Source organism: Bidens hawaiensis, unplaced genomic scaffold (assembly GCF_021521415.1).
Source record: "Bidens hawaiensis isolate Kalapana, Puna unplaced genomic scaffold, B.hawaiensis_p1.1 tig00010461_1, whole genome shotgun sequence".
NCBI lineage: Eukaryota > Viridiplantae > Streptophyta > Magnoliopsida > Asterales > Asteraceae > Bidens > Bidens hawaiensis.
Window position 1 is genome coordinate 679,440 of NW_027491796.1, and position 72,089 is coordinate 751,528.

Below are 72,089 nucleotides of genomic sequence, written 5' to 3' on the forward strand. Positions count from 1 at the left end.
CTATAGAATATACAAGGAAAGCTTTAATGACCTGCGATTCCAATAAAAAGCGCGTTGTGCAAAGTCAAAAGCCTGTCAATTGCTAGAACCATGCTTGCTTGCTTTGACTCAAAAGTTTCCTATCAAACAGTAAAATATAAATTAAAACGATAATACGTGCAACTGAATATACGACAAACTTAATAAAAAGGTGAACCTGAGCAGCCAATATGTGTTTTGAATTCTCAATTAGACGATCATGAGCATGAGTTCCTGTTGTTGCATATTACCAAGTGAAATCAACTGTTGCAGACTTTCTCTGCAACAATATTTAAAGTCAATTAATACACATATACTGATATACATACATAGTATATATATATATATACGTATACATGCTTTCTTCTAGTGTTTGTGATTGAAACAGTGTGATGGTTTGGATAACTTCAAGGGTGAACTCTGGCTTTCAAAAAGTTGTTTGTGCCTGTCTAATGAAGTTTCGGCTGTGTTGTCAATATCATCTGCTTTACTTTGTAAAGTATTTATCTTCATAAACATTTCATTTCTAGCTTTACTAATTTCAACCGCTTTGTGTCTTACACTATTCATTTCTTCACCAACTTATTAGCAGACTCATCATCATCCCTTCTTCTATCCTTTCACTCATTTTCATTTGTCCATTTTGCGGCTCCATTTGAGAGGCTGCTATATTAATAGACTGATCATAAACCAACCAACGGTACTGAATGCTCCAACACAATATTAAAACGTTCTTCAACATGTTTTGATGCTTCAGACAGTTGTTGTGTTTGATCATCGATAGAAGATAAAGAGTCATGGATATTATTTGAATTATGCAACAGGCTTTTGGTTTTCTTGTGTATGTTCACTAACTTGCCTTCTGCATATTTTGCATATTCACCAACCTTTCAATGCATCAGTCCTACAACAAGTCAAAGATCAATTTTAGTAACTTTATGATATATACATGTATTTATATGGAGAGAGAGAGAGAGAGAGACTGACTGTAGCCGATGACAGATGGCATTGGTTTCAAGATAGAACTCAAGATAAATAAAATTCGGGTCGGATGGGCCGGCCAACCATTAGGCATGATGAATAAAAGTCAATATTATTATCATAATAAAAGTACATCAACATTCAATAACATATATAGTCATATTAAATAAAAAAGATATTACTTATTATTATCGTTACCAACGCATTTTCATGTTTTGAAAAAGCTTCATAACATCTTCGATTGCAACTTTCAAAAAGAACTTGTTTTCAATATAACAAATGCAAGCATAATTCATATAATCGATTAAAGCCTTGAAGTCCTGAAGAAATTAAATATAGAGTTGGCTGGCCATTGTTGGTGTTTCGTTGAAGTCCGAAGGTGAGGCGATGGTTGAAGCCTTGAGGTGAACTAGCGAAGAGTCGATGACGAGTAGACAATGTCTAGACTCTGGCAGATAGAAAAGAAATTTATCGGTCGTACTTTTTTGTTTTTTTATTTAATTTTTCTTTAGGCATTATGTTTAATTAAGAATGTTAATTAGGTTAGACTTATTCACCCATTCTATGAATAATTTTGGGTTTTTTTATAATCTATATAAGGGTTATTATCGGCTCGTTAATAATTTTTGTTAGCAATTTTGATGGTTAAAATAAAGCTTTTTATAGTTTATAAAAAACGATTTATTATATATATATATATATATATATATATATTAAAAATCATCTTTTCGGTCTCTCACATAATTACTATTCATGAAACTTTCATTTTGTAACCCACGTGTATCTAATTAGTGTTTAGGAAACGTTTATAGCCACACAACTACACAAGTGACTCTGCGTTGTTTGACTTTAGTTGTATACCATGTCCCCAAGGTTTCTGCCGGTCTTTTGGCTATCATCTTCCGTCACCCACGTGTATCTAATTAGTGTTCAGGAAACGTTTATAGCCACACAACTACACAAGTGACTCTGCGTTGTTTGACTTTAGTTGTATACCATGTCCCCAAGGTTTCTGCCGGTCTTTTGGCTATCATCTTCCGTCACCCACGTGTATCTAATTAGTGTTCAGGAAACGTTTATAGCCACACAACTACACAAGTGACTCTGCGTTGTTTGACTTTAGTTGTATACCATGTCCCCAAGGTTTCTGCCGGTCTTTTGGCTATCATCTTCCGTCACCCACGTGTATTGTTCAGGAAACGTTCATAGCCACACAACTACACAAGTGACTCTGGGTTGCCACGAACATTGGAATGGAATGTTCTGTGTTTAGTTCTATTTGAGTTGCAATCGACCGACACATTAGGTTCTATTTGTTTTCAGTTCTCTTTCGTCTGTTGTCTTAGAAATTGCTTCGGTTATGGTTTTAGTGTCTTGAATTCCAAGGCTCCGATTAGAAATTTAGCTGAATTATGTAGATTTTAATATCACCAATAAAAGTGGTAACCATGTCATTTGTAGTATATACACAAGTCACAAAACCAGTTTACTCATATCACTTTTGTTAAATTACACTTTGCTTTCACTAAATATTATTGATTGTCTATTCTTTGATATCTGCAGTTCAATTAGCATTTCATTGCACATGTGGAAAGAGAGTTTCATGGAGCAAAAACCACTATTAATTCTTCTGCCCTCAAATGCAACAGCCTAATGAATTCACTACATTGCAAATATGGTTATTATGGGGCTCATGGCTGTTGTCATGTTCCTTTTCCGTGGTGGTCTGCCAAAGTGACGGCTTTGTGGTGGTCGCCATTTATGATTCGCGGTGACTATTGTGCCCATCAACGAGTTAACGATAGGGATGGTGGGTTTTGTGGGTTGTACCGGCGGCCTCCATATGTCCGGTTCCCCTATATCAGTGTTTTACCAACGTCTTTAACTCTTTAAGGCCAACTCAGATTGGTTAACAAGTGGCGTTTCAAAGACCCAAAAGAAGCTTGAGAAATGCCCCATACTTCTGTCCTTTTTTTTGGTTAACTTCATATTTACCAAATTAATATCAAGATATAACTTTAGTAATAAAACATGTAGACATGTAGTAGCAGCATCATATTATGTAAAAAAACTCGTCCTCGAGTTTTGCCTTCAAAAAGCCACCCGAATCAAACGGAAGGTCGACCCGATTCTTATTAAGTATCATCTCTCTTAGCTCACTAGACCATTCAACTTCACTGGTCGTTTGGCCGCACTCTGAACTAGTACCACCTGGGTCGAAGGGATGGCTGAACCGATTCTTGTTCACGCATTTACAAATATCAAAGCCTTTTCGTGGGCTATCATAGTTGGTAGCTTCCCATGTTACACTTGATGCCTTAATGATAACTTGGGATACCGGTGTTGGTTGGGCCTTGAGAGATAACTCATGACGTGACCCATTATCACCACTTTTAAGCTCCTTATTTTCTCTCATGATATCGTTTTGATTCAGCTTGCTAAACAGCCATTTAATGTTGCTTATTAATTCTTGTGGACTGGGAGTGTTAAATGCTTGATTAACATGAACTATTTTATCCTCATGCGCATCATGATGATTAAAAAGGTCATGCATGGAAGTTATGCAAAGGTCATGACGGCTGAACGGCTGCTCTCCGTCGCCACCTTCGTCCCAGACGACGGTGCTCGACTCGGTTTCCGTCTTACGCATCTCCCGTTGTAATTCGAGATCGCGGACTCGTTTTCGGAGTCGTTTGATCTCTTCAAGATCGCGGACTCGTTGTCGGAGTCGTTGGATCTCCATAAGATCCCGCGGGTCGGAACATACTCCACCGCTGCCTCGGTCGGCGACTCTGCGAGTAGACCATCGATCTTCTCCACGAGCACGTGAATAGAAAATACTTTGATCGTTGCCTCGGTCGGCGACTCTACGATCAAGCAAGTATTCAACACCACGTCGAGCCATTTGAGAACCAAAAGCTCTGATACCAACTGATGCAGTTTTGGAAGCGATCAATGGCTCGAGAGACTCATGATTAATCAAAAGACGATAAATCGAACCGAAGTTCCAAGAACAGTGTTCTTTTAATAATAAACTCAATAAAAAACTGAATAACAAAGAAACCCTAACACCCTATTTATACTAAAAGAAAAGGAGATAAACATGGAAACGAGATAAACGTAAAATAATAAAAGATAAACTAATAATATAAACAGGGGCGGATCTATAGTAGAAATGGGTGGTTCCCGGAACCACCCGAGTTTCAAAATAATAATGTATTTGTATATATAAAACATTAGAGGAACCACCTTATAAATTAGGAAGGAACCACCTTAAAAACATTTGAAACGTTTGGCCAGCTGGTAAGGTGCTGGTTTTGTAACTTGAAGGTCATAAGTTCAATTCCGGATTTCCATATAATTTTTGAACTTTTTTTCTTGAACTCTTCCTTTTTACTAACTACTACACAACCCATTTAGGGTTTTATTAGTCAAAAAATAAAACACACAGACACTAAACACAATGGCGCCTGCTATCTCCCCTGTCCCCTCTTCCCCGTCGGCCGTTCCCCGACCACCACCGCAGCTTTTCCGGCCGTTCTCCAACCTCCTGCCTTCCTCTCCTCCTGTCTTCTACTCTTCCTCGAAGCTCGATTGCTTGAATCCTCCCACTTTGAAGGTAAGTTTGCATTCATTTGTTAAATGTTAATTGTTCTTGACTTGTTAATTGTTCTTGATTGCTAACTACTTAATTGTTAGGTTATTTGTTAAATTTAGTTTTAATGGCTTGTGGTCACGAATAGTATATTTCAAATCATGGTTGTTGGTGTTGGGTGTTAAAATAGTTGGAAAGATAAGAGTGGTGGTGTTGGTGGATGTTTTTTGTTGAGGTAAGGTTAATTGTGTGAATATGGTTTCTAACCGACCCGAACCTCAAACGGACCCGGAATTTATTATTGTATTTTTATTATGTAATGAACTTTGCCCGAACCATCTAACCGACCCGAACCTCAAACCGACCCGGAATTTTTTATACCCGATTCTATGAAATCGAATCATCTAAAAGTTGTGCACCACCTGAAAAAAATTCCTGGATCCGCCACTGAATATAAAAGTTTTTTTTTTAAAAAAAATACATGAAAAATTTATTACATAGACAATTACAGACTAACGGCAGATAGACGGGCAACAAGCTGCGCCGCTACCCCCTTCTGAATAGCAAACCCTACCCTACTATTGTTAAAACAAAAAACCGATGTCGTGATTATCTAACAGTAATAGATACTCAAGACTAATGCTCTACCGGTATGATGTTTGTTCTTCAAAAGTAAGATGGTGAGTTTATATCTTTGCAAGTTAAAAGAACTTTGAATGAAAATTTTACTGTTAATTAAAAACCATATCGTGATCATTTAACAATAATAGTTTTCTTAAGTGTTACGCGTTATCTCTTAGGTAATTTTATTTCTCTAAAAAGGAAAAAGTGACATATGCGAAGTGAATTTGATAAATCGCTAGCTAGCTGTTTAGTTTTAGTGCGCAATTTTGAAGTTAAAGGTGTATGAACCAATTAAAGAGCATTGATGACAATCCCACCATCATCATGTATGTGCTTGTTGGAAAAGTTGGAAGTCATTCACATAAATTTTGTTCAAATTAAAAGAATTTTGAAGTCTTAACAAATTTATTTCTTTTTTCTTTTCTTTTACTTGAATTTATTTGTTTAGTAACTTACATTTGAAAATATAAAATAAATAAAATTGGGGATTCTAGGTAGGGTATCATAGGGGGTTTTCACCTACCATGGGTAGGGTGGTCTTTGGGTCGGGACTGATGTACGAGCTTTCCTTATGAGATGTGTCAGCCTAGAACCAACGCTTCAATACTCAATGAATGAAGATAATCGAGTTGATCAGTGGTAAAGAAAATTAAAAAGAATAGGAAAAATAAAAAAGCTGAGACAATCCTATTTCCTTATACACCAGCATAGGCCTAGCCCAACAATCTGCATCAAGTTTGCATCATGTCAGCAACGGATAAGCCCACAAGCATATTCAAACTGTTACTAGCCCATATTTAACTCAACAACAATCCATTTATTATTTATATGCTTGATATAATGATATGGATTTAGAAAACAACTCAATTAAATCTACTATATCACTTCATGAAAATCTGAAAGTACGTTAGTCATGTGAAGTAGAGGCGCGGGTATTTTAAATACCCGGGTTCGAGTATAGAACCAGGATCGGGTATGACCGTGTATTGGTAATAATCGGGTCGGTTTCGGGTCGGGTATTGTCTCTAAAAACCATACCCTATTCATCAGGTTCGGGTCGGGTATAAAACCGGGTATTCTAAACCGGGTATTTGAATACCCTATTATCGGGTATTGAAAAAACCCTATTTACGGGTTTTTTTCCGGGTATTTTCAGGGTATATATTGGATTTTTTAAAAGTTTGCACTTTTTATGGGTATTAAGGTATTTTTTGGGTATACATCGGGTATCTGAAATACCCAGTTTCGGGTATTGGAAAAACCCGGTTCCGGGTATGGAACCGGTTCGGGTTTTCGGGTATTACCGGGTACAAATCGGGTCCGGTACGGGTTCAGGTATTAAAAACCCGGGTATTAAAAAAACCGGTTCCGGGTTTTTATTTCGGGTCCAGTTCCGGGTTCGGGTTTTTTGTGCAGCTCTAATGTGAAGGCCTAAAGGAGTAAAGGGTCATGTCATCAATCTCCTCCATCAAGAGCTTGAAGGGCAAGTTCGGTCAATTCAAAAAGAACCTAAACGAAAGTACTCTAGATTCGTTGTTACTAGGGTGCAAGACATACTTAGTCGAGGTTAAGCCACGACATGGGGAAACAGAACCGCGAACATGGGAACAATATGAGAACATAAACGTGGTAAAAGAGTCTAATATTATATTCAGATATTAATGAATTCAACTACAAAAGATGCAGTAATGCTAAGCATAAACATCCTGTGAGGCTGTGATTTTCAAAAGGAGACGGCTTCATCAATAGAATTAGGGGAGCTTTTATTATATAATTGGCCATAGCGCGTATCATAAGTGTCCTGTAACCAAAAATCCTGTAACAAAAAGATGTCATTGCATGCCACTAGTTAGTTATTAACTTATTATCATCACCAAGTATCACTTAGACGAAAACAAATGCAATCAGAATGAAACTTACCGTTCACTACGTTCGTTGGAACGTGATGGTGGGTTGGAATAAATGTTGTAAAAGTAGGTTTGCAAGGCCGGGTACTCCCCGAGTACTCACTACAACGTATGTTGCCGAGATGAATTTCTTTAACCCCGCCTAATTACTAAGAATCGATCAAAGCCTCAAAGGTGGTTAACCTCATCCAGAATCGCATCTAGTTGGTGATCTCGGGAGGATTTTGTCTTAAAAAAATAAAACATGATTTGTATTTCTACAAATATTAAAGAACAAATATCATATTTTTAATTAATAATTAACAAAATTTAGAATAATTTATTATTTAAAATGTATTCTCTTATTTATATTAGTATTCACCTATTTTGTTATAAATATTAGTAAACTTGTAATATTTGACATATATATAATATCAAAAAATTAATTTCTTTATATTTAACATGTTCGAGTACCCTACTAGTTTTTCCCGGGTTCTGAGTACACCCAACTCCCCAATCAACCGTCTAAGACTCGCTTAACGACTTTTGCAACCTTGGTTGAAATGTAATGACGCGTATTTTCCATTTATCTTTTGTAACAACTCATCTTTAAGTCCCAATAATTGTGGTTTTTATTGTCTTTTTATAGGGAGTGAAAAGGATCTTGAACTGCCATCATTAGAATATAAAGATAAAAAGCATTTACGCAACTATTGAATGGATTATAACTGCATAGGCTAGTTGTTAAATATATTTATGTTGTTTTGGAGAGATCGTTTGAACATGTATAAAGTAAATATTTAATTTGTTGTTTTGAGAGACCGTTTGAACTTGTACAAAGTAAATATTTTGGACGAAGAAAAAGTTTATACTTACTATATGACGTTTACCAAAATGTGTTCTTAATTTTTACAATACTATACCTACAAAGATACACGTCACACAAGGTGACATTCATGATACAAATATTTCAACAATATATATTTTGTACAAAGGTGAGTAAAACCATTGTCGTCTATTGTCTAAACCTTGTCACATGTTGATTAAGTTAATAGCTTACCATTAGATATAAATTGTCAAGTATATAGTTTTAGCCCAACCCGATACGTGAATATGAACATCCCTACCGGTAGAGGATATTAAAGAGAAGGCGTATTTATGATTTAAAAAGGGAGACAATGCAATTGTTTGACTACCACACTTGGGTAGATGGAGAGTTTCACTTTTCTTTTTTTATTTTTAGAGTTAATGGTTATTTTTGTTTAGAGTTAATGGCCATTTTCGTCCCCATGGTTTGCTACTTTCGCCACTTCAGTCCAAAATTTGTATTTTTGTCAATTTAGTCCTCATAGTTTTAAATATTAGCCAATTACGTCCCATCCGTCTAACGGCATCCAGCTATGCCGTTAGTTTAAGGGTATTTTTGTCTTTCTCCTTTTAATTATGAGTTAATGGTCATCTTAGTCCCTGTGGTTTGATATTTTTGCCAATTCAGTCCAAAGTTTGAAAATTTGTCAATTTAATGTTCAGTTTAATTCAGTTTTTTTATTTTTTATTTTATTTTTGTTTATAACCCCGAAGAGCATAATTCAAGCCCAAAACCATCGAGTAACCTCAAATACTGGTATGCATTTACTCTGTTGACAACATTAATCATACCCCCCTTATAGTTAGTTTCTAGACATTTCCTAAAATCTTCTCCATTGTGGAATTTAATGGTAAAGTGGTCAAGGTAATTCCCTGAAACCGAATTATACAGAAAAAACTAAAAATTGTTTTGTTGATTAATTTATAATAGTTGATTACGACCCAGATTTTCGTTATGATATGATAATCTCTAAACCCTATGCATTCATCAAAGAAACGATTTTTAGTTTTTTTCCGTACAAATCGGTTTCACGGAATTGCTTTGGCCACTTTACCATTGAATTCCACCATGGGGAGAGTTTAGGAACCGTCTAGAAACTAAATACGAGAGGAGGGTGTATGATTATTGTTGTCGACAGAGTAAATGCAGACCTGTTTTGGGCTTGGATAATGCTCTTTAGGCTTATAAAAAAAACTGACCTAAATTGACAAAATTTCAAACTTTGGACTGAATTGGCAAAAGTATCAAGCCACAGGGACGAAAATGACCAATAACTCAAAATAAAAGGGAGAAAGACAAAAATACCCTTAAACTAACGGCATAGCTGGATGCCGTTAGACGGATAGAACGTAATTGGCTAATATTTAAAACTATGAGGACTAAATTGACAAAAATACAAATTTTGGACTGAAGTGGCGAAAGTAGCAAACCATAGGGACGAAAATGGCCATTAACTCTTTTGTTTATGTGATTTACTATTTTTGTCACTTAGTTTAACGTTTGAAATTTTGTCAATTCAGTCCTCATTGTTTTAAAAATTAGCCAATTACGTCCCCTGCCTAATGGCATCCAACTATGCCGTTAGTTTAAGGGTATTTTTGTCTTTTCATTTTTTATTTTGAGTTAATGGTCATTTTCGCTCATGTGATTTATTACTTTTGCTACTTTAGTCTAAAGTTTGAAATTTTGTCAACTTAATCATCATAGCCAATTATGCCCCCGTCTAACAGCATCCAACAATGTTGTTAATTCGTTATTACGTTTCCCATATGTGAGGGTTACAATTGTCTTTTTAGACGTAATCAATACCGTTTAGCCATCTACAACCCTAGAGTTCGATAAATTCAATAACAACACCACGATTTGAAGAACACATTGGCAATTTAGTCTATCGATTTCTTGAGCAAACATGGAAATGTGGGATATTCGACCTCCTGATGTTGATTTCGACCCAGAAGTTCTCTACGATATGTTAAAATCTCGAATATCTCATATTTCCATGTCTACTCAAGATATCGATACACTAAATCGCATGTGTGTTATTCAAATCATGTTGTTGTTCTTGAATTCGTCGAACTCTAGTGTTGTAGATGGCTAAAAGATATTGATTACGTCTAAAAAGATGATTATAACCCTCACGTAAGGGAAACGTGATAACGAAGTAACAACATAGTTGGATGTCGTTTTTGGGAGGGGGGTAATTGGTTATGAAGACAAAATTTCAAACTTTGGACTTGAATGGTAAAAGTATCAAACCACATAGACGAAAATGACCATTAACTCAAAATAAAAAGGCACAAGACAAAAATACCTTAAACTAAAGGTGTAGTTGTATGCCGTTAGACCGGGGGTGTAATTGGCTAATGTTTAAAACTATGGGGACTAAATTGACAAAATTTTAAACTTTGGATTGAAGTGACAAAATTAGCAAACCATAGGGACAAAGACCATTAACTCTTATATTTATGTTAATTTGTTTTAGATTATCAGTTGTAGAGGTAACATGGTATTCCTTTATATGTTTAGATGTTTTGGTGGGGTTTCTTTCAGGCAATTGTTTGCTCCTAAATTTACCCATATGTTGTTTTGTTGGAATAACAATGATGTCGTGTTTTCAAGGATAAAAATAGACCGCAAAGCATACAACCAAACCGTAATCGCTAACCCATTATTATTATTATTATTATTATTATTATTATTATTATTATTATTATTATTATGCTAAAGAACCGTGGAACAACCAAAATTACTAAAGGTAAACACTCGAATAATAAAAAAAAGTGTATGTAACTAGTTTTAAAGGATCCAAACCTACCGGAAGCTGACCCAACGATTTCGTATTATAAGAAATAGGGGAAAAATGAATAACACAAATAAATGCAGTACGAGTGTGAGAAAAAATCAATATATTTCAAACTGAACGGATGCTGACCCCAACGTCTTACTGGTCCATTAGTTGAACAAGCAAATTGGTTGAACCAAATTTAAACTTATTTTTTTCGTTTTGATGTGTGTTTTCAATTCCAGTGCTAAGAGCTGTAACATCTTTTCGCTATTTTTTATCCTATAATTTAACTAAAAATCAATTTTATAAAACTTAATCTCTTAAATTTCCACATCACATCCACTATTTTTATTTTATGTTACTTATAAATTACTTAATTTTTTATATATGTCTTATTTTTTATACAATCAAAACAATTTAATGGATGATGAATAGTAGTTTTTCATATATGAAAACCTAGTTTTTCATATATGAAAAACTACTATAACGAATTTTCGATAGGGGTGATGTATGGAAACGGTGGATGGTATGTAGTGAGTTCTTAATAGATTTTTCTTTAAAATTTAAAGATAGTGGAAAAGGTGATTAGGAATTTGAATGCTGTGAGTAACAAAACGTAACTATAAGACAAACTTTATAAAGAATAATAAAAGTGAAAACACAAATTAAAACAGATTGAAAAAGACCCATAACAAAATGTCAAATCAAAGGATATTAAAGTTAACTAAAGACAAATAATGAATATTTTATGTCATTTTGTAACTATTTAACTGACAAATATTACTACAACAGAGAACTGAATTGAAAAAAGGACTAAGTGATAGACACCTAGAAAAGTAACAACATAGTGAATAATTTTTATGTTTTTTAGTTACTCGACTACGCATAGCTAGTAGTTTTTTTTGTAACTTTTATACTTTTAAGTTCCTTGATTACACATAAATAATAACCTTTTGTAACTTTTATACTTTTTAGTTACTCGAAAACACATAGCCTTTATATAGATTCAATTTTATATGATCCAATCAAACGTATACAAATAATTTGTAAATAAATACCGAAGCGGATGTGGTACCGTCAAAATGTTTCCGCGAACGCAAGTTAAGACATCTGTTGTTGGTTGTATGGAGTTTTATTTTCTCAGCATTTATTTTAAATTTATGTTTATTTTGTAAACGATTTCTCATTCTTAGCCTTTAAACAAGCTTTATTTTTAAAAATTCAAGGTTGGCCCGGTCTCAAATAATATAGATGAGTCAGACTCAAATTACTTGTTTGGGCCGACTCAATACATACATATATGTTTTTCCGGAGAAAAATACATTTCTTTTATTTAATATTTTAGAATTTATTTAAACCGTATAATGTAGAGGTCTCTAACTTGGTTTATTATGGGTCCTACTAGGGGAACCCCACACCCCCTATATGCCCCGTATAGGGTTATACGGGGGTTATACGGGTGCCTAATACGCGCCGTATAGTATTATACGGGGCATATATGGGGAGCTATACGCCCCGTATAGCCCTACACGGGACATACTGATGGGTGTTTTAGTAAAATGGACGGTGTCTCTAGAAAAGGGGCTTATATATACAGAGATAGAGATAAAGAGAGAGAAAACCATATTATATATATATATATATAGGGGATGGATCTTGCGAGAAGTAATATTACAACGAGAAGCGCGAGAAGTCAATCTAAACCGTTGGTTACAAAGATCAATGGTTTATGTTACACCATGGCAATTTAGTAAATATTAATAACTTTTAACTAGATTTTAATTGCTTGCAAGGGCTAAATGTCATTAGTGTATAGCTATCAAAAAGGAACGGCTGGAGTATCCCTATATTTACTTTGTAACTCCTCCACACAACTCATGGCTGGAAATCCTCTTCCGATGTCCGACTGATACACACAAACGACCAAACGAAAGTCAATTGATTCCTATTCCATGAGTATAAGAAGCAAACGGTCATCAGTGCACTGAACGAGATTGGTTTTGAACCTGAATTGGGGGTTTTTCTTATGCTAGAGGGATCGAACCCTACACAAGGTGTTTAAGGTATGTTGGGCGATTTTAAGTTTTGTTTTTTAGTAGATGTAGATTATTATGTTAAATATGGAAGCTCGTTTAAGTAATTCTGATGTGGCTATTCATAGTTCAATACACCACAAGTTTTTTATGTGTATCTGTGTAGGGTGTATCTGCAGATTGTGTAGGTGTTAATTTATGTATAGGTTTTATTATGTGTTGGTTGTGTAAGGTTTATCTGTAAATTTTGTAAGTTGTGTAGGTATTAATTTGAGTTCGAATTATGTTATATGTAGGTTGTTTATGAATCAACTTGCATATGTGTAGATAATGGTTGTGTAGGGATATGTTGGTTTAATATGTAATTGTCTGTTAATGCAACAACATGTATGTATATATTTGAAGGAATTTTGAATAATATGATGATCTGTGTAGATGATATTATGATTTGTGTAGCTGGTATGATGAACAAGTGTAGAATATGTAGTTGGTATTATGATCTTTGTAACCTAATTGTCATGTTAGTGTACGCAACCATTAAAAAATATTGATAGTTCATACACGATACATTTTGAATACTATATGATGATTTGTGTAGCTGGTATTACAAACAAGTTTAGAATATGTAGGTATATTTTGCGTCTTTCTTACAATGACGAGTCTCAACCTAGAGATGACTAAATGAATTAATTGGGTAACATGTCAAAATTAACTTAATATAAGTACATGTGAAGTTGAGTTTGGTAATTTGTTGTTTTGTAGGGGCGATTGTGGTTGTTCTTTATGCAATTTGTTTAAATACTTAATGAATTAATTATGAATAATGTTGCATGTGTATGGGTGTGTGCAGTTTGTTTTATGTGTATGATTAATAGGCCTATTGTGTAAGTAATGTGTTAATGCGTAGTGGGAACGTGGTTTTCGTGTATGCATGTTGTTTAAATATTTAATGAGTTAAATATGAATAATGGGACTGTTGTGTAAGTAATTTTTTTATGTGTATAGTTAACGGACCTGTTGTGTAAGGAATTTATTTGTTGTGTAGGTTAACAAGCATGTTGTGTAAGTAGTTTGTTTTCTGTGTAGGGTTAACAGGCCTGTTGTGTACGTAATTTGTTTTCTGTGTAGGGTTAATGGGTCTGTTGTGTAAGTAATTTGTTTTCTGTGTAGGGTTAACATGTCTTTTGTGTAAGTAATTTGTTTTCTGTGTAGGATTAATGGGCCTATTGTGTAAGTAATTTATTTTCTGTGTAGGGTTAATAGGCATGTTGTGTAAGTAATTTGCTTTATATTTAGGGTTAATGGGCCTATCATGTAAGTAATTTGTTATTATGTAAGGTGACTGATTGTTGCGTGTGGCGCTTGAAAATATTCCAAACAAAAGAGTGGAGGGTTATGCTTAAAACTAATATTATATGCAGTTTGTGGTGCATGTGTGGAGTCAACAAAGCGGAATCTGCCATTTCTGGATTTAAAGATTGAATTTTCCACTAGATTTTGCTTTCAGACATAAACACGAAAATACATGTTACGCTATGTTATGTGTAGGCTGTGTAGGGTTCATATGCAAATTGCTAGTTGTTTTTCTAGAAATTGGTACTCTGTTATTCTGCAAATTGTGTAGAGTTAATTTGAATTCATGTTATGTTATGTTATATGCACACTGTATAAGGTTTATATGAAAAATGGTAGTTGTTTTTTTCTAAACCTGGTACTCAATTTTCTGTAAATTGTGTGAGGCTCATCTAAAAATCGTACAGGGTTTGATGAAAAACAACGTTGAACTACTGAAGGGCGATGACACAAGAATGACATTCACCACATTTGATTATGGCTATATACAATTTCAGTGAAGTTTCTATGAATCATTTATGAATTTGGGTTTTTTTTGTTAAAGGATTGACATGCTGAAAGTGTTTTTTTTTAATATAATAGGCTAGCATCTGCTTGTAGTATATTTTTATTCATGATTTATGTAATTTTTGTAGGATTATGGTATAACCTAAACAAATTCTATGAATCAACTAAATAACAAAATTGATGTTATGACAATATAGAATTTGGCATAAACGAATTCAATATAACTTAGTTTGGTTGATTTTGTGTTTTGAATAATCAAAAAATCAAAATTGTAATACGAATATATAACACAACAAATATGATGAACTGATAGAAGAGGGATATGGGACAATTCAAAACTATTGAATTTGATGGTTCATGTGAATTTGATAGTGTCAACATAATCTCAAATAAAATATTGGTGAAAAATAATTAGTTTGACGAAAAACAAAATCATGAATTAAGAATGATAATAAAACATAATCAAATAAATAATAATGTTTAGTAACTTGCAAACATAATTATTAGTTACCATAACAACAAAACTAGTTAATTTACTAATATACCCATATGATTAAATAAAGTGAAAATAAAAAAGAAAATATGTGATTGGTTAAAGTCTCTTCTCGCAGTTCTCGCACTAAAAATACTTCTGAAATGAACCTAAACCTCTCTCTCTCTCTCTCTCTCTCTATATATATATATAATTGTCAAGGAAAACAATACCATTCGTTGGCCTAAGAGCATTCTCAACCAATCCCCTAAAATTATGTGAGGGGAGTTTGCAAATTATATGATTGAGTTTTGAGTGGTTGTGAGTGTAAATGATAAGGTGGAGAGAGAAAACTAGTGATTTTTTGTAAATTTTGGGAAACTTTGTTTGCCCTTATTTATTTTTTAATATTTGTTGATTTAGTTGTGAGTAAAGGAGAGAGAAAACTGTAATGATAAAAGTATAAAAATTATTATTTAATTGAACATGAGAGAAAAATATAGTAATTTTTAGTGTAATTATAGATATAAAGATAGGGGACGAAATATGAATGCTCTAATCAAGTAATCATTAAAGAGTATGACTTCCGCTTCTTATAAAATGTGTTTTTTCAGTTGTTTCTCGTTTATATTCACTTAATAGGTCGATACTTTTTCTTAAAAAATTATAATTTAAATATATTCATCTCTCATAGGCCTAATTATTTTAATTTGCCTGACCCAAAATGTTTGTGCTACTGGTTAGAAAATTTATCTATAGACAATGAACAAACTGTCAAAACAAAGCCTGTTTGTATTTACCCATTAGGGCGTTCAAATCGTTCGTCGCTTGAACTCATTCGTTGTTCGTTCGGAAATTGCTCGATTTTTTTTTCGCTCGATTATAAATGAGCCACTCTGTTTGGTTTGGTTTGCAAGCTTGCCAAGCAACGAGCAAAGGTCCACTCTATTCAATTCGACTCGAATATTTTTAATTTATTTTATATGTAATCATATATGCAGGGACGTAGCTTAGCTGGGGCCAGGGGTGGCCCCGGCCCCCTCCGATTTTTTGCTCGACAATGTAAAGGTATCTTTTTTCAGCTGAAATTTTTTATACACGGTGTAATTGTACGTGTTTTTAACCGAAATTTTGAGTCCGGCCTCCTCGGTTTTTTTGCTTGGTAGTGTAAATATATCCTTTTTCCCCGGAAATTATTATACATAGTGTAAATTTACCCGTTTACGGCCGAAATTTTGAGCCCGGCCTTCTCCTTTTTTTCGCTCAGCGGTGTAAATTTATCCTTTTTTTGCCGAAAATTTTTATACATTTTGTAAGTTCACCCGTTTCCGACCAAAATTTTGAGCCCGCCCCCTCTAGTGTATGAATTTTTTTATACATATTAAGTCCGGCCCCCTCAAGATGTATATCCAAGCTTCACTGTATATATATGGACAAATATATAATTAATTTTGTAATTATCTTCTATTTAAATTTTAAATTCAAATGAATGTACATAGTCCTTGTCCTTTGGTTTTTAAAAGGTTTTGTTTTACTCCGTTTATCTTATATGAGTATTCTCACCCATAGACATGTCTATTTAGCCTATATCTCTCAAATCATTGGTTTCTTAACCAATAAACAACTGTCACGTCACCGAAGCCGGCTAAGGCGGCTAAGCCTTAGCCTCCACTTTATGGGCACTGAATTTTATAAAAAGTAAACGGGTCCCACCTTTAACCAATAAAAATTCGACATGTGTCAAAGGCGGCTAAACTTAGCCTACATCTATGGTTATTTAGCCGGCATCTTTGACTCTTAGCCGGCTTCGGGATACGTGTCTATTTAGTTAGCCGGCTCCAAAGATTCCTTGTTAGCCGGCTCCAACTCGGCTTGTAGGCTAAGACTTCACTTAGCCGCCTTCAATCTTTTCATTTAGCCGTCTAATTTTAGCCGCCAAAATTGAATATTTTACCAACCTTATTAAATATTTAGCCGCCTTCACTTAGCCGTCTTCTTAGCCGGTGTAAATTTAGCCGCCAAAATTGAATATTTTACCAACTTACCAACTCTATTAAATATTTAACCGGCTTCACTTAGCAATTTAGCCCCCAAAATTAAATATTTTACCTACTCACTTAATTATTTAGCCGGCTTCGCTTAGCCACCAATTTTTTTCTCTTAGCCGGCACGTTTTAGCCATCAGCAATAAATACTTAACTACCCAAATTTAATTTTTCACCAACCATTTTTATAAAACTAACAACCACCTACATCTTATAAAACCATCTTCACCCTCTCATAAGTTACTCATTTAAAAAAAAATATGTTTGTTAACGTCGTCGTTTACTCAGATCAGATTGTAGGCTTTACTTATCCGAGTTTTTTATGAATGAATTAACTTGGTTTATTTTTATTAAAATTATTTTTATGTATGTAGATACTAACAAAATACTAACAAAAAAGTAATACACGGAAATGTTCATTAATAATAAAAATTAAGAAACATAATAATAACAAAGCATACTAAATAAAGATTACAATCTACTCGATTGTAGGCCGACAACGCCAAATGTAAATTTTTTCTGCCATAAACCTCCGATATTTAAGCATTCTCTCCTTAAAATCTCCTTCAAAATTAAGCTCTTTTTCAAAACATAAATGATCCATTAACATACAAGCAAATACCCCCGAATTTTCCGCCTGACCAGTGTGGTTGGGCTGCATATATTTGTCAGAACTATCAAACCCAAAGAGTTTTTCTTCCCGTCCAGACCTCCTCCGGTAACGAAGGTTAACCAACAAAGCCCCAAAATAAACCTTCAGTTTGACTAACATTGGGTGAATTTTGTGACGATACATTACAGTACTAAAATCTCGAAATCAATACTGCTTTACTTCCATTGACCGCATATTAACTCTAACGAGTAACCATTCTTGTTGTTCTATAAACAACGGAATGTAAACATAATTGACTTCCGCCTGACCAGTGTTAGTTTTATAAAAATAGTTGGTGAAAAATTAAATTTGGGTAGTTAAGTATTTATTGCTGATGGCTAAAACGTGCCCGCTAAGAGAAAAAAAAATTGGCGGCTAAGCGAAACCAGCTAAATAATTAAGTGAGTAGGTAAAATATTTAATTTTGGGGGCTAAATTTACACCGGCTAAGAAGACGGCTAAGTGAAGCCGGCTAAATATTTAATAGAGTTGGTAAGTTGGTAAAATATTCAATTTTGGCGGCTAAATTTACAGCGGCTAAGAAGACGGCTAAGTGAAGCCGGCTAAATATTTAATAAGGGTGGTAAAATATTCAATTTTGGCGGCTAAAATTAGACGGCTAAATGAAATGATTGAAGGCGGCTAAGTGAAGCCTTAGCTTACAAGCCGAGTTGGAGCCGGCTAAGAAGGAATCTTTGGAGCCGGCTAACTAAGTAGACACGTATCCCGAAGCCGGCTAAGAGTCAAAGATGCCGGCTAAATAACCATAGATGTAGGCTAAGTTTAGCCGCCTTTGACACGTGTCGAATTTTTATTGGTTAAAGATGTGGCCCGTTTACTTTTTATAAAATTCCGTGCCCATAAAGTGGAGGCTAAGGCTTAGACTGCTTCGGTGACGTGGCTGTTGTTTATTGGTTAAAAAACCAATGATTGGAGAGATGTAGGCTAAACGCAATACACAGCACAATGTATTTTTATATAAGGGATTTTCTAACATATGCTCTAAGGGCACATGTAAAAAATATTAATTATGAAAATATTCTTGTTGAATTTATAATTTTATATTAATTACACTAATCACTACTATATTTAGGATTATATATTCTCCTCTTAAATCTTACCTCCACTAATGACTATTAAATAAAATTTTTTAATTCTCTCTAAAATTACTATTTCATCTCCCACAATTTTTATATTCATATATATGTAAAGAATATTCAAATATGAAAGTAATTTTTGAAATTCCTATAACGTCTTCAAGTATTGAACCAACTTAATTGCATTAGCTATAGGATCATTATTTTTTTTGTAAAAGATGATGTAATATCCAATATAGACATTATTGAATTGAGCCTTCTCGTCTCCATCGTAATAGCCAATAAATAAAATAAATTTCAAAGCAACTCGTATGGAGAAGAACACTCAAAACATGACGACAAAATATACCGACAAATTCAAAGTTTTGCAAGTCATGTCAGCCATCTTACCATCCCAAACCACCTTATGCCATCGAGCCGCTTTGTAATGCTTGACAACAAAACTTGTGTCATTTTCTTTGCAAGCCGAATATTGAATCGCTAGAGCAAGCTGATTTGAGTTGGTTTAACACTTGGAGACGTTATAGGAATTTCAGAAGTTACTTACATATTTGAATATTCTTTACATATAAATGAATATAAAAATGATGGGAGATGAAATAGTAATTTTAGAGAGAATTAATTTTTTTTATTTAATAGTCATTAATGGAGATAAAATTTAGGAGGAGAATATATAGTGCTAAATATAGTAGTTATTAGTGTAATTAATATAAAATAATTGATTCAACAAGAATATTCCCATAATTAATTTTTCTTACATGCGCCCTTAGAAAATTCCTTCATATAAGGCACAAGTAATACCCTAAGCGTTAGTTTATTATTGTCTATTTGTGTCTATTAAATGACTACTTTTTGTGAAGGCATAAAGGGTCGTGCTATGGCAAGTTCGGTCCGTCAAACTTAATGAGTTCCTAGTAGTTTTTCTTTAAAATTTAATGATAGGGGAAAATTGATTGGGAATTTGACTGCAATGGGTAACAAAATGTAACTAGAAGACAAACTTTATAAAGGATAATAAAAGTGAAAACGCAAATAAAAAAAAATTGAAAAGGACCCTTAACAGAATGTCAAATCAAAAGATTTCAAAATTAACTAAAGACAAAGAATGGATATCTTATTTTCCATTTTGTAACTAGTTAAATGGCAATCACGGTTGCAACAGAGAATTGATTCGAAAAAAGGACCAGGAGATTCTAGAGATCATGCCGGTACCGGAAAAAGTAATGACAGAGTGACAATTGCTTTTGTATTTTTTAGTTACTCAACTACACATAGCAAGTAACTTTTATATTTTAAACTTACTTGATTACACATAACCAGTAACTTTTAAATAACTTTAATACTTTTTAGTTACTTAACAACACTTTTTAGTTATTCGGTATTTAGTGTTGTTAAAAATTGAGACTGAATCAATGTTAAGAAGTACAACTGGTGCGTTGTTTATGTGTAATTTAGTGTAAATTCTTATTTTTTTTTCTACATTTACAATGCAATAATGTTTAGGGAATTATGATCAGATAACTTTACATATGAGTAAAAAAATAGTTTTAATATCTTTTTCCTGATTTTACATTAGTTTCATGTATAATATTTACAAATGAGTAAATTTTACATGGTAAAGATTGTGTAAAAGAATGTAGTTTTTTTTTTCATTTTACATCAGTAATGTGTAAAATTTCCATATGAGTAAATTTTACCATATTGGTGATCTTGTATAAAACAATTGTATTTTTATACATGAGGAAATTTACATATCACAACTTTTAGGGATCTAAATATATTTTTTTAGATTAAAAAGGCATTGTTTTGATAGTGGTGAGTTATAAGTTGGTTATACACATATATGCTACATGATTACTAGTAATAGTATGTTAAAAATATTTTTTTAACATAATGTTTGAATCAAATACAAATTAAATTAACATGTTAATTGTTGCTGAAGCCACCCGAGTCTGTTGTGATTTCAGGTGAGTGGGGGCTTAAGCGAGTTTCTTTTTATTTTTTTGTTTCGAAAATTTAAAACAATTATACATGACTTAAATTTTTGAAGCCGAATTTACTAATTTTAGCTACAAAATTTGCGGCCCATATAACCTGATAGCCGAAGTTCAATTTGTCACTCAAACAAAACCCTAAACTTTTCTCTCACCTTTATCTTCATCGTCACAGGCTTAACAGTCCACATTTTCATTTTCATCCTTCTTCTACAAGTCTTAAAACCCTAAATCAAGACCATCGCCACCACATACCGGTTTCTTTTTTTTTGTTTTTCTAACCTCTTCCTGTTCAAGCCTTTGGATCCCATGAAGTTGTGTTGGTGTGGAAGACTATTTTGTTATAAGATTCCATGGCTGCTTTTCTTTCTCTTATTATAGTTGGAATTGGTGTTCTCGGAAAAATAGGTATAAAATCTCATTCCTCTTTTACTTCTTGCATCATGTAACTAAACATTCATTATTTGGGTTTCACTGTATTTATTTGAGACACAATGGTTCAAATACTAACAAAATAAACATACACAAACTGCGAAGCAAATATAAATTGTGCATAAATCAGTCTTTAACCCCAAACCGGTTCTTAGTCAAAGTGTTCAAAACTGGTCTCTTGTAAACGATCCGAGTCGAGTCGAGTCGAGCCAAAGTGTGCTCGAGCTCGAATTTAACCGAGCTTTATTTCTAAATACATGTAAATATTTATATGTTATGAAAATTATACAAACGACATGCTCGTTGAGGCTCGCGAGCCGGCTCGAGCTCAGGCTCGTTTACTAAAAGCTCGGCTCGATCGAGCCTTTTCACAAGTCGACCGGCTCGTGAGTAGTTTTTCTCTATTTTTGTCTTGTTTTGTTTTGATTTGATGCGTTCACAACCAATTTCTCTATTCTACGCGAACGAAACGCTGAGCTCGAACTCGGCTCGTGAGTAGGTCTTCAAACACGAGCTCGTTTAGGCTTGCGACCTCATGAGTTGTTTCGAGCTTTATATCTAAATACATGTAAATATTTATATATTATGAAAATTATACAAACGACATGCTCGTTTGGGCTCGCGAGCTGGCTCGAGCTCGGGCTCGTTTACTAAACGCTCGGCCCGATCGAGCTGTTTCACGAGTCGATCGGCTCGTTGCACCCCTACACTTACATTTGTAGTCTCTTTATTACCTATTTATTTTCTTTTATATAGCCACTGTCAATATTTTTGTGGGTATTTTAGTTCAAAACTTTTTATAATTTAGGGAGGGATTTTCTTTGTTATGGTCAGGGGGGGAGATTATGCATGATGTAAAGCATTATACATCTTTTATTTAATGTTGTTTTACTAGGTTCACTAAATCTTAAAAGTTGGAATAGGTTTATGCTTGATAAAAAATATACATTAATTCTTACTTACCTTTGTTAGGTTAAACCGATACCTAAAAGCGAAACCGCTTATTTCACCAATCTCCAGAAGATCACAAACACTCCGATCTTTCTACCAGACAAAGTCACATTATCAACCGATTATTTGTACACGGTTGAATTACATGATATAAAGGCGTTTGCTACCGGTGATACCATGGTGTATTTTATGATTAGAGTTGCCGGTGTATACCGTGTATTTTATTTTTACAGCAAACAGGTTTGAACATTAACTTTTATTCTGTTACTATTTTAATATCTTGTAATCTGCTATTCATGACCAGAGTTTGTTTTTTTAAATTACTTTTAATATAGTTTAATGCATATGTTACGCGATACTAAAAGCCACGGATGTTATTTGGTTGCGCTTTCAAACCCTACTACTACTAAACCTACTCCTACTGCTGCGGAAGACATGGAGTTGGACAAAGGGAAATTTGTGAACCAACTAATCAGGTCAGTAAGAATTTTTTAATATCAATGTTAACTGTATTTTTTAACGTTCTTTTGAACTTGAAAAAAAAGGTAGAAGAGCTCAGTTGGTTAAGGGGCGTAAGACTTGGAACAATGATACCAAAAGAAAAATCTGATAACGAAAGAGTTGCGTTTACTTGTGTCGATGGGTTCACGATTCAAGACTTGAGAGGAGGCACAACCACCAATCATTATTTTGATCATGTGTTTGATGAAAATGCTACTCAAGAAGACGTTTTCAGTGATACAAAGGCAAGTTTGGAGATAATATGATTTGAATTATTTCGGTTTTTTAGTTTTTGACATGTTAAAGTTATATATTTTAAACGTGTCTTTTGCAGTATTTGGTTCAGTTAGCTTTGGACAGATATAATGTATGTATATTTGCATACGGTCAAACGAGTTCGGGGAAGACTTTTACAATACAGGGGTCTGAAAATAACCATGATCTCACTCATCTAGGTTCTAGCTGCTTCCGAGTTGTTCCAAATTGTTTAACGTGATGGCAAAAAAATCAGTTTTTCCTTGAAGGTAACAATTGTATTTTTTTATATAAACTTGCAAAGCGGGTCGGGCTAGGTTGAAACGGGTCCGGTCGAGTTGACCTTAAACACCTTTTGTATAGAGTCTTTCACTTTTATGTAAACCGGTAAGAATTGAATATATTTGTATTGTATATGTAGGCGTCCATGTTGGAGTTATATAATGACACTTTGGTGGATCTTTTACATCCGAAGAATGAATCTCTTTTGAAATCAGATATCTAGGAAGACCCTAAGGTAGCTTTTTTGCCTTTTTAATTTGTGAGCATTAAAAATATAATTTTAAAACAAAATGATTGAATATTTGGTTTATTTAGGAAAAGATTGGAGTTGAAAACGCGAAGGTTTTACCCATATCAAATCTCGTTGACCTAAAAACATTATTTGAATCGACAATGATTAACGGCACACAAGTGGGACCCTAATGAATGAAGCAAGCTCACGGTCTCATTTAATTCTATCGATCGATATAGAGTCTACAAACCTTAAAACTCAATTAGTTGATTGTGGAAAGTTATATGTTATTTTTGTCACAAATTATTAGGTTGATATATTATGAGAAACTTCAGTTGTTGTGATTAAGCTAAGTTTTATCGACCTTGGTAGCTCTGAGAGTGTGGACAAATCGGGTTTGGTTGGTGTGCAACAAAAGGAAGATAGTAGCATCAACAAATCATTGTTGGCACTTGGTGAGGTCATCCTTGCGTTGACATCTGGAAAGACACTCATTCCTTACCGAGATAGTAAACTTACAAGGTTAATGAAAGATTCACTCGTTAGGATGCTAAAACATCAATGTTTGTTAACATCTCGCTTGCTTAGTCAAATTTTAAGGAAACCCACAACTCTCTTATGTATGTCTTCATGGTCTATTGATAAATGATTCATTTTATATATTTATAAGGTTATTTGTTTAAATACTTTGTGTAAAAATAATGTATGAGTTGAGGGCGTGTTCGACTAAGAATGATCCAAGGAAGAATGTTCAGTCAAAACAAGGAATTCCAAAATCCAAGGAGCCAATGGCTCCGGGAGGAGTAGATGTACGAAAAATCACCAACTTGACGCTTAGCCCAAGTATCATATTTGGTTATTTACTAAAATCGCCCTTTAGGGGGGGGGGTTAGTGTAGACGATTTGGAAGATATAATCGGAGGCCATGTATGATTAGGTTCCATTTGTATACTTGGTGGAATTTGGCATATCTTAACCTAACTCTTCGCATGGGCTTGACATGCATTTGTATGGTCTGGAGAGGCTTACTTATCTTATAGTTTAGCGGCTATATTTGTCTTTGGTTTCATTGCTTGTTGTTTTGTCTGGTTCAATAATACGGGTAAAACAGGGGATTGGCGCACCCCAAAAGTTAATACTGATAAGTAACGTTCGATGTAATTATGTCATTCTTTTTGAATTTTAGTGAAGAAGAATACTCTTTAAGGGGTTGTTACTAATTTTACTAACAAGTAAAGCACAAAAGGTGTAGCCTTAACAACTACTTTTGTATAGTTCATAGTCATGATCCATATATTCATGTTGTTTTGAAAGATCGTTTAAGCTTGTATAAAGTAAATATTTCTGTTCGAAAAAATATTTACTCACTATATGACGTTTACCGAAATATGTTTTCAATTTCTACAATACCATACCTACAAAGATACACGTCACACAAGTGACATTCATGATACAAAATTTTCAACAATATATATTTTGTACAAAAGTGAGTAAAGCCATTGTCGCCTAAAGTCTAAATCTCAATCGTCACAAGGTGATTAAGTTAAATAGTTTACCGTTAGATATAAACTGCATAAGTATATAGTTTTAGCCCAACCCGATACATGAAAATGAGCATCCCAACCGGCTTATGTAAGTATAGGATATTAAAGAGAATGCATAGTTATGGATTAAAAAGAGGTAGAAAATGCAATTTGTTTATTGTCTCACTAGGGTAGATGGAGACGTTTCAGTTTAAATTTGATGTTAAGTTGTTTTAGTATGTCTATTGTAGAGGTGATGGGTGTATTATTTTGTTTGTTTAGATGTTTTGGTGGGTTTTAACCGGCCAACTGCTTGCTAGTTAATTTACCCGTATGTTGTTTTGTTGGAATAAGAATGGTGTCAGGTGTTCAAGAAAAAAAATTTAAACCGTAGATCGAAAGGCATACAACCAAACCTTAATCGCTAACCCATTATTATTATCATCATCATGGTAAAGAACCGTGGGATGACCAGAATTAATAAAATATAAACTTAAATAATAAAAAGTGTATTTATAACTAGTTATAATAGATCTTATAAAAGGAAATAGGAAAAGAAAAGAATAAAACAAATAAACGTAGTACGAGAGTAAGAAAAATCAATGGATTTCAAGCTGACCGAAGGCTGGTCACAAGTTGGACAAACAAATTGGTTGAACCAAATTTAAACTTTTTTGTTTCATTTTGATGCGTGTTTTCAATTCCATTGCTAAGAGCATTTACATTCCCTTACTATTTTTTACCCTATAATTTAACTAAAAATCATTGTTATAAAACTTATCTCTTTAAACAATTTTACATCCTTTTTATTTTACTTACAAATTACTTAATTTATTATATTTCTCTTTTTTATACACTCACAACAATTTAATGAATGATGAATAATAGTTTTCACATATAAAAACCTAGTTTTTCATATATGAAAATATACTTTTCAAAAAGATTGATGTAGAGGAATGGTGGAAGGGATGTAGTGAGTTCTTAGTAGTTTTTCTTTAAAATTTAACAGGGTTTTGCTCCCGCGCGTTGCAGCGCGCGGACATGCTTATGTCACAACGCGTGCTTGTGTTTAAAGGTCGTGGATGTACAAATGTTTTATTGATGCGAGAAAGCCAAAAGGAAGATAAAATAGATAATATACTTAAAAAAACATCTTCATAAATATTGGTTTGTGTATGTAAACAATCAACATCATCACAAAACTTTATAGACGTTCCAACATCAGCCAAGCACTTGACTTCAGTGTTTCCTGAGTATAAAGAACTGAACCTGGATCATTGTAAATAGATGCCAAATTCGCCAGCCAAGCACGTAGAAAGAAGAGTCTGCAACCAAGCAAATATAATTTTAGAGATTATGTGGTCAGTGTAATATTCTAAAACGACTATGTTGAAAGTCGAAATAGTACAACCGATTTCTTCTAGGGTGGCATGCTAAAACAGAAACAGCTCAAACAGAATCAGTAAGAAAATAAATACAGACAAAACCCTTTTATGCAATTTTATTTGAAAAAATATAATTCAATAAATATAAAAAAATGGATGAAAAAAAATACCGTTTCTCGTTGCAATAGTAGACTGATGTTAAGATATCATAGCCAGCTTCCAGATGTTATTCCTTCGGAATCTGAGTGAGTCAACGTCCAAAACTGGTTACAAACAAACCAAAAAGTATATTGAAACCCAATTCAAACCGAAACATATAACTGTAGTTGAAAAAGCATAACCCCAATTAGCGATGAGCCAAAGATTTAAATTACTTGTAACTTGTAATAATGACCACTACTTTTCCTTTCAAATACTACATAGTTTTGGTTTTCATATCCGCATAACCTGCCTACAAACCTAAACCGCCAATGAATAAAAGGATCGTTTTCAGTTATAAGGTTGCAAAAAATTCAGCCAGTTCAGGGTTTTTTCTTACTGTGTCGGGAGGGGTCCGAGGTTCACCCCTAATCGCGGGCGGGTCCTCAACAATTTATTTCTTAACAATAAAATAATATAAGTTAGATCATACCAAACGGGTCAAATAAAATTCATTAAGTATTTAGTAAAGATGAAATGTTGTGAGCTGAACTGACTCACAACATTTTATATCCTTATAAAACATTACAGTGGTGGGCATACCACATCATACCTTCACAAACCCGCTGAAGAAAACTTGAAATTCTTTTAACCTCGACCTCTTCTTGTCTTAACTCCCCCTCCCTCCCAAGTCAAATAGATTGCTAAAGCTTCAACCTATAATAATGATGGGGATATAAATAATAAGTTTAAGAAAACATGAAACTCAGCGAAAAATTAGAGGGAAAAAATTGGAAACCAACCATGGAAATAGTCATCTCCACATCATCCACTGATCTTAGTTATAAGCATGATACATTTAATCTCAATAAATTTCTTCTGCACATTACTACCAAAAAAGTTATATTTAGTAACAACGACGATTTAGTAAAAGCCTACACTTTAATAATTAAACCTAAAACCATGAAATTAACGATATAGCTGCAGGTAGGGGTGATCAATGGTTCGTAACCGTTAGAATCAACCCGGAACCGAATCAGAATGAAAACTGATAAGCATCAAATTAAAGAACCGAAGCCAGACCTAGTATGCAGCTTATGGTTCAGTTTCATTTGCAAGTCTCATGGTCTCTGCTTCAGTCGGTTCTTGCAGAACCGTTAAAAAAATGGGAACAGATCCATCATGGTATGTACTTTCGTATACCCATAACATATGAGTCGGTTCCTACAGAGTGCATAACTTTTGAAGATGCTTGTGTCGTCTTTTGATGCAAGATATTGCAAACTTTGCTGTTTTGGCCTCCTGAATCCCCTTTCGGCACTACACAAATATGCTAATCAGTAAAAGTGAAATAAAAGGCGAGTTTAGAAAGTGTGGTTTAAACTAATAATCTAAATAATCAATGTTTAGTATCTTTAAAAACATGATCCAAAGACTTATAAAGAAAAATAAAATGAACTAACCTGATAATAATAATAATAATAATAATAATAATAATAATAATAAGATATTGGTTTCCACCATCTACGATTACACATATGAACACATAAATTAGACAGTTTTAATGAATGGAAATACAAAGTTTTAAAAAAATAAAAATACAATAATTTAAATTTACCATACCGAAATGACTATTCTACGGTTAGATTCAGGCAACATCATCTTCTACGCAATCAGCCTCTCTAGTCTCTGTAATTCACAAATCATTCATCATCAATTAATAACAACAAAGTCATCAAAATTAAGGTGTTGTAACTGACTTAGGAAACTTACAATATCAATGCCATCTTTACATCTGGTGTTGTTGCCTAGAGCTACTCAATCTGAAAGAAAAAGTACCAATTATAAAAAATATTTAATTTTTTTTACCTTTCTAGCTATTTTTTTTTTATGAAAACGACTTCTATATGTAAAATTCTAAAAACTTATGTAAAATTGTGTGTTTTACATAAATGGCCTTTAAAAATGTTTTTTAATTATATATTTACATGTAAAAGACTTTGTTTCTTAGCCCCACCTTTTTGTGGTTTCTTTTCGAACCTGCCACTATATATATGGTTTTCTTTAAGAACTAATTAGAGCAATTGATTTACATAATTTATGATTGTTAGGACTTATGAGTTGTGACAAACTTGTAATTCTTATATTGATTTTAGGCTAATCGATTCCCACCAGTCTTAAGCCCTTAAAGGCACCGTGTGATTGTTCATCATATATACCATGTATGTTTCATTTACACGCTTAAGCTAATATTAAGTAGATTTTGGTGTGTATTGTATCGATTGTTAATTCACGGCATTTAGTGTTTTACTGTGGTTAAAAATTGAGACTAAAACATTGTTAAGAAGTACAACCGGTGCGTTAGTTTTTGAAGTGAATCCGGGTGAAAGTTGAAACATTAGTTTTTAATAACGCGATACATGACAGTAAAACCGTGTCTAATAAATACCCGGTCCCATACCCGTCGCCCGACACTCAATTCTATCAGGGTATTAACGTCATTTAACACCAAAACCAAAAAACTTCCTCCTGTTCCATCCGCCGGTGGTTGAAACTTGAAACCGAAACCTCTCTCCGTGGATGATCAATCAATCAATCCTTTATTATTATTATTATTATTATTATTAAGATTCAATTTGTATATGATCCAATCAAACGTATACAGATCATCCGTAGATAATAAGAGAGATCGAGGCGGTGGCGGTACCGTCAAAATGTTACCGCGATCCGTATCCATGCCACAAGACGACGACAACAACAACAACACCACATCTGCTGGTGGTGGTGGTGGTGGAAGTGCTAATTATTATTATTCTGGACAGAGGATTACAAGATCTAATCTGGTGGATCAGCTTAGAGAATATCAGATTCGATCAAAGCATGATTGGGCATCCATGTCGTTCTTCTCATCTACTTCCAATCTATCTTCTTCTTCCAGGTGATTTGATATGTTTGTTAGGGTTAGGGTTAGGGTTTTGTTGGTGTAATTTTGTGTGAATTGATTAATTGCTTCATGATTAATTGATTATACTGTAATTCTGAGGAGGAAGCTTATAAATGAAATGAAGGTTATTAAAATAGTGATTGCTGGTTGTGTTTTTTTGGTGTTGAATTGGTTTAATTTCGTATATTTATGCAGAAGTTGTTGGGTTATGAAGGCCTTTGGGCCGGTTTTATTAGAAGGCCCGGTTTTGGCTCCTAATTATGTTTAACCCTAATCTTGTTTATTATATATATCCCATCATGTAATTGTAATCTTGGTTCTGAGCTAATAAGAAAACCTAGTTGCAGCCCGTGGACGTAGGTCCCCTCGCGGGGACCGAACCACGTTAAATTCTTGTGTCGTTTATATTTTCGTTTATGTGTGTTTATCGTTGTGCATGTGTGTGCTGTTTCGCTTCCGCGCGCCGCTTTGTTCCTAACAAGTGGCATCAGAGCTTTGGCTCGTTGTTTACACACGGTTTTGCACGGGTATCGATCGAAAAAAAAAAAAGGTAGAAGAGGCTGGTTTGAGAAGGGCTGCTACAGTGCCGCCGCTACAGTGCCGCGGTGAACAGTATCCGGCATGAACAGTGTTTCCGGCGGTGAACAGTGATTCCGGCGGTGAACAGTATTGTCAGAGATCTTCGTTTTTCTGGTTAACAGGGCTGTTCGGGGCTGTTTTTCAGGGCTGTTTGGGACGGTTTTCCGGGTGATTTTGCAATTAGAATTCCTGTTTTGGACTTCTTGGAGTTGCAGGTTTCACTCGGGCGTTGCAGGTGAAGCACCGGGTCGGGTGTTTCGGGTTTTAGGGTTTTTCTTTGGAGGTTGCTCGGCTTCAGGGAACCGGGTTTTGTGAAGACCATTTAGGTTCGGGTTCAGATTTGTTTGCAAGAGATTAGTCTGAGGTAACTTTATATAGTTTATTTACAGTTAGTTGATTTATCGGTTATTGCAAGAGCAAATCGGTTTATTTGGCAGTGTTCTGTTGAACAATCGTCAAGTTTAGGCCCGTGCCCTTGTTGTGTCTGTTCACTGTTTTCGATTTGTTCTCGTTTGTTATTGTTATAACTGAAGACGAGGTGGTTATGATCGGAATGTTTGACGGTTTGGATTTTGGTTGATTGGTTTGTCATGTGAACTTGGATATAGTACTGGTGATGGATAAACTTGGAGAAAATGGAACCAGCGGGTGTGCTGGTGACGGCATAAGTGAAAAAAAAAAATGAGGTTAGTGGCAAGTCATGTTAACTATTGCTCGTTTGGATGATCTTTCGGTTAGGGTTTGAGTTAACTGATCGTGTGTACGGTCATAGAACCCTTGGTACCGCTTGATTTCATGAAAGTTCTACTGTTGTTATAGCTGTTTGCCTGTTAGCTGGTTCGAAACTGTGATTATTACTTCTTGTTCGTTTGGAATTGTGAAGTTATATCTTGTTTGGTGGTGATCAGTGGTACACCATTTGAGAGGTTCATAATCTCGTGTTGGGTAAAGTTATTTGCCGGGATAGTACGAGTGGGGTTCATCTCATGGAGTGTTGGTGTGGCATGGGTTGGGATAACAGGAACAGTGGGAGCTGGGCATAGTCGACTTGGTAGGTTGCGTAGAGGTGAGACATTTTAAGAGTCGATGTCGAAAGGTTTGGAATTCTGCTTTTGAGAATGTATCTGGGGTTGATGCATTGAGACTCAGTGAAGGCGGTGAAGACTCTTGGGTTCAAGATTCTAGTTTGCTTTATTTCTTGTTACTCACTTCAATGAAGCATTTGTTGAATCTTTTTAGTTAAAGACTTTTGGAAGATACGGTCTCTGTATCGTCGGAAGAAGTGAACCAACTTCCGAGTTATAAGGTCTTGGCTCGCTGAATCGGGTAGAGCTAAGGGGTTTCAGTTTGCAGACATGAAGCCTGGAGCCACAGTGATGTTAGCTTGAGCGTATTCGGAGGTCTGAACATGTTCGGGGTTTTGGTAACAGTGGGAGCACGCGGTGTGTTCTAGGTTTGTTTCCAAAGGGACGTTGAGTTCGGAAGACTGGGAAATCCGAATGTGAAAATCTCTCCTGGTATAGTCTGCTGATTTTTGGAGAGTGATTATCCTCTGGAAGTCTTTGGAGCCGGTAGTGTGAGTAAGTGAGGGCCGGTTAAGATTGAGGATGAGCCATTGGCGGGTTTTGTCATGGCTGGGTCTGTGATGACCGGATTGGAGCTCTCGGGAGCTTCAATGGGCCTTTCAGGTAACTGATGGGAAGGGGCGCTGCAACTGGTGTGGATTGGTAGAAATCTTAGTTTGTTCCTAGAGAACTGGAGGCTTGGAGAACTTCTTTTGTTGAAGTTTTAGCTTGTTCTTGGAACTGGAGGCTTGGTTGATTTCTATTACTGAAGATTACTAGAGTTACTGGATGAATGAGATTGTTATATTTACTTGGATGGCAGGCTGGAATTTATCGCAAGGCCTTCAAGTGGGAGATTGTTGGGTTATGAAGGCCTTTGGGCCGGTTTTATTAGAAGGCCCGGTTTTGGCTCCTAATTATGTTTAACCCTAATCTTGTTTATTATATATATCCCATCATGTAATTGTAATCTTGGTTCTGAGCTAATAAGAAAACCTAGTTGCAGCCCGTGGACGTAGGTCCCCTCGCGGGGACCGAACCACGTTAAATTCTTGTGTCGTTTATATTTTCGTTTATGTGTGTTTATCGTTGTGCATGTGTGTGCTGTTTCGCTTCCGCGCGCCGCTTTGTTCCTAACAGAAGTATACTTGTTAGGTTTCATTTTCATAGTGAACTGGTTGTGAATATTGGGATTAATTGCTAATCGGTGAGTTACTGATTAAGTTTCACCTAATTGGACTATTAATCGGTAGTTGGTCAAATTCGAGAATAGGTATAAAATGGTCAGGATTGGGTCAAAGTTTTTCAAAGTCGGCCATATTTGCTCAAAACCATTGAAATATTTAAAACTATACTTATTTTGATAATTTATATTATAAATTTTTTTTCTTGTGTGTGTTACTTTGGAAAATTACATATAAAAAATATGATTAATCACTAGTTGGTATCCCACCGCCTGACTAGTGCTTAGCAAGTTCTGCAGCACCAGTAAACTGTCAGTAATTTGTAAATGTGACCTGCAATGATTGCCATCCTTAGCAACATATCTCACGGATATTTTTATGTGACCTATAGTGATTGCCTGTGTAGCAAGTTTGCAGCATGTGTCTTACTGATTTTTGTTGATAGAAGTTAGAACCAGGTTATTCTTTCCAATAGGGGTCATTCTCATGTGAGAGATAGTTATAGTTTATAAATACATAGGCTCGTGATCGAATTAGGTTCTTGATAGAAGTAGGATTGTACCTTTTTACTTTTGAATGTTTTTGCGATCAAAACTGATTGCTTTATGATAATTCATGTTTTTAGCTTTCCAATTGAACTAGTGCTTATGTTGTATGTTAGATGCTAACATTTGGATTTTGACCTCTTAAGTTGGGTTTATGACGCGTGAAACATAAACAATTGACAATTTGAGGTTTTATTTTTAGTTTGGAACATCCAACTACATTCATCTTCACTCGTACAGTACTTAAGCTTTCTACTTTAAGCGATGTTAATTATATTCTATAACCTTCTGGAAATTTGAATGACCTTCATTGAACATGCTGACAAATGTTTAGGTTTTAAAAATAATGATACAAAGTTGATTACTTTATTATACCTGTGAGCAACCTACCTGCAAACTAAGTTTCACAACACTTGGAATATAAGTATTCCTGGTGTTGAAAACTAGCAATAGAGTTGAATATGGGATAGTATAGCCAAAATTCAAATATAGCTCTCTCTTGTAGTAACTAATAATAAATGTTCTGTATCCGTACATTTTGTTTATTACTTTAAGGGCAATTGGCATAAAAACCCAACTTACTCTATGTTTATTCTCACAAAAGTGCCTCAAGCCCTCAACAGTTTTTTGCACATTAAAGTCCCTTTACATGTTAAATTTGAACAAAGTTGTAATTTTTTTAAACAACTTGAAACCAGTACATCCAATCTGTTTTAAAAAAATAACTAGGATCCTAGGATAAAAAAAAATAGAAGCCACGCTAGAATGTGCGAAAAATTTCACGATTTTATTCAAATTTAGCAGGTGTAGGGACTTTAATGTGCGAAAAATTATGAAGTTTGTTTGAAAAATAAGAATGTATGTTGTTTGTTTATAATATTTGTCCTTACTTTAATCATGGAAAATTGGTAGTTAAAATGTTTGAAAATAGTACCCAAGTGATAGTTTGCCTCTAGTTAATGATTTCAATGCATACTTCTATCTTTACTTTTTAGAAGCAGGTTCACATGAGATATATTGTTTATTGATAGCTAAAATGTAACCGGACTATATTTATTGTAAAAATTAAGATGTTTGACTTACAATCTCAAGTATGTTAGTATCATTTGTGTTGTTTTAACGTTTCATTTTAAAAATATCATGTAAATATTATCTGAAAACCTCCTTTTTTCATTACTGGACGTGCAGGGTGGACGTAGTGGTGTTTGTAATATGGGAACTTGTGATTCTAGCTTTTTTCGTTTTCTCTGCAGTTTCATTATATTTCAGGCATATGAAACTCGGATTCGGTTTAGCAACTGTCACATTGTTACTCTTAGTATCTATGAAGGTAACAAAGCGGATAAAATTGGCCCAGAAAAAGAAACGAAGGATGCTTCTTCCTTTATCAATGTAGAAACTTAACAATTTCATTTTGTAAATTGCAACAAGTTTTGACCATTTATACGGTCTCTCCCTTTTCTTGGTTTATTTTGTTTTGTAATTGCAGTTGAAGCAAATGATGATTTAAAGAATGAAAATTATTACGACCACTTCGATTGTTTTATTGTGCTGTGTTATTTCAGGTTGCATTGCATTCGAGTTTGGATTCTTTTTTATGTTTTTCCAGGTATGCTGACTTCTTATTTGACTGTTTGAGCATGTTTAGTATTACCATAGTCTTTTTACTCGAAATGTTGGGTTTTGTTTTAGTGGTGGTAAGATGAGCAGATCAGGTGGGTAGCGTGTCAGAACGGGTTCGGGTTGGAAATTGGTTCTTTTTAGTACATACGTTTGTAAACGAGCTGAACCCAGCCGAGCCAGACAAGGGCTTGAGCTCGGCTCGTTTATCTCAACTAACTGAAATGTTGGGCTCAAGCCCGGCTTGTCAAAAGCTCAAGCCAGCTCATTGCTCATTTGCTTTTTAAAAAATACTGAAGTCTTTATTTATTTACGCATATTGCTATATATAAAATCGAATAATATTATAGCATACACATAATGTAAAGCTTATAAACTACATAGTTCATAACTCATATGTATCTTAAAAATGAGTTATGATGTATAAACATTAAAATTTAGCCTTTACTTTTAAATGAGTCAAATGAGAATTAATTTTCAATGCTGAGAATTTTCAATATTCTTTATTTTTTTTCCATTAGAAAATATTATATGGCTTCAAGAGATTTTTTGTATATTATTTCGGGCTTTATTTTAGACGTGCCAACGAGTGAGCTAACAAGCTGGGCTCGGGCTTGGCTCGTTTACAGATTGAGTCGGCTTGGCTTGTTTACAGATTGGGCTGATACGACTTGTTTACAGATTGAGCTGACTCTGTGAGGCCCGTTTATAAACGGGTCGATTTTGAGCGAGCAAGCCACGAGCTATTTGAACAGTGTACGGGTCGTTATAAGCTGGGCTGGGTTTCTTGCTGATCAAACACAACATTATTACTATTTAGTATTTACAAATAAAGTCTTAAGTACTTGACTAAAACAACTTAAGAAGTAGTCACACGACTCACATTTTCAAGATTCAAACTTAATATACACATTTAACCCGACCCCTTTTAACTATTTTTTCAGACTTGACTCGTTTAGAACAAACAACCCATTAGCAAGCAAACGGATTGAAATCGTCACCTCTTGTGCCTGTTTGTATATCTAATAAATATAAAATGAAACCTATTATTTTATAGATGAATTATCTCTTACATTAGCTTGGAATCGCAAACTGCTTATGTTGTACAACTGTTAATGCTTTAGGTAGTTATATATATGCCCACATAAATCTAGTATTTTTCATTCGGGCTTAAAGAAGTGAACCTCGATACCTCGAGTCACTATAGTCCAAATGGCCCCAAAAACAAGTAGAACACTTAATAGCATTCCTAAACACCCAAGCACCCAATTGAGCCACCACATTTTGCTATACGGCTCGGGCTTCTTCATCACAATCCACATAAAACACGGGTATGCTAAAGTTATGGGCAATGCAATGCCTCCAATAAGGCCTGCTAGGCTTGGTAAGAATGGGAGTGCAACCGCTACAAAGAACGCTAGCCCTCCAAAGAAAACCCGAGACCCAGCCCGTACCCACCACGGACATGGCCCGTTCATTTTAGTCACGTATCTTAATTCCAAGTTGTCGAAAACTGGCATCGCGTATATTTGGAAAGATGTGAGACAGTTGATGATGACGAGGATGCTCGTTAATTCTAGGATTGCTTTTGAGGTTGACTGTCCATGGTATTTGTATAATGCGGTTAACAGTCCTCCGGTTGTAGGCATCTGCATCAATATGTTTGTGCAATAAGTGGTTGTACATGGTGCGTTTAACGTTGTAATTGAAGTGCGTGAGTGATACGTACCAGGTTTCCGTAGGCCCAATAGCCACCAATGGCGAGAGGAAACAGGCACGTTGCGATGACGAGATACGCATATTTCACACCTTTCCACATTGGTACTCTTGATGGCTGCTTTAGGCTTGAAGGCATTGTACCCTACATCATTATATACGCCTATCAGTTGATAGCAAAAATAAGATTAACCATGACTTGTGTTCGCGTGTCAAACTTGACATACACGCAAAAAGACACGATAATAAAGATCGTGTCAACTGTCAACCCTCAACACATGAGCACAAAATAATATGAATTTTCACGGGTTGACATAACATGATTAAACCACTCAAATAAACTTAAGAAGTACTTTTTAGAAACTAGATTAAACATGCAAACCATTAAACCCATTATGTTGACTTAAATACAACTCATTTAGCTAAACATGTTTGTTGGTTCAACATGAAACGGATCGAATCTATCTAGACCAGATTTTAAGTCGTAAAACTTACTTTAGATTCACCTTTTTGGGTATGAATCTACACCCTTGGATTGAACACATACCATATAAATGAGTTATATTGATTATAATAATAATAATAATAACAATAATTATAATGTATAATATATTAGTATTAATAAATAGTTAAATTGTAAATGCCATCCTAAAGACAAGCTTTCAAATCGAATTGTACTATAAATATTAAATAATGACTTTATCTATGTATGAGTATGACGTGACGAGTCTCAAGGGTTCTTGTAATAGGTCACTATAACTTTAATAAAAGAAAACTTTATACATATTCAAATGTGTTTTAGCACTTAATAAAGAAACTTGAGTTGAAAGAAAGGATAATTATTTTGACAATCATGATTAAAGGATAATAATGCAACTTTAACATATGAAAATAGGCTAATGTTTAATATGAATTATATCATGTTAATATTAATATATTCTATAATATATCATTAAAAAGTCTCATAATCTGATTTGAAATAATAAATTTTCTAAATTTGTTTCAAATACATATGAAACGAATGACAAACGTTGGCTACATGTGCATAACAATATAACATGCATATATACTCTTTTTTATGTTTGAATATACTTATATTTAATCAAATTTAAATAGATTAAGGGTAACAATTTTTACTTCAATTTTATTATAAACTTCGTATATCTTAATTATTTTAAGAACGCTGATGTACTAAAATTTAATTTCCATTTTTATTTCATAGTTAAAACTTAAGTTAAATTTTCTTATATTAGCACTATTAAGGTCATAACCCCCCCCCCCCCTCCCTATATAATAAAGTACCAACGTAGCAAACACTGGACTTATGACGCGTACTTGATTGGAAGCACGTCTGATGCACCAAACCAGGATCCAAATAAAAACCTACTTTTCAATACAAATTAATTTTAAATTAAAAAGAATTAGATTTAATAATCCAATTAATAAAATATTGCCATATTGATCAATGATAAGGCATGCTTACAATTTGATAATTTTAACTTTCATTTTCGTTGCAAATGACAATCTTAATTTCCATAACATACACTTAACCAAGTTGTAATCCAATTAAAAAGTCGCAAATCATTTTTAAAACGATACAAGTGAGAGTTAGGTGTAAATAGTTAATTCCGTGTTAGACTTAGTTTGTCATTGACAACGAAAGTAAAAGTTACGAGTGTTATTGATCAAATTGTCAATATAAATTATTATTGGCAATATTTCAAAGTTTACGTTAATAAATCCAATATTTATTATATATAATTATAATTTGGTGTCTTAACTTCTAGTAATTACCCTCAACACTTGTAAACTAAGATGCAAAATTTTTTGTAACAATTTTTAACAGATTTTTAATTATCTTTCAAATAAATATATACGTCAAAGAAGAGAAACCATGCAAAATAAATCAACAAACCTGTATTTCAAGCACCAAATTATGGCCTCTAAAAGCAAAAGCCACGATGCCAAGAGCATTTAGAACATCACAAACCCTAGCAATTCCCGACACCTTCTCCGGTTGCTCATTCGATACACCAACAGGCCTTCCTTCAATCACCGATACCACCCATATGATGGTGCAATACGAGACTGATGCAATTGCACCAATTAATGAAACTCCAGCAATGGAGTTTAAGTTTGGCAGTTGTGACAACACAACTGCCAAACATGTGAAAACAAGGTACCACTCAATCATGGATAACGGGGTGTCGTTTTTGTCCTCGAATGTATTCCCAACGATGGTGTTCAAAAGAAGTTTTGACGTGGCTCCTCCGATCATGACTAAGGTTATGCATGTCCCACTTGAGAGGTAAATTGTTGGTATTAATGTCATTAACTTCCCTAACTTCTCACCTGAATTATATAATATACATATCAAGTCAATGAGTTATGATCATATTATTCATTTATTATAGTTGTGTGAATTCGAGTTTTCGCATGAATTTGAAGTTCTTGAAAGAAAGCATACCGAAAGTAGCTATGGAAAGCCAAAGGTATCGACTGTATCGAGCTCCAGAAGGTGATTCGTGGAGTTGAATCAAAAGCCATAGTGTGTACATTTGCCACACAAAAAATGTAGACAAACTTATTATCCCCCAAATCCTACAAAAGTTTAATCATTTTATGAGAACCTGTTATCTTTAAACTTACAGGATTCTGTCACTACCCTGCTAATCAACGAGATCATATAACTTGCAACTTGTGTGGGTATGTAGACCTCAAGGAAACCAGTTACATGAGACTATTGCTAGAGGGAAATCGGGTGTTTACCGCTATAAATACCACCCTCAAAGGAGTGATGTTAGGTGATGATTGAGTTTGTGTGTGAAAGTTAATTAGTGAAGAGTGTGTGCATGTGATGGTTAGGAATTGAGTTACTTACCAGCCAAGTGCGGCGAAGGCAAGGGGAAGGACAAGAGCTTGGATTCCGATTCCGGAGCTAAGGGAATGGAATGCTGCATAAAACGCGTTTCCATTTCTTGATTCGGTTATGGGAAGCCATTCATCGTGCGGGTTGAGCTTGGTGAAGTCCAAGTAGCCTTGCATGCTTTCCATGGCCTTCTTCATGGGGCTAGCCAATGGCGTCATGACATGTGTGATGAACGGGCTCTTCGGGGTCATTGGAATGGAAATAGATGGTGAAGGTGATGGAGTTGGGATTATTGTGGGAGTAGGAGGTTGCTTGCTTGGGTTAACTTCAGGCATATTATTCTAGTTTTGCCCGACAAACAGAAAAAAACAAACAAGACTCGAATGTTTGTTTTCTAGTTCAACCGATGATATAAGATCATGTGTGTCACACTCACAAACACACGTATGTAGTAGGAAACTTGTGGGACTATCTTGCAATTTATAAGGGGAGAGTGTGAGTGCAAATAAAGCACTTTTTGTTTTTTTTTAATTTTATTTTAATAAAGCTAAACAAAATTTTGTAATATATCTTTTGGGAATATAAGAAGAGACATCACAATAATATTGTTATAGACTTATATCTTCTAGCTAGTCATGTTAAAACAACCTCTTAACATATCTACGTTGGTAATTAATGATTGGCTCAACTTTGACAGGCTTATATGACATAAAAAAATATAAAAAAAAGATATTTTCAACCAATTTAATAACATAAGTAATAAGTTACAACATTTGAGATAATTGGAATATAAGCCTCTCAAAACTATGATGTGGCCAGAGTAACAACGTAATATTTACGCCAACAACTTGTATTAGATGACCATCAATAAGTGCAACTTGTCTTCTTAGTTCATAATTCAACATATCACCACTTGTATTAGCAATTACAAACCGGTCATGAGCAACGATGTATCTTGTGATTTGAATTAATACTTTTGGTATTGATTTAATGGCTTCTATATCTGGACCGACATCCTCAATGAGTATGTTTAAATGAGTATGTTTTAGTTATGCCATTAAATAAGTAATGGCGGGTTTTTTAATACGCTACATGTGTTCGGAGTCAGGCTATGCGTAGTTAGTGGAGGGGGCTACAAATAGTAATATATATATATATATATATATATATATATATAACATAGTAATATAATAATAAAATCAATCCTTCTTCCGGTGACAAAACCCACCCGCCCCGCCCCATTTCACCCCAATATCGCCCGGGGGGGCCGTGCTCCCCCCAAAATCGCCCCAGTCGCCCCACTTTTCTCGCCCACTACGTTAAGCCTCAGGGGCGTAGGCAACTTTAGTAAAACGGGTTCGGCCGAACCCGTATAAAATTTTGTTTTAGTGTGTTATATATTAGTGTATTTTGACATCGAATCCGTACAAATTTCAACATCGAACCCGTAGAAAATCCAAATCTAAGTGATAAACAACCGGTCGTCAGTTCGTTAAAATTTTCTGAACCCGTAGGAAAATATTTATGGCTACACCACTGTTTGGAGTATAATATGTTTAATAATCTGAAGTATAGAGTTGCTATTTACGTACTTGCACCAATTATATATTACAATGTTGATGATAATATACTAATATAATCTCACATGCCAAAATATCAAATAATAATTAATTAATTATAAAGCTATAACAAACACAAAAATACATGACTCATTTATAAAGAACACTGCTATAGAAAATGGAAATAAATAAAAGGAAACAGTGGCGGTGTTGACGAGCGATAAAGCAAAAGCCTTTTGACTGATATGTGGCTGCCATTATAGTCTTGTGTTTGGTTACTTTTGTCTTTCTCAGTTTCTCATCTACGTACGAACTTTCCATAGTGTTTCGCTAATTCACCCTCAAAGAAATTTATATATACACCATAAAAAGTAATACTTACCGTATGAATAATCTTATTATTACATGTACATTAGATGTAATATTAACCTTGGTTCGTTTTATTTAATTTTAATTTTCGGTTACAATTTATATTTCATTCAATATGTTTTTTCTATAACAACTCACGTTCTTTGATTATTTTTTTTTAAAAGAACAAATACAAAACTAAATTTCTCTCGATATTTGGGTATAAATTTTATTGAAATGAAGTTGTATTTAAAGTATGTTATATTTGTTATCGTAAGCCAACTGTCAATATTTTTTGGGCATATACTAATATAATATTTGGGCCTTCTCTTTTCTTTGTCGATAGTGATAACAAGTGCCGTAATTAACAAAATCAATATCAACTTTCAGCTTAGTTCCCACCGCATCGCTACAACGAATGTGTAAGTCAACCTTTTTTTTTGAATGACAAACATATTTTTAATTTTTGTCGAATGTGAGATCTGAATTCATGACCTCCCAAACTCTTCCAACCCAAGAGTTTTAAAAGTTTTGTCTTAGTCATTAGACGCCAATCCCATTAGTACGTGTTAGTCAACTGGTTAATAATATACACTCTACATCATATATTTTTTCGAATGGCTACTCTACATCATATATATATATATATATATATATATATATATGTGTGTGTGTGTATGTATGTTTTTAATATAATTATCATTTTCTTAAGATACAAAAGTTATTTTCATTTATTAAAACATTTTTAGGTATTAAAACGTACTCATTCATGAAACCATCTCCCGTTCACCAAACCATATCCAACGGGATGTTCATGACGTGGAGCCATGTGCGAAAAGGGGCGGGGGGGGGGGGTGGTTGGACGCCTTTAAAGAGAGAAATGACAAAGAGCTGACACGAAGATGGGCATATCGCTAGCGAAGACTTTACCCCACGAAGGCACGAATGGTCTGATAGATTGTATGTTTGTTATTTAATACGAAACCAGCCATTATTTTGCAATGCAAACCTAAATGATCATATTCACCATATTCTATCAACTAGGGAAAGACAACAAGTCAAGAAACACTGAAATAACAAAGACTTTATTAAAAGAAGACTGCAAATGGGAAGAAGCAACAAAGACTTTATTCACCATGTTCTATTAATTTTTTTATTTTTTCCAAAAAAAAAAGAGAAAGAAAGAAAATAAGAAAATGGGAAGAAGCTACAATGAAACTACTCTAAACTCGCAACCGAAACAAGAACACTTTCATACATCGGGGACCTTAGGTCAAAGTTAGAGGGAAAGGATTCTCACTATACTTTTGTCTTTGTTTTTTCTAGTTGTCAATTTAATTATGAATTAAATTTGGCGTAACAGATATGGAATAACTAGTAAGAGCTAACCATTATGACACGTCACTTTTATCTTTTATTTCTATGCAAAAGTTTTATCGAGTATTTTTCTTCATGTATTAGTTTGTTTTCTTAAGTACTCGGTTAAAATTCCGTGTCACTCAAGAAATTTATAATAATACGTAGATATAAAATGCACAATTAGATTACGTTGGAGTGGTAAAAATTTGTCTAAACCAACACTGTCATCAAAAAAATTATATAATCTTGTGATTTTATTGATATTTTTCAACAAACATGTCGTCAGAAACTTGCAACTTATTGGTAGACTTATACTTCTTAAAGATTTATTCGGAACATACATTAGAACATGTCATTTCTTGAAAAGATTTATTTGACAATGACAAAGAGAAAAGAGAACTCAAATAATGTAACGCAACACGAGTTGTCGGTTTGTTGCTTCTATGGTATTTCATGACTCATCATTTCCATCTTTTTAAAAATCAAAGTTAAACATTATGGAATTGGAAAATATACACTCTTTTAGTTTTTAATGGGCTTCCTGCTAACACTAGGTGTAATTAGGCGTTTTGAAGGGCCTTGGCACCCCTATGGCGTATGGCACACCGTCTTCGAGGCGCAACAGGAGGTCTTTGAGACCGCTAGCGTTATACACATAATGCCCACTTTTAATCATGTTTGGAATTTCTTCAAATCATATATTTTTGGAAAATATGAGAGTCGTGAAACATTTTCAGATCAAAACTACTCAAATTGAATGCAAGAATCAGTATGTAGATTGAGAGAATTTTTATGAACCATAGAATATCGTATGATCAAGCGAGCGATGACTATTAGGGTTAGGATTCATGATAACTGCAAAATCATAAGCAGTTATCATATTTTGAATTTGAAAGACAGAATACCCTGCTTAATTTGACATATAAAATATTTATGAAATTTAATAATAAGAAAATTTCTAATGCAGTTATCTAATGCTTTGTAGATTTACCCCAGCCAGGGGCTCTGCCCCTTGGACCCTTCTACCAGGGGCGTTGCCCTCTTGGAGAGGCTAACACCCTCTTGGAGAGGCTTCGCCCCTCAGTGCCAATAGGACTATAAATTACAATAAGATCAAATAAGTGTGCATCCGCACCCGACTTATTAAAACTCATATTACAATTAACTTGATTAACAAGTTAATCGCCGATTGACGATTACGCTACAATCACTAACAAATCATTTCCAAAAAGTAAGTCATTGGTAACAACTAGTTTAATATATATATTTATTTTACAATCAAATAGTGTATTCCATTTAGACTCAATCGATATTTTATTCCATTTACAATGGCGGGTGTCATATGAAAGACGGATTTGATGAAGCGATTCGTCGACTCCAAGAAATATTTGACCTTGGGTATTAACATTTGGAACGCATGAACTAAAGAGAGAAATGAAATGAGGTGGTGGTTGAGCTAACGAGATAGAGGCAAATGACAAAAGATGCCAACTATTTGTCACAATCTCAACCACCTCAAGTGAAATGCCCGGTTTCTAGTCCAAAGGAGAAAGATCACATCATTAAAAATATGGTATTTAGTGTTTTTTTCTTTTTTAAGTATTTTTATGTTTTTTTTAGTATTTTGAATTTATTTTTTGTTTTTAGTGTGTTTTTAATTTTGATGTAATTTTTAAATATTTAGTGAAATACTATTTATTTTATTAATTTGTTTTTAGCGGGCAACAAACAAACAATTGTCTAGATAGTTCATACGATTTAACCCTGTGGCAAAAGGCCACGACCAGCATGCCCAACCTACCGTATGAAGCCCTTAAACGCCTCCAAGTTATCTCCCGTTTCGAGAAAAACCTACATACCCAAATGTCTACTGATGGTAAAACCCGGACACTATTGGGATCGAATTGAAGATCACAAAGATCTCAGTCTTTATTTATTAATTGTTTTATTTTTATTAAAACTAGAAATGAAATTGGAAAAATAATAATTTATAATATAACAATTTTGGGAGAACTTGGCTACACGCATATGTACTTTGTGGAGTCTCAGTTGTTTCAGCATTTGTGTGTTGTGCATGGCGGTGTCGATGGTGATTGTTTATGCCGGTGACTATGTTGATGAAATGCTACGATGATCGATGACCCTCGATTTTGATACGTCTAGCCATAATAGCTCTTTGGTAGGTTGTCTGATCGCTTTCCTTCATTATCTAATCAATTATTAATCATCTGTATGTGTTTGTTTCTACATTTGGCTTATTTATTTGTAAAGAGGAAACGCAGAAAGAAAAAAAGGTGTTGCCTGCATCTATGGTGGCCGCATTTGAGTGGTTGTGGCAGTTGTGGTCGGTTGTCTATCGTTGCCGGGTTCCGATTTGGTACCCTAGGTGGCGATGAAGTGGCCTATCTCTTTTGGGTGTTCCAAGGCTTTGATGACGGGCCATCCGAGCCGCGATGCAAGTCTATGTTCACTTAAAAGTTTAGTATATTTGAAGTTTTCTACTTTATGCTGTTGTTTATGATATCTGTTTATAGCTGTAACATTAGATATTTAAAGTGGCAATTAGTTGTTTAGAAGTGCATGTGTATTTTTTCTAATTTAATTTAAAAGGTTTACATGATGGTTTTGATTTATTAGTTTGATCATATTTTATTATTTAATTCAGTTTGGTTGACACCAAAAAAATTATAATATAGACATTTGAGCTCTGAGTTTTTATTTTGATGATTTTAGGTTTTGTAGAAAATGACTAAAGAAACTTAATTAATTTCGTTACGGTTTTTGCCACGTTCATAATTAATTTCGTTACGGTTTTTGCCATGTTCAGAAATGTGCATTGAAATGATTTCATTAGTTTGTTGCTGCAAATTTTTTAAGATATTTAAATTTCTTTGTAACTATTGACTTTGTGGTCAAGTTTGGCTTTGGATTTTGGGTGCTGTAACGCGTTTTGTTTGGATATGCATGCATAGGGTTTAGTAATAGCATGTTTGTATAGTTTTGTTAGTCATTTTTGGAAAGTCTATGCATGTTAGCTAAACTTTTTATGCTCTTTATTAGCTGCAGTTGACATTGTAAGGTCAAAATAGGTCAATGCAATGCCAATGGCAGGTTTACATTTGTAAATTTAAATGAGGTTTAAATTGCCAGGCTTACAAATCAGTAACTGTCAACAAACATATGACTAACACAAATACGACATGCCCGGACGAAAGGAAACAAATGATGTAGTTAGTGGCAGTGCACCGCAAGTTTTTTGGGAACATCTGCAATAACCAGGTAAATAAAATTACAATTACTAAATTGCTATTCAATTACAAAAATTACAATGGAAAACCAATTGAGTCACAACACTGTGGCAACTAATGGCGACTTACTACTTTTGGCAAGTCTTAACACATGTATGTAAAGAGACTACCAACGGTACTTTGTAATCACATCCTGCAAATATTTTGTAAAGTTTAAAGACCCTTTCTTATAGTGTAACAAAGGGCTATATATGACTATTATGTATAACAAAACAAATGTCAATGCATGCCACAAACGCAACTGAGTAACTCCTTCGTAACTACCATTCTTGATCGATGTCTTCCCCCTCCCCCGCAACGCGGGGGACCAAATACTGGTTGACTAATAATTGCAAGGAAGCTTAAACTATTACACCGTCTTATGTATAATACTACCTTGATGACTAGGGTGTCACATCTTTTTTAACCCTCATATTCATGTTATCACTACACACGATTTAACACCTATAATGATGTACATGACTATGTGAGCATTGAAAATTTAATCATTTCCTCTTTTATTTAAAATATAATTGTATTTTTACAACTTTTAATATACTGTGTTTTTTTATAAACTTAAACACATCGTTGCAATATGCTAATTTTTATACATGTTTCGATGTAATTATATAAAAAGGATGAGCTGTTTATATTTCTTTTGTTTTACCGGATATAAGTGATGATCTGCCGGTGATTGTTAACAAATGCATGCCGCTTGTGACACTCCTATTTCTAAGACCCCCCGTTATGGGGCGCGGAGGGGTGAAAAACCAGGGCACCGTGGGCGCCAAACACCGCCGTGGGGCGCGGTCCAAGGAAGGGCGCCGTGAGTACGGTGGTTCCAACGGCCGGCGCCGTTTGAAAATATGGTGCCCCCCTCCAACGTTCATAAATGGTGGGTCCCCCTCCCCTTCAACGGCTATTTTGTAAAAAAAAACTAATTTTTTTATTTATAAATACTAACCCATTTTATCATTTTTCACTCAAAATAATACCAAATTTTAATCAAATTTCACTAAAAAACCCCTCAACTCTATACCATGGATCCCTTCTCACATTTCACAAGCTCGAGCTCAAACCCTAACCAAAACGCGAACACCAACCCAAACCCGTGGGATCCGGCTCAAATGTGGTGGGCTACTATGCTCGCAAACAACAATGACCCTACGAACCCTTACTATGCCAACCAACATCTACCCGCCATGCCTCCAAACGTACAACCGTTTCCCAACGATATGTTTTATCGAATGTCAATGCCGTTTATGCCTCCGCCACCACAAACCCAAACACCCCAAACCTCAATACCCGAAACCCAAGTTCCCGAAACCGAAGTTCCCCAAACCCAAGTTCGTCGCAAATGATGCCATAAAAAGAAGGTTGTTGCCGATCAAACACCAACCGAAATGCACGACCGGAAAAAGTGGGAAGACGGTGAGGAAGCAGCGTTGGCGCAAGCGTGGATCGACTCATCCGAAGACTCCGTCTTAGGTGACGGTAAACGCAGCGCGATATTTTGGGCAGAAATGCGTGAAAAGTTCTTTGAGATAATGGGTCGCGGTCAATACCGCGGGGACGATTCCGTCTCCAACAAATGGAAGGCAATGGTTTTAAAAATGAACCACTTCTCCACGATTCACACTCGCCTTAAGAACAACAGACCAAGGGCACGAACGACGCAAACCTTCTTGAGGCTATGTTGAAACAATACAAGCCTTCATGGTCACCACTTCGGCATGGGCATGTTTGAAATTTGGAAGAAATGCACAAGCTCGCCAAAGTGGCATCCGATCCCGACATCTTCACCGCGACCATCCAAACGATCAAAAACAACATCTACTTCGGCCGATCAATCGCCGTCTCAAGCCGGGTTGGATGCTCGTTCTCAATTTAACTTAAACGAGATTGATCCCGAATCTGTTTTTGATGAACCGGATGAGTTGCCACGTCCGGTAGGAAAAAAATAAGGCCAAAGAGGCGGCTAGAGGTGGGGGGTCTTCGTCTAGAACGACATCCACGATGAGTTCCGACGTGAGCGCGCGGTTTGACAATTTGGAGCTTGCTCTTAAAGAGTTTCGCGAGGACAAAAAACACTCGAAAGAGGAATTCAAGATAATACACGAAGAAAGAAAAGCGATGCATGCGGAATACAAAGCAATGCACGAAGAACGAAAGAAGGCTAAATCGGAGCAACAACGAGAGAAGGACTTCAAGCTCCTCGAAAAGGATCTCTCGCATCTAGATCCGGCCACGCGGACGTTTTTGGAGGAAAAAAAAAACAAGGATAATGGCAAAATACGCAAACGAGGACTTGGACGCCGAATAGTAGTTTAATTAAGTTTTCAATTTTATTTTATTTGTATGTTTTTTTTATGTTTCCAATTTTATTTTTTTCTATTTGTATGTTTTTTTTATGTTTTTTAGTTTAATTAAGTTTATATTTTATTATTAAATTTTGTTAGTTTATTAAATTAAAAAAAATTAAGGGGCTTCGAAGCCCCCGCACCATAGAGGGGCATCTTTGGGGTGGGTCTTTATAACCCCCAGCACCCACGTGACGCTGACATGGCACTGGGGAGGGACTTCGAAGCCCCTCACCATAGAGGATGGCCTAATAATATAAAGGTGCATGCAACACACACATCCACTCTGACTCAAAAGATAAGCATGTGTATATTGGTTTAAAGAATTTATAAACTCTCTATGTATGTTGTGAAGTTTAGCTTCGAATTCATTTAATAATATTGTATCATGTGATGTTGACTGGACACTCACTAAAGCCGCCTGAGCCTGTTGTGGTCCAGGCGAGCGGTGGCTTCAGTGAATTATCTGATTTTTTGTTTTTTTAATATAAAATAATAATATAACTAAAAAACTAATTTATATAATAAAAAACATTAGGTATCCTAATAACATAAAAAGTAGAAATTAAAAAAAATAAACTTCCTAAAAATTATAAAAGAAATTTACAAATGTAAGAACAAAAATACAAATTTGTTCCCGATCTCCGTCGTCTCCAACTATTCGCCTTCTTTCTTGATCTGCTCTGATTTCTTCAAGAACTAGTGTTTGTTCTTCTTTGAATACTGATCGACGCATGGGGTCGAGGTTGCTAAAGTCCTTAGTAAGAAAGTCTAACCTCCTAAATTTGTCTTTTGAAACTTTCACCTATGTCGTCGCCTCGTTACTAGTCGATATATTTTGTAATGGTGGGGTTTATATAGGTAACAAGGGAATATCTCATAGAATAGTAACTAACTTTCAAAAGTGTTCCAATTAGGTCACTCATGCATATTTTTTTCAAATCGGGTCACTAAATCTTCAAATCGAGTCTCACCGATTTTTTTGTTTGTTAAGCAAGAAATGGAGGATAAGATGTGGGGGTCGGAATTTGCAATATATGTAGTTATATTTTTAAAAAGTTAAAAAACGTTAATTATATTAAAATTCAAAAATAAAAAATAAATTCACGTCGCCACTCAACGTCAACATAAAAAAAAGATAAAAAGATTCCTATGTAAAACAAAAAATAAAAACGTTAAAAAACATGTTAAAACCTTTAATTTATTAAAATATGAAAGTTGAGTGACCTAATTGGAACACTTTTTAAAGTTAAGTGACCTAATTAAAACACTTTTGAAACCTGGTTACTATTCTATGAAATTGCCCCAGATAACAAATATATATTTTTTGTTTTACCCATGCACAACGGTCATATTCACACTCCCCCATGCCAACAGTCACTTTATCCATCGCTAGCCGGCTCGTGGCCGCTCGCCCGCGAGACCGGTCGCGGCTAGCCGTTGTGGCGTGCGCAAGTGATGTGGTCGCGACTAGCCACTCACGAGTCCACTAAAGTGACCGCAACGGATAGTCTTACTAATTGTCTGAATCAAAAACATTGAAACCGAATCATGGATATTTTCAGACGAAATTGTTAACATACCTTTCTAAAATAGCATTAACTCGATTAGGCATAAAGCTTAATCGGGCAAGGGCTTTTTATACGTAAAAACCAAGTGTATTGATATTGGAAACCCTAAACAAAATATGATATGTTATTAGCTTATTATTGCTTTAAAATAAAGGTTTTATGAGGCATAAACGATTGATGTATCGATCTATAGGATAAATGTCGGGTTATATAAGTCCCGACCTAATTATCATGATGATAGTTTTGGCCTTTGGGTTACACAACCCATTTAAGGTAATTTATCTATCAACAAACTCTTTCAAAGTTTCAAAAGAATGAATTTACATTTTTACGTCACATAAATGCCCATTTTTATAAGAAGGCATATAAAGTTAATTTTGCATCTTTGACTGACCCCACCGGCTGCTCCTTTTTTTTCTTTTCTTTTTTATTACCCAACTAGCTTTTACACCCGTGTATTACGCGGGATTTATAAAATAATAATGATAAAAAGATCAATTATCTAAAAGAGTGAACAAAATTATAGTTAAAAAGAAGATAAAATAAATAGTACAAACAATAAGAAGTCTAGAATCTCAAAATTACAAATTCGATTTTTTTTATATACGGCATTTGCAAAAATTGTTTTGACCGATTACCCGTGGATAGCTATGATAATGAGATGAGAGATTAAAGAATTAGAAGAGAAATTATAACCCATTTCTCAAAATTGTTTTGTCTCATGACCTATGGATAGGTAGGATAAATAAGATGAGAAATTAGAGAATTAGAAATTAAATTATACCCATTTGGCAAAATTATTTTGACCTATGACCAATGATAGTTAGAATGAATGAGATGAAAGATTAGAGAATTAGAAAGGAAATTATAACCCATTTGCCAATATGGTTTTGCTCCATAACCCATGGATATGTAGGATGAATGAGAAGAGAGATTAGGCCAAGAATGAATGCGGGATTGCCACATCATCCTTATTATTTTCTTTTATTAGTATAGTTAGATTTTGTAAAAAGGTTATCAATTAGTAAAAGTTATATTTATGTAATTTATTCATTTATTGTTTAATCTTTATTGGTAGGAGACTAGGGTTCTTTAATAGAAACTGTAGTTTGATCCCCGCTCGTGTCATGGTAACCCTAAGTGTTACACCATAGAGTTAATTAATGTGGTAACACAACGATTGTCAAGTGGTAGGGGGTATGACAAGAAACAATGGAGTACGTTTAACTTGACCCAACAGTTACTACTGAATAATCAATTTCCAAATAATTTGCGTCAATCATCCAACTCAAATCAGCTTCTGATTACTTTCCAACTAATTGCTATCAGAACCAATGGTTGCCTCGTGGTCCTTGTTTGTGGCGTTGCCCCTTGAACCTCAGGTTTCTTGGTTTGGGAATCTACTACATTTCTAAACAAGTTGTACTTCACGTATTCTAACTTTTTATCGATTTATATTATAACTTCACTTTGATATCAAGTACATTTTCATTTTACTAAAAAAATTTTATACTGATGATAATAAATCACCAACCTGCCATAAACATATAATATTTTTTAAAACGTTTTTCTTGCATAAAAACTAGTTTAGAATAATACAAAAAATCATGATTTTCATTATCTTTTGCTTTCCAATTTTCCATTTAGCTAGAAAGTTTATAAGAAAGTTGCACGTAACCTTCTAGGAATTTACCAAATTATGGGTCCTCTTCTCTTTAATTATTATCTTTCCTTTTGAATGTTCAAACTAAAACATACAATTAAGTGTCATATTTGTACATTAGATTAGGTCAATTATGTGGTTTTCGTTCAAAATTATATTTATGTAAATAGATTATTAGGTTTTCTTATCTCTTGTCAATTACATTCAAATCGATAACTTCGTTAGATTTTTAAAGTTAAGTCAGAGCGATTGTTGTAAATTCAAGAGTTAAAAAGACTGTTTTACCCCTGACTTGACGTAAAAATTATAACCCATTTAGTGATTTGGACTTCATTGACAATTAGTGAGATACTTCGATGGTCCAGTTAAACAAAGAAAACTTTTTGGACGAAAGTCACGTAATTAACCAAACCTTATGGACGATTGTGGCACTTTATTTGCGGGTATAGGATTAGGTAATACCTGGCCTGATTACCCGAAACCACATACCCATTTACTTGAACTATATACCCGAATCACAAACCTGAAAAATTCAATTGATAACTTTTAAGTTTATTTTCCCTTAACCCTTGTCTAATAATGTTTCGTTTAGAGGAAAAAAAATATTTATATGATTATATCCATTTTTTTTTCTAATCATTTCATTTTGTGGGACGACAATGTATTCTAACTGGCTAAAAAGTCACCAACACCTTTAAACACAATAACCATTACAATCAAATTTGATTTGGTCCGACAACCTTATGCCTAGCTCTATGTAGAGACGAAAAAAGGGTGACATGGTGCACTAAATGATATTGAGTGCTTCAATCAATTTTTTAATGGTCCTATTACAACCAACTCGAATTAAAATAAAATAAAATAAAATAAAGTATTTTAAATTTTAAGAAGTTATATATTAATCTTTATAATTGTACGGTTTTATCTATATTGGTTTTAGATTCACATGTTAAGGTTATTGGACGAGTAAATCTAAAAATATATTCAATGAATATAAAATATGAGTTCAATCTATTGATATTGATATTAAGTAATATGTACCATGTGGCCAACAAGCTTAGCAATCAGACCATTAAGTCATTAACGAAGCCACCAAAAATGATTTAATCGCAAAAACAGTGACATCCTACTCTATTAGCTGGGATGTTAAACGAGTCATGTGCACAGGTTCAACCCGAGAATTTGACATGAACCCGAACCCGAACCCGAGAACCGTGTAAGGTCCTTGAACCCAAATACGACCCGTTTGACCCAAAAATTTTTATATGTATTTTACTATTTTTGCATATTAATACATTAATGTTTACAAAAATAATTAACTTTTAATAAAACACATTTTTAAAAATAAAATAAAAACAAACGGGTTAAATGAGTCAACCCGCGAACCTATCGGGTTAACTTGGACACAACTTGTTTAGCTAAACAAGTTCGCGGTTTTGATCCGTAACTTACGCGAGTCCGTTTATACCAAACCTAAACCCATAAATTTCATATTATGTTTGTGTCGGGTTTTCGTGTATGTAATTTGGGTTGTTGTCGAGTTATGTGAACCACGTATATGATATATATCTCATTTAGGCCACATGCATCCAAATATTTTGTTATAAGGTTTTGAAATCAAACACTTCTAAGTTAATAGTTAGAAACAATTAAACATATCATGTTTGAGATTGAGTTTAAAAAATGTTTATTGACTTATTGGTATTTTCAAAAAGCCATAAGTTAAAAAGTGTATTGCAATCGCATTTTTTTTTAAAAATGAACCACTTCTCCACGATTCACACTCGCCTGAAGAACAACAGACCAAGGGCACGAACGACGCAAACCTTCTTGAGGCTATGTTGAAACAATACAAGCCTTCATGGTCACCACTTCGGCATGGGCATGTTTGAAATTTGGAAGAAATGCACAAGCTCGCCAAAGTGGCATCCGATCCCGACATCTTCACCGCGACCATCCAAACGATCAAAAACAACGTCTACTTCGGCCGATCAATCGCCGTCTCAAGCCGGGTTGGATGCTCGTTCTCAATTTAACTTAAACGAGATTGATCCCGAATCTGTTTTTGATGAACCGGATGAGTTGCCACGTCCGGTAGGAAAAAAATAAGGCCAAGGAGGCGGCTAGAGGTGGGGGGTCTTCGTCTAGAACGACATCCACGATGAGTTCCGACGTGAGCGCGCGGTTTGACAATTTGGAGCTTGCTCTTAAAGAGTTTCGCGAGGACAAAAAACACTCGAAAGAGGAATTCAAGATAATACACGAAGAAAGAAAAGCGATGCATGCGGAATACAAAGCAATGCACGAAGAACGAAAGAAGGCTAAATCGGAGCAACAACGAGAGAAGGACTTCAAGCTCCTCGAAAAGGATCTCTCGCATCTAGATCCGGCCACGCGGGCGTTTTTGGAGAAAAAAAAAAGCAAGGATAATGGCAAAATACGCAAACGAGGACTTGGACGCCGAATAGTAGTTTAATTAAGTTTTCAATTTTATTTTATTTGTATGTTTTTTTTATGTTTCCAATTTTATTTTTTTCTATTTGTATGTTTTTTTTTATGTTTTTTAGTTTAATTAAGTTTATATTTTATTATTAAATTTTGTTAGTTTATTAAATTAAAAAAAATTAAGGGGCTTCGAAGCCCCCGCACCATAGAGGGGCATCTTTGGGGTGGGGCTTTATAACCCCCAGCACCCACGTGACACTGACATGGCACTGGGGAGGGACTTCGAAGCCCCTCACCATAGAGGATGGCCTAATAATATAAAGGTGCATGCAACACACACATCCACTCTGACTCAAAAGATAAGCATGTGTATATTGGTTTAAAGAATTTATAAACTCTCTATGTATGTTGTGAAGTTTAGCTTCGAATTCATTTAATAATATTGTATCATGTGATGTTGACTGGACACTCACTAAAGCCGCCTGAGCCTGTTGTGGTCCAGGCGAGCGGTGGCTTCAGTGAATTATTTGATTTTTTGTTTTTTTAATATAAAATAATAATATAACTAAAAAACTAATTTATATAATAAAAAACATTAGGTATCCTAATAACATAAAAAGTAGAAATTAAAAAAAATAAACTTCCTAAAAATTATAAAAGAAATTTACAAATGTAAGAACAAAAATACAAATTTGTTCCCGATCTCCGTTGTCTCCAACTATTCGCCTTCTTCCTTGATCTGCTCTGATTTCTTCAAGAACTAGTGTTTGTTCTTCTTTGAATACTGATCGACGCATGGGGTCGAGGTTGCTAAAGTCCTTAGTAAGAAAGTCTAACCTCCTAAATTTGTCTTTTGAAACTTTCACCTATGTCGTCGCCTCGTTACTAGTCGATATATCATGTAATGGTGGGGTTTATATAGGTAACAAGGGAATATCTCATAGAATAGTAACTAACTTTCAAAAGTGTTCCAATTAGGTCACTCATGTATATTTTTCTCAAATCGGGTCACTAAATCTTCAAATCGAGTCTCACCGATTTTTTTGTTTGTTAAGCAAGAAATGGAGGATAAGATGTGGGGGTCGGAATTTGCAATATATGTAGTTATATTTTTAAAAAGTTAAAAAACGTTAATTATATTAAAATTCAAAAATAAAAAATAAATTCACGTCGCCACTCAACGTCAACATAAAAAAAAAAAGATAAAAAGATTCCTATGTAAAACAAAAAATAAAAACGTTAAAAAACATGTTAAAACCTTTAATTTATTAAAATATGAAAGTTGAGTGACCTAATTGGAACACTTTTTAAAGTTAAGTGATCTAATTAAAACACTTTTGAAACTTGGTTACTATTCTATGAAATTGCCCAAGATAACAAATATATATTTTTTGTTTTACCCATGCACAACGGTCATATTCACACTCCCCCATGCCAACAGTCACTTTATCCATCGCTAGCCGGCTCGTGGCCGCTCGCCCGCGAGACCGGTCGCGGCTAGCCGTTGTGGCGTGCGCAAGTGATGTGGTCGCGACTAGCCACTCACGAGTCCACTAAAGTGACCGCAACGGATAGTCTTACTAATTGTCTGAATCAAAAACATTGAAACCGAATCATGGATATTTTCAGACGAAATTGTTAACATACCTTTCTAAAATAGCATTAACTCGATTAGGCATAAAGCTTAATCGGGCAAGGGCTTTTTATACGTAAAAACCAAGTGTATTGATATTGGAAACCCTAAACAAAATATGATATGTTATTAGCTTATTATTGCTTTAAAATAAAGGTTTTATGAGGCATAAACGATTGATGTATCGATCTATAGGATAAATGTCGGGTTATATAAGTCCCGACCTAATTATCATGATGATAGTTTTGGCCTTTGGGTTACACAACCCATTTAAGGTAATTTATCTATCAACAAACTCTTTCAAAGTTTCAAAAGAATGAATTTACATTTTTACGTCACATAAATGCCCATTTTTATAAGAAGGCATATAAAGTTAATTTTGCATCTTTGACTGACCCCACCGGCTGCTCCTTTTTTTCTTTTCTTTTTTATTACCCAACTAGCTTTTACACCCGTGTATTACGCGGGATTTATAAAATAATAATGATAAAAAGATCAATTATCTAAAAGAGTGAACAAAATTATAGTTAAAAAGAAGATAAAATAAATAGTACAAACAATAAGAAGTCTAGAATCTCAAAATTACAAATTCGATTTTTTTTATATACGGCATTTGCAAAAATTGTTTTGACCGATTACCCGTGGATAGCTATGATAATGAGATGAGAGATTAAAGAATTAGAAGAGAAATTATAACCCATTTCTCAAAATTGTTTTGTCTCATGACCCATGGATAGGTAGGATAAATAAAATGAGAAATTAGAGAATTAGAAATTAAATTATACCCATTTGGCAAAATTATTTTGACCTATGACCAATGATAGTTAGAATGAATGAGATGAAAGATTAGAGAATTAGAAAGGAAATTATAACCCATTTGCCAATATGGTTTTGCTCCATAACCCATGGATATGTAGGATGAATGAGAAGAGAGATTAGGCCAAGAATGAATGCGGGATTGCCACATCATCCTTATTATTTTCTTTTATTAGTATAGTTAGATTTTGTAAAAAGGTTATCAATTAGTAAAAGTTATATTTATGTAATTTATTCATTTATTGTTTAATCTTTATTGGTAGGAGACTAGGGTTCTTCAATAGAAACTTTAGTTTGATCCCCGCTCGTGTCATGGTAACCCTAAGTGTTACACCATAGAGTTAATTAATGTGGTAACACAACGATTGTCAAGTGGTAGGGGGTATGACAAGAAACAATGGAGTACGTTTAACTTGATCCAACAGTTACTACTGAATAATCAATTTCCAAATAACTTGCGTCAATCATCCAACTCAAATCAGCTTCTGATTACTTTCCAACTAATTGCTATCAGAACCAATGGTTGCCTCGTGGTCCTTGTTTGTGGCGTTGCCCCTTGAACCTCAGGTTTCTTGGTTTGGGAATCTACTACATTTCTAAACAAGTTGTACTTCACGTATTCTAACTTTTTATCGATTTATATTATAACTTCACTTTGGTATCAAGTACATTTTCATTTTACTAAAAAATTTTATACTGATGATAATAAATCACCAACCTGCCATAAACATATAATATTTTTTAAAACGTTTTTCTTGCATAAAAACTAGTTTAGAATAATACAAAAAATCATGATTTTCATTATCTTTTGCTTTCCAATTTTCCATTTAGCTAGAAAGTTTATAAGAAAGTTGCACGTAACCTTCTAGGAATTTACCAAATTATGGGTCCTCTTCTCTTTAATTATAATCTTTCCTTTTGAATGTTCAAACTAAAACATACAATTAAGTGTCATATTTGTACATTAGATTAGTTCAATTATGTGATTTTCGTTCAAAATTATATTTATGTAAATAGATTGTTAGGATTTCTTATCTCTTGTCAATTACATTCAAATCGATAACTTCGTTAGATTTTTAAAGTTAAGTCAGAGCGATTGTTGTAAATTCAAGAGTTAAAAAGACTGTTTTACCCCTGACTTGACGTAAAAATTATAACCCATTTAGTGATTTGGACTTCATTGACAATTAGTGAGATACTTCGATGGTCCAGTTAAACAAAGAAAACTTTTTGGACGAAAGTCACGTAATTAACCAAACCTTATGGACGATTGTGGCACTTTATTTGCAGGTATAGGATTAGGTAATACCTGGCCTGATTACCCGAAACCACTTACCCATTTACTTGAACTATATACCCGAATCATAAACCTGAAAAATTCAATTGATAACTTTTAAGTTTATTTTCCCTTAACCCTTGTCTAATAATGTTTCGTTTAGAGGAAAAAAAATATTTATGTGATTATATCCATTTTTTTTTCTAATCATTTCATTTTGTGGGACGACAATGTATTCTAACTGGCTAAAAAGTCACCAACACCTTTAAACACAAAACCATTACAATCAAATTTGATTTGGTCCGACAACCTTATTCCTAGCTCTATGTAGAGAAGAAAAAAGTGTGACATGGTGCACTAAATGATATTTAGTGCTTCAATCAATTTTTTAATGGTCCTATTACAACCAACTTGAATTAAAATAAAATAAAATAAAATAAAATAAAGTATTTTAAATTTTAAGAAGTTATATATTAATCTTTATAATTGTACGGTTTTATCTATATTGGTTTTAGATTCACATGTTAAGGTTATTGGACGAGTAAATCTAAAAATATATTCAATGAATATAAAATATGAGTTCAATCTATTGATATTGATATTAAGTAATATGTACCATGTGGCCAACAAGCTTAGCAATCAGACCATTAAGTCATTAACGAAGCCACCAAAAATGATTTAATCGCAAAAACAGTGACATCCTACTCTATTAGCTGGGATGTTAAACGAGTCATGTGCACAGGTTCAACCCGAGAATTTGACATGAACCCGAACCCAAACCCGAGAACCGTGTAAGGTCCTTGAACCCAAATACGACCCGTTTGACCCAAAAAATTTTATATGTATTTTACTATTTTTACATATTAATACATTAATGTTTACAAAAATAATTAACTTTTAATAAAACACATTTTTAAAAATAAAATAAAAACAAACGGGTTAAATGAGTCAACCCGCGAACCTATCGGGTTAACTTGGACACAACTTGTTTAGCTAAACAAGTTCGCGGTTTTGATCCGTAACTTACGCGAGTCCGTTTATACCAAACCTAAACCCATAAGTTTCATATTATGTTTGTGTCGGGTTTTCGTGTATGTAATTTGGGTTGTTGTCGAGTTATGTGAACCACGTATATGATATATATCTCATTTAGGCCACATGCATCCAAAAATTTTGTTATAAGGTTTTGAAATCAAACACTTCTAAGTTAATAGTTAGAAACAATTAAACATATCATGTTTGAGATTGAGTTTAAAAAATGTTTATTGACTTATTGGTAATTTCAAAATGCCATAAGTTAAAAAGTGTATTGCAATCGCATTTTTTTTTAAAATGAACCACTTCTCCACGATTCACACTCGCCTTAAGAACAACAGACCAAGGGCACGAACGACGCAAACCTTCTTGAGGCTATGTTGAAACAATACAAGCCTTCATGGTCACCACTTCGGCATGGGCATGTTTGAAATTTGGAAGAAATGCACAAGCTTGCCAAAGTGGCATCCGATCCCGACATCTTCACCGCGACCATCCAAACGATCAAAAACAACGTCTACTTCGGCCGATCAATCGCCGTCTCAAGCCGGGTTGGATGCTCGTTCTCAATTTAACTTAAACGAGATTGATCCCGAATCTGTTTTTGATGAACCGGATGAGTTGCCACGTCCGGTAGAAAAAAAATAAGGCCAAGGAGGCGGCTAGAGGTGGGGGGTCTTCGTCTAGAACGACATCCACGATGAGTTCCGACGTGAGCGCGCGGTTTGACAATTTGGAGCTTGCTCTTAAAGAGTTTCGCGAGGACAAAAAACACTCGAAAGAGGAATTCAAGATAATACACGAAGAAAGAAAAGCGATGCATGCGGAATACAAAGCAATGCACGAAGAACGAAAGAAGGCTAAATCGGAGCAACAACGAGAGAAGGACTTCAAGCTCCTCGAAAATGATCTCTCGCATCTAGATCCGGCCACGCGGGCGTTTTTGGAGAAAAAAAAAAGCAAGGATAATGGCAAAATACGAAAAACAAGGACTTGGACGCCGAATAGTAGTTTAATTAAGTTTTCAATTTTATTTTATTTGTATGTTTTTTTTATGTTTCCAATTTTATTTTTTTCTATTTGTATGTTTTTTTTATGTTTTTTAGTTTAATTAAGTTTATATTTTATTATTAAATTTTGTTAGTTTATTAAATTAAAAAAAATTAAGGGGCTTCGAAGCCCCCGCACCATAGAGGGGCATCTTTGGGGTGGGGCTTTAAAACCCCCAGTGCCCACGTGACGCTGACATGACACTGGGGAGGGACTTCGAAGCCCCTCACCATAGAGGATGGCCTAATAATATAAAGGTGCATGCAACACACACATCCACTCTGACACTCAAAAGATAAGCATGTGTATATTGGTTTAAGAATTTATAAACTCTCTACGTATGTTGTGAAGTTTAGCTTCGAATTCATTTAATAATATTGTATCATGTAATGTTGACTGGACACTCACTGAAGCCGCCTGAGCCTGTTGTGGTCCAGGCGAGCGGTGGCTTCAGTGAATTATCTGATTTTTTGTTTTTTTAATATAAAATAATAATATAACTAAAAAATTAATTTATATAATAAAAAACATTAGGTATCCTAATAACATAAAAAGTAGAAATTAAAAAAAATAAACTTCCTAAAAATTATAAAAGAAATTTACAAATGTAAGAACAAATATACAAATTTGTTCCCGATCTCCGTCGTCCCCAACTATTCGCCTTCTTTCTTGATCTGCTCTGATTTCTTCTAGAACTAGTGTTTGTTCTTCTTTGAATACTGATCGACGCATGGAGTCGAGGTTGCTAAAGTCCTTGGTAAGAAAGTCTAACCTCCTAAATTTGTCTTTTGAAACTTTCACCTATGTCGTCGCCTCGTTACTAGTCGATATATTATGTAATGGTGGGGTTTATATAGGTAACAAGGGAATATCTCATAGAATAGTAACTAACTTTCAAAAGTGTTCCAAGTAGATCACTCATGCATATTTTTCTCAAATCGGGTCACTAAATCTTCAAATCGAGTCTCACCGATTTTTTTGTTTGTTAAGCAAGAAATGGAGGATAAGATGTGGGGGTCGGAATTTGCAATATATGTAGTTATATTTTTAAAAAGTTAAAAAACGTTAATTATATTAAAATTCAAAAAAAAAAAAAAAATTCACGTCGCCACTCAACGTCAACATAAAAAAAAAGGTAAAAATATTCCTATGTAAAACAAAAAATAAAAACGTTAAAAAACATGTTAAAACCTTTAATTTATTAAAATATGAAAGTTGAGTGACCTAATTGGAACACTTTTTAAAGTTAAGTGATCTAATTAAAACACTTTTGAAACCTGGTTACTATTCTATGAAATTGCCCCAGATAACAAATATATATTTTTTGTTTTACCCATGCACAACGGTCATATTCACACTCCCCCATGCCAACAGTCACTTTATCCATCGCTAGCCGGCTCGTGGCCGCTCGCCCGCGAGACCGGTCGCGGCTAGCCGTTGTGGCGTGCGCAAGTGATGTGGTCGCGACTAGCCACTCACGAGTCCACTAAAGTGACCGCAACGGATAGTCTTACTAATTGTCTGAATCAAAAACATTGAAACCGAATCATGGATATTTTCAGACGAAATTGTTAACATACCTTTCTAAAATAGCATTAACTCGATTAGGCATAAAGCTTAATCGGGCAAGGGCTTTTTATACGTAAAAACCAAGTGTATTGATATTGGAAACCCTAAACAAAATATGATATGTTATTAGCTTATTATTGCTTTAAAATAAAGGTTTTATGAGGCATAAACGATTGATGTATCGATCTATAGGATAAATGTCGGGTTATATAAGTCCCGACCTAATTATCATGATGATAGTTTTGGCCTTTGGGTTACACAACCCATTTAAGGTAATTTATCTATCAACAAACTCTTTCAAAGTTTCAAAAGAATGAATTTACATTTTTACGTCACATAAATGCCCATTTTTATAAGAAGGCATATAAAGTTAATTTTGCATCTTTGACTGACCCCACCGGCTGCTCCTTTTTTTTCTTTTCTTTTTTATTACCCAACTAGCTTTTACACCCGTGTATTACGCGGGATTTATAAAATAATAATGATAAAAAGATCAATTATCTAAAAGAGTGAACAAAATTATAGTTAAAAAGAAGATAAAATAAATAGTACAAACAATAAGAAGTCTAGAATCTCAAAATTACAAATTCGATTTTTTTTATATACGGCATTTGCAAAAATTGTTTTGACCGATTACCCGTGGATAGCTATGATAATGAGATGAGAGATTAAAGAATTAGAAGAGAAATTATAACCCATTTCTCAAAATTGTTTTGTCTCATGACCTATGGATAGGTAGGATAAATAAGATGAGAAATTAGAGAATTAGAAATTAAATTATACCCATTTGGCAAAATTATTTTGACCTATGACCAATGATAGTTAGAATGAATGAGATGAAAGATTAGAGAATTAGAAAGGAAATTATAACCCATTTGCCAATATGGTTTTGCTCCATAACCCATGGATATGTAGGATGAATGAGAAGAGAGATTAGGCCAAGAATGAATGCGGGATTGCCACATCATCCTTATTATTTTCTTTTATTAGTATAGTTAGATTTTGTAAAAAGGTTATCAATTAGTAAAAGTTATATTTATGTAATTTATTCATTTATTGTTTAATCTTTATTGGTAGGAGACTAGGGTTCTTCAATAGAAACTGTAGTTTGATCCCCGCTCGTGTCATGGTAACCCTAAGTGTTACACCATAGAGTTAATTAATGTGGTAACACAACGATTGTCAAGTGGTAGGGGGTATGACAAGAAACAATGGAGTACGTTTAACTTGACCCAACAGTTACTACTGAATAATCAATTTCCAAATAATTTGCGTCAATCATCCAACTCAAATCAGCTTCTGATTACTTTCCAACTAATTGCTATCAGAACCAATGGTTGCCTCGTGGTCCTTGTTTGTGGCGTTGCCCCTTGAACCTCAGGTTTCTTGGTTTGGGAATCTACTACATTTCTAAACAAGTTGTACTTCACGTATTCTAACTTTTTATCGATTTATATTATAACTTCACTTTGATATCAAGTACATTTTCATTTTACTAAAAAAATTTTATACTGATGATAATAAATCACCAACCTGCCATAAACATATAATATTTTTTAAAACGTTTTTCTTGCATAAAAACTAGTTTAGAATAATACAAAAAATCATGATTTTCATTATCTTTTGCTTTCCAATTTTCCATTTAGCTAGAAAGTTTATAAGAAAGTTGCACGTAACCTTCTAGGAATTTACCAAATTATGGGTCCTCTTCTCTTTAATTATTATCTTTCCTTTTGAATGTTCAAACTAAAACATACAATTAAGTGTCATATTTGTACATTAGATTAGGTCAATTATGTGATTTTCGTTCAAAATTATATTTATGTAAATAGATTATTAGGTTTTCTTATCTCTTGTCAATTACATTCAAATCGATAACTTCGTTAGATTTTTAAAGTTAAGTCAGAGCGATTGTTGTAAATTCAAGAGTTAAAAAGACTGTTTTACCCCTGACTTGACGTAAAAATTATAACCCATTTGGTGATTTGGACTTCATTGACAATTAGTGAGATACTTCGATGGTCCAGTTAAACAAAGAAAACTTTTTGGACGAAAGTCACGTAATTAACCAAACCTTATGGACGATTGTGGCACTTTATTTGCGGGTATAGGATTAGGTAATACCTGGCCTGATTACCCGAAACCACATACCCATTTACTTGAACTATATACCCGAATCATAAACCTGAAAAATTCAATTGATAACTTTTAAGTTTATTTTCCCTTAACCCTTGTCTAATAATGTTTCGTTTAGACGAAAAAAAATATTTATATGATTATATCCATTTTTTTTTCTAATCATTTCATTTTGTGGGACGACAATGTATTCTAACTGGCTAAAAAGTCACCAACACCTTTAAACACAAAACCATTACAATCAAATTTGATTTGGTCCGACAACCTTATGCCTAGCTCTATGTAGAGACGAAAAAAGTGTGACATGGTGCACTAAATGATATTGAGTGCTTCAATCAATTTTTTAATGGTCCTATTACAACCAACTTGAATTAAAATAAAATAAAATAAAATAAAATAAAGTATTTTAAATTTTAAGAAGTTATATATTAATCTTTATAATTGTACGGTTTTATCTATATTGGTTTTAGATTCACATGTTAAGGTTATTGGACGAGTAAATCTAAAAATATATTCAATGAATATAAAATATGAGTTCAATCTATTGATATAGATATTAAGTAATATGTACCATGTGGCCAACAAGCTTAGCAATCAGACCATTAAGTCATTAACGAAGCCACCAAAAATGATTTAATCGCAAAAACAGTGACATCCTACTCTATTAGCTGGGATGTTAAACGAGTCATGTGCACAGGTTCAACCCGAGAATTTGACATGAACCCGAACCCGAACCCGAGAACCGTGTAAGGTCCTTGAACCCAAATACGACCCGTTTGACCCAAAAAATTTTATATGTATTTTACTATTTTTACATATTAATACATTAGATTTACATTAATGTTTACAAAAATAATTAACTTTTAATAAAACACATTTTTAAAAATAAAATAAAAACAAACGGGTTAAATGAGTCAACCCGCGAACCTATCGGGTTAACTTGGACACAACTTGTTTAGCTAAACAAGTTCGCGGTTTTGATCCGTAACTTACGCGAGTCCGTTTATACCAAACCTAAACCCATAAATTTCATATTATGTTTGTGTCGGGTTTTCGTGTATGTAATTTGGGTTGTTGTCGAGTTATGTGAACCACGTATATGATATATATCTCATTTAGGCCACATGCATCCAAAAATTTTGTTTTAAGGTTTTGAAATCAAACACTTCTAAGTTAATAGTTAGAAACAATTAAACATATCATGTTTGAGATTGAGTTTAAAAAATGTTTATTGACTTATTGGTATTTTCAAAAAGCCATAAGTTAAAAAGTGTATTGCAATCGCATTTTTTTTTATTTCAGCTTTTTGAAAGGGTTAAAAAACAGTTTTTTAAAAGCTTCAAATTCTTGCTTTTAAAATGGCTTTTTGAAAACCTTAATAAACCAATAAACATTTTTCAAACTCAATCTATTTCTAATAGTATATTAATTATTATTTTTATATATGAAGCAAGTTGTGTAACTTTAGAAATTTGATTGCTTAATTTATTCTAAAGCCTATTATTTGTGGATTTGAGCAATACTAATCAGACAAATAAAATAATTTAAGATGATAAGTGGAGCTAAAGAGCACTTAAGCTTGAATTCACAATCAAGTTGCCTAAAAACTTTTCTAGAAAAGAATATAGTTACATCATCGTAATCTTAAGATAATATGATAAAGTGGTGACATTTAACTTGCATAAATTGACCGATGTCTTTAATTATTAATAGTCTTTTTAAATTGGTTTGGGATAAGATTAAATAGTAATATAACCTATATATAGCAAACAAATATTAACAAAGATCAAAACTCGTCACTAAAACCCAAAATCAGTTAAGAAAAGTGTCGAAGATTTCTGTATAGCATATACAAAATATGTTTATATTAAATGTGTTACATAGTAACACAAATAAAGATTCAAATTAGAACTGGTAAGGTAATCGACAAAATACCTTTAAAGGGACTTTCTTTGGGCATACCAGACACTCAATAGTAATGTACATGATCAATAACAAGGTTCTTTTTGTACTTGATCCTACTATTTATTTGTCTTGATGGTTAATAAGATGAAATGCGACGATTTGCCATTTTTCCCGGTTCTTTGATCGGATCCATCACACAAACAAAGACCTAGGAAGGAGAATTGGTCAAGACTATTGATGGTCGGGTATTTTGTATATATATTAGTGTATTAATTATGTAGTTTTATTGAGTATATTGTTAGAACTTTGGTATTTCATACGTGCTTTTGTATTTCAGGTAATTGATCGTTAAAGATGCTAAATGCGAGACCTGTACGAGCATGGAATGATATCTCGAGAAGACCGAAGCATGATTTGATGTCTTGGGAAGTGTTACAAGGATTCGGGAAGAGTATGGATGAGAAATCATAAGCCAATGCTAAAACTGAACAAGATGGGTTGACAAAATGCGACCTTGAAGTAAAACGAGCATATCCTGAGCTAGAAAATGAGATACAGGAGCCATAATATATGAATTTTGGGTTTCTCGACGAGAGGAATCCAAATATGAGGATTTCTTAGGTCGCGGTACGCGACAGGTAGGGTCTATGGCTATCGCGATACGCGATGGTCTTAAAAAACGTGAAAAAACGGATTTTGACCTATATCTTCTATTTTTCGAACCCTAATCAGAATTGACGACCAGCAGCAGCTATTAGGTGATTTTGGGTGAATTCCAGGGCTACCAATCATCTCTTAATCAATCCTAATGGCCTTCCTCATCATAATTGAAGATCTATCGATGACGATGCTCGGCTAATCTTCTCCGAATCATACCTGGGATGTAAAGTTTGTAACAATTTCAGTTTCCTCATGTGACTAAGAACATTTATGTATAACTGTTTATGGTTAATCTATGATTATTGATGTTTAGTATTTCTGTGTGTTCAATCGGTTTAGGTTTACGTTGATCTGAACGATTAGTTACCAGTTGCTATAATAATTGATCATAGGGTTGTTTGATTAGGTTGAATACGACAAAGCATATAATTGCCCTTAACTGAGTCACACTGGCAGGGATCGTTTGATAACCAGTGCCGTATGTAAAGCAATTATTGTTGCCTAAAATTTTGTCTAGTTGATCAGTCTGTAGTTAACCGTTAATGATTAATCTGTTAGGTTGCATGAGATTACTGTAAGTTACCTACTTGAAGTCCCGGGTGTGATTTGCTTTGTTAATTGATTGAAACTCGTTTACTTGTTTGTTTGCTTAATTCTCTAAATTCAACTTAATTGCTTGTGTGATCAGCACTAAAAACCAGTCACTTCATAATTAGAAATCTGTTACACGAATACATTGACCACATACTCATGGTGGATACGATACCTTATTTATCCTATCTATATAGTTTAACTAGGTTTTTGATTGACTCAAACGACGGTAATCAACTATCCCCTGATCCTCTATTGCCGTCACGAGCTTTTTAAACAGGCTCGTACATGAAAGGCTAATTACACTTTCTTTATTTCCTAATTACCCAATGATTGTTATTGTAACTTAATATTAAGATTTCTTTCCAAAGATTTAAGTACATGGCAACCTTATTTACTCTATCAATTTAAATCTTAAACCTATAAATGGGTCTATTTGAATGCATATAACTAAAATATGGCACTAACTTATTGAGATTTATTTTAAAAAAATGTGAAAATACATTAGTGTTCTAATTCTATGCTGTTAAGCTTATAAGGGCGTGGTCAACCGATTTTAAGTTGAGACCGTAAACTGCAAAACACTTGTATAGTACATGGAATATAATCTAAAGTGTGATAGCGAAAGATATACGATTAAAAAATGCATTGTCTATTCAAACACTCTTTTTGCTATTCAGACGCTCTTTTACTTATAATTTCTCTCTTACACACACCATTTCCAAAATCCTTGTGCGTGTCTAATAGCAGCTCCCTTGAAAAAAAAATCTTATCTATTAAATTTAAAGTAATAGATATACAAGTCTATAGAGTTCTTAGCTTAAATCCATCTAAGCTTATACTCCGTATTATATAAAAAAGATATTAAACAACTTCACACTCCATGAGCCAACTTTGTAGTCCCATTATTGTTCTTAGGTGCATAATGCAAAGAAACAAACAAAAATTTAAAAGGGGCACTAATAACCGACAATTGTAAGTGGAACTACTTTTCTCATTTATGTCACAAAAAAATGACCCATGAGGCCAAAAACCAACAACGAACATATATATAATATGGAGACAGTATGATGAGAAAATATAATAAGGCTTTATTAAATTCAAACTTCATATAATAATCACTTTATTTTATATGTACACCAAATCGGTGCAGCCTACAATCACTAGTTACTTTCCTCATATGTCCTATAGCTACATATATAATTTAATTAATACTAAGCACAATTAAATATAGATACCATGTTAATTTTGACTACTAATTTGACTAAAATGACACTAAAATAAATAGACAAAGAATAAATGTAGTTACCTTGTTTATTTTGACTACTAGCTTGACTAAAATACTACTAAAATAATTAGACAAAGAATAATCTACCATACCTTTCATCACAGTCGGACCCTTAAGCCAAAGCTCTCCGGTCCGGTTAACCGGCAACGCCTTGCCGGTATCCGGATCAACAATCTTCGCCTCCATATTCGCCGATAACATCCCTGCCGTCCCGTATTTTCTGCTCTCATCCACCAGGTAAAACTCTTAAGCGTGTGTAAATGATAAAAAGTGTTTGAATCGGATACATACAGATTTTAGCTTTAAAAAAATACAAATAACTAAAGTTTTTATGTTATGTTAAAATTTGAGTAATTATTATTACCGTACCAGTTTTGAACTATAGCATTTATTGTTGGTACTATATTTCATATAACTCTAGTTCGAAACTAGAGTAATAATATTTACTATAGTTATTTTTATGTTTAAACGTTTAGCAGAGTAATCTTATTTTTACGGGACGAATACAATTAGCGTTTTTTCAAGACATGAAGTTATATATGTATCATATATTTTAAATAACGTTACATTTAGCTTCTACTAATTACATTGTGTCTAATAATTTAGGAAAAAGTACGATCTTAGAAGCTTAAAGCGAGTATTATCCGGCGGAGCGCCACTGAGTAAGGAACTGACGGAAGGATTTATGGAAAAGTATCCCGGAGTGACGATTATGCAAGGGTACGGGTTTCCGAGTTATTAACTAGCGCAACGAGTATAGGCGGCACGAGGGGGAGGTATCCGACATTATACAATCCAATCGCGGACAACATATCATGAATATCGAATTTCGACAAAACGGCAGCCGTCGCACCGGACGCAATCAATCCAGTCGCAAACGCAACCAATCCGTAAATATGAAACATCGGAACCGTACACAAAAACGTCGAATTCTCCTGATTATTCTCCAGCTGAAACCTTCTAATAACCGTTTGAACCATCGCAATTAAATTCCTATGAGACGAGATCACGCCTTTACTCGCTCCAGTAGTACCGGAGGAGTATAAAAGCGTGGCGGTGTCGTCCTGTGTCACCCGCTCTTTTATCCGGTTTGTATTTGGATCTTTGTTCATTAATTCATCCAGCGTGGTAACTATCCTCCCGGTTCGGGTACCCGGTCCAATCAAAACAACCGGGAGATCCGAACCGGAGAGTTTCGAAACGAGTTCTTGCGTCGTGAACGCAATAACCGGTTTCGAATCAGAAATTTGTTTATTAATTTCGTTTTTGGTGTTAAGCGGATTCGTAGTGGTGATAATGGCGCCAAGTGACATGACGGAGAGACAAACGATCGGGAAGAATATTGAGTTCGGTGAGAGTAGCAAAACGACGTCATTTTTGCGGATGCCGTAGTCGACGGATAACGCTGACGCGACGGACTCGACGGATCGCCATACGTCGGAGAACGTGAGGCGTTGGCCGGTGGATCCGTCGATGTATGCGGTGGTGCCGTGGTGTGCACGCGCCGAGATGAAGGTGGTGACGTCGAGTACTTCGTTTGACGGTAACGGCGTTGGCTTCCGTTTGCTGTAGAAGGTGGAGTTTGAGTGGCAGTAACCGGTTTTCGGGTTGATTTCCGGCATGGTGCTAACGTGCGCTGGGAGTTTGCGGTTTATGGTAATAATATCAAATATGGCTGTCTGATATTTATAATTATTATGTGTGTTGGGAGTGCTATGTGAAATTGCACTAATTTTGACGTTATTTTACTAATCTCGTGAAAATAACGTTAAAAGTGACGGACGGTTAATCAGGCATCATGTAGTGGCGTTGATAGCCGAAAGACAAGGGTACATGCACCGATCAGCCGGTCCCGATGATTGAGTGCTATGTGCCTTATGTCCAAGGCTTGATGCAAAACTACTATCGAGCCGGGGTCTCACCGGAAGCAGCCTCTCTATCCTTTTGGGGTAGAGGTAAGGCTGTCTACATCTTACCCTCCTCAGACCCTACCATAGCTTTGCTATTGGTGGGATATACTGAGTACGATGATGATGATGATGTGTTGGGAGTCAAACTTGGTCAACGAGTTGTGTTTGTTTAAGACCGTCGATTTGGTTGTGGACGGTGGTGCTAAAAAAACGCTGCTTATTTTAGAAACGTGTGGAATGTTTGTTAATAATAATTGGGAATGTGCTATTTAATATTATTGGAGAATAAAAGGTTTTAGTTTTGACTAGTGTATAGTCTAGTAGGATGAGATTATTATGATATTATCGGCTTGTTACACATGGGTCGGTAGTGCTGAAAAAGAGCGAATGTAGAGATCGTGTTTTCGGCTTACCAAGTGGTATGTTAAGTCCGGGTTTAACGAAGAAGAGGCTATTGAGGAAATATAGGAAGACATGGTGATTAACGAAGTGATATATAGAAGGGTACTGGAAAAGCATTGCGAGTCGAGGATTTGGTCGACGGTGTTTAGGGTTGATGAGATGGTATAAAAAACAAATGAAGCAAGTAGAAAGGAAGATCAAGGAAAACTAGCACTAACATAATAATGCTTGAGCCGAGTCGTTGAAGCTAGTTTAAAGGAAGTTACAAAGTTTAGATATGTGAAAGAAAGAGGTTTCTCAAACATAGAGGTTTTTTTTTAGGAAGGGGGGGGGGGATAACAAAAAATTGTTTAGACTATGTTAGAACTTAGAATATTCCCAACCCAACCTCTAAAACCATGTGAGGGGATTTTGCAAATTATAGGGTGAGATTGTGAGTGTAAATTATAGGATGAAGAGAGAAAAGCTGGCGATTCTTTTGTAAATTTTGGGAAACTTTGGTTGTCCCTATTTATTTTTTAATATTTGTTGAATTGGTTGTGAGTTGAAGATAGAGAAAATTGTAATGATAAAGATGTAAAAAATATTATTTAACTGAACATGAGAAAGAAATATAACGTTTTTAATGTCATTATAAAGATGAGGGCTGGGAATGCTCTCATTATGCATTAGAAGTCATTTCTACTTTGGTAGAGTGATATATAGTAAGGCAGTTTGGGTGTGAAATAAAAGGTCAATGTTCAATTTCCGTAGTGTACAACATTTATAAAAGGGAAAATGTCCCAAGCAACCATATTTATTGCCACAATCCCTAAAATTAACATCACTTTCACAACGTCCCCAAAAATGATCATCCAAACCGTCAGATATGATGAAACTTTTTTACTGATTCGACGTATCATGTCGGTATGACAGAACTCATTAAAGAACCGTCAGATTCGAAGGAGCGTTTAATGAATCTGGCGAAATTTTTCATCTCCTACCTCTCAAATCCTAAAACTCCATCTCTATCTTTCTTATTTCTCCACATAATCAAGTCATGGTTTAAATCACTTAGTTCCGTCTTCAATTATGTCGGTCCGTCTTCAGTTCCGTCAGTCCACGAGTTTCATCGGACGATCTTCAGTTCCAAGAGCGGCTGATGAAGTAACGTCGACGGCGATGGTTTAAATGACTATTTTGAGGGCTTCTTAAAACAAATGACTAAACTTGAGAATGTTATGGTCAAAATAATCAGTCATTTTTTCTATATAATAATACTTAGTTTCACTAGTGCTTCTTTGCAAGCACAAAAGAAAAAAATACCAAATCTATCTTCTCACTCCTCTTCTCTCTCTATCTTCAGCCCGTGTTGTCGGTGGCAACTTGGCCAACTGGGAACCACACATGGGTCGTAAACATAAATACGCTTCAAGTATCTTTAAACTCATGCTTAAAATTCATGCAAATCAACCATGGTGGGAAAAAAATAAAATCATCTAGAATTGTATGCCAACATCAAAATATATAAGAATTGATCTTCAATTTGAACAAAATATGTTTCTTTTAATGTATTTTATGTTATAATTAATTACATATTATTTTAAGCAAATGACACATTTATATGACCCATATGGTACATTACATAAGCAATATTTATTTGTAAAATGATATAAATGTCCTTAAGACTTAACAGAAAAATTCAACAGAATTAAGGGCTAAGATGGTTGTGAAAACCACATGTTGTTGAAATGTCAAAAAGATTATATCATTTTGGGCTGAAAAACTAAAATGAGCCAAACCGGGGCTGAATAATAATTAACAGTATTATTAATTACTCGGTTGATTATTTGATTCAATCTTCCTCTGAAGTCTAGGTCGCAATGTACTAACAAATGATCTTGAAGTCCAGGTCCGGATGCCCAGAAATCCCTATGTGGGTTTTCGAGCATTCTCATGGGTGTTGCTCAACAAGTAGGAGAAACGCTGGTTGCATAATTTCGCCGGTCGGTTGTGAATCACATAAATACTTGACCCTAACTGAAATTTTTTAGTTGTCGGGCACACCACAGGACACCCCCCCCCCCTCACCACACACACACCAATCAAGTCTTTGG

General features: G+C 34.4%; 2 protein-coding genes and 2 pseudogenes across 2 annotated transcripts; 1 reads left to right on the forward strand and 3 right to left on the reverse strand.

Annotated features, from left to right (window-relative positions):
- The window catches only part of LOC143535249 (protein GAMETE EXPRESSED 1-like), a 4,356-nt pseudogene extending 452 nt beyond the window's left edge, over positions 1 to 3,904 (reverse strand).
- Positions 3,905 to 29,139: 25,235 nt separating this feature from the next.
- LOC143535266 (uncharacterized) lies at positions 29,140 to 34,467 on the forward strand. The gene is made up of 2 exons (XM_077029562.1): positions 29,140 to 29,547; positions 34,114 to 34,467. Exons 1-2 carry the CDS (start codon positions 29,252 to 29,254, stop codon positions 34,319 to 34,321), a joined length of 504 nt encoding a protein of 167 aa, XP_076885677.1. The 5' UTR covers positions 29,140 to 29,251; the 3' UTR covers positions 34,322 to 34,467.
- Positions 34,468 to 35,599: 1,132 nt separating this feature from the next.
- Positions 35,600 to 39,575, reverse strand: LOC143535267 (lysine histidine transporter-like 8). The gene is made up of 5 exons (XM_077029563.1): positions 39,143 to 39,575; positions 38,729 to 38,862; positions 38,177 to 38,613; positions 36,275 to 36,406; positions 35,600 to 36,194 (listed from the first exon to the last, which is right to left on the reverse strand). Exons 1-5 carry the CDS (start codon positions 39,463 to 39,465, stop codon positions 35,706 to 35,708), a joined length of 1,515 nt encoding a protein of 504 aa, XP_076885678.1. The 5' UTR covers positions 39,466 to 39,575; the 3' UTR covers positions 35,600 to 35,705.
- A 28,816-nt stretch (positions 39,576 to 68,391) lies between these two features.
- Positions 68,392 to 69,334, reverse strand: LOC143535250 (putative CoA ligase CCL5 pseudogene; annotated as a pseudogene).
- Between the last annotated feature and the right edge of the window lie 2,755 nt (positions 69,335 to 72,089).

Excerpts from the sequence above, each read along its gene's own strand:
- LOC143535266 (XM_077029562.1), top strand. The coding sequence starts at position 29,252 with ATGATCCAATCAAACGTATACAGATCATCCGTAGATAATAAGAGAGAT. Across the intron at positions 29,548-34,113 it reads AATCTATCTTCTTCTTCCAG|GGTGGACGTAGTGGTGTTTG; the intron begins GTGATTTGATAT and ends CTGGACGTGCAG.
- LOC143535267 (XM_077029563.1), bottom strand. The coding sequence starts at position 39,465 with ATGCCTGAAGTTAACCCAAGCAAGCAACCTCCTACTCCCACAATAATC. Across the intron at positions 38,863-39,142 it reads GCCTTCGCCGCACTTGGCTG|GATTTGGGGGATAATAAGTT; the intron begins GTAAGTAACTCA and ends AAACTTTTGTAG. Across the intron at positions 36,407-38,176 it reads ATTTGGTGCTTGAAATACAG|GGTACAATGCCTTCAAGCCT; the intron begins GTTTGTTGATTT and ends ATAATGATGTAG.